The sequence below is a fragment of the Phoenix dactylifera genome, chromosome 5 (assembly GCF_051530095.1).
Source record: "Phoenix dactylifera cultivar Ajwa chromosome 5, Ajwa_hap1_PhDact_Kaust_v1.1, whole genome shotgun sequence".
NCBI classification, from domain to species: Eukaryota; Viridiplantae; Streptophyta; class Magnoliopsida; order Arecales; family Arecaceae; genus Phoenix; species Phoenix dactylifera.
In genome coordinates, this window is record NC_143194.1 from 17,801,852 (window position 1) to 17,873,940 (window position 72,089).

General features: G+C 41.4%; 2 protein-coding genes across 3 annotated transcripts; both read left to right on the top strand.

The window, feature by feature from the left end:
• The first annotated feature begins 1,521 nt into the window (after positions 1-1,521).
• Positions 1,522-3,942, top strand: LOC103696394 (lipase (DUF620)). Of its 2 annotated transcripts, XM_088721727.2 has the most exons (4): positions 1,522-1,924; positions 2,012-2,341; positions 2,844-2,915; positions 3,116-3,942. In XM_088721727.2, the coding sequence occupies exons 1-3, from the start codon at positions 1,721-1,723 to the stop codon at positions 2,895-2,897; spliced, it is 588 nt and encodes a 195-aa protein (XP_088577853.2). In that variant the 5' UTR covers positions 1,522-1,720; the 3' UTR covers positions 2,898-2,915; positions 3,116-3,942. The 2 variants fall into 2 exon arrangements, with proteins under 2 accessions (XP_088577853.2, XP_088577852.2); XM_088721726.2 differs by lacking the exon at positions 2,844-2,915 and having other exon boundaries at positions 1,523-1,924; positions 2,012-2,335; positions 3,110-3,942.
• A 29,487-nt stretch (positions 3,943-33,429) lies between these two features.
• SDG38 (SET domain protein 38) lies at positions 33,430-47,571 on the top strand. The gene is made up of 8 exons (XM_039116083.3): positions 33,430-33,960; positions 34,061-34,147; positions 37,514-37,569; positions 39,755-39,881; positions 40,038-40,107; positions 40,232-40,411; positions 46,364-46,435; positions 46,562-47,571. Exons 1-8 carry the CDS (start codon positions 33,532-33,534, stop codon positions 46,678-46,680), a joined length of 1,140 nt encoding a protein of 379 aa, XP_038972011.3. The 5' UTR covers positions 33,430-33,531; the 3' UTR covers positions 46,681-47,571.
• Positions 47,572-72,089: the final 24,518 nt, after the last annotated feature.

Here is a 72,089-nt window from a genome sequence, read left to right on the forward strand (position 1 = left end):
ATGGTTTCCTCCACCACTACTTGAGCTTAAATGCTTGCACATACCTTGTTATTATCTACTTTGAGAAAGTCTACAGTTAACTTAAAGATAATTTGGTGTATGCAAAATCTGAAGGATCTTGAGGTATGCCATTTTCTCTCTTACTCTACTATACATAGCTTTGTTAGATTTCTATTGTTTCTTAAAACTCAGCCTAACTTAGGCATCGGAGATCTTCCCACTGAATCAAGTCTAGCAACTTTCAGTATTTCTCTCCTATTTGTAGGTCGGATTTTGACCTCCAACCAAACCGATCCGAGCATACTTATTCAAGTAGAAACTAGTCACTCACTGTTCACCAACTCATCCAACTTGGTCAGAAAGGATTTTGGCTGAACAATCAAGTTGATCAAATAGAATCGTGTTTGGCTCGTTTTCGAAGTAAGCTCAAATGGAGCTTAAAACAATGGTAAACAAATTAAGATTTTTCCCAAAGTTCAAGCTAGGAGTACATTTCAAACCAAGCTTCATCCAGCCTGATCTCAATCAAGCTCAGCTTAGTTACACACCATAGGTGCATCACGGTAAAGCAGTGCACTCATCAGGTTACATAACTACTAATAAATCTTTATCAAAAAATGCTACATGGTGCCAAAACATCATGCAAAATTTCTTTGTTCTGTCGCATAAAATAATTATTGTAGATCACAAAAGGCAGTAAAATTCATGGAAAATAATCTAAATCATAAAGTGGCACAACAATGCTAGATTAGCTTGAGGACACTGATTAGACCTCTGACAATGTCAATGCTTCAAGATCTTTATGCACATACAAAAAGATATTAGGTTCATGACTGTTGATTTGATAACTCTATAATCAACTAATCCGAAGTTTGGCAGCAAATCCTGCAAATCTTATCAATCACCTCTTGCCTCATGGTAAACGAATCGTTCGACTGACGCCCGAAGCATATTACTCCTCCCTTGGACGGCTATCTGCTTATATTGTCAGCCTGCCAAATCCTGACAATTCTGCTTCAGGTCCTCCTTAGGACGCAACCAGAAGCTGTGCCACTGTCCTGCTCACTGCACCACCATTATCATCAGAAGACAACGGATACGGTTCTGCCCCTTGGATCTCACGTGTTTTTTCTCTTTTTTTTCCTCTTAATTATCACTTCATTTAAAATCAATTCTGTATGCGTTACCTTCACAGTTCCCCTCCATCCATAGGTGAGTCACCAACTCGTCACAGATTCTCCCTTGAATCTGTTGGCCAGCCTCACTTTCCGTTCCCAAGTCATTGAAATCCCATAAGATTTCTCTCCTTGCGCGGCATCTTTCCCTTTCCCTTCCCTCAGACGCACCTCATTGAGTTACCAATTTTACCAAACTCCACTCCACTCCACAACCTCCGTTACATTATTACCAGATTTCGACCTCTCGCCCAACTCCATGGCTTTGCCTGCCTTAAAAGCCCTCTCTTCTTATCTACCAATTGGACCCCACCCTTCTGTGCCCCAGAAAACTCCCCCCTCGTTCCATATAAGCAAAAGAAAAGCCCCCAAGCCTGTGACAAACAGGGAGCAAAGGAGGGGACCGGTCACCTTCCAATCATATTCCTATAACAACCACCGCAGCCCTTCCAAGTTCCAGTTCCCATAGAGAGAAAGGAGATAGATAGATAGATAGATAGAGAGAGAGAGAGAGAGAGAGAGACGACCAACAAAAAGAAGAGCAAATGGCCCGGCTTGCTCCTCTAACAGAGGAGCCCAGTAGCGAAGAGGACTCCAAGAGCTTGTCCAAGAGGAGCCACTCCTTCCACAGGTGGCTAAAGAGCCATTTGCCCCTCCTATCCCCTAAGAGATCCGATCTCAAAATTCTCCTCAGCGTCCTCGGCTGTCCCCTCTCCCCCGTCTCCATCCTCTCCAAGCAACCTCACAACGTAATCTTTTTGATACACAAATTGTACGCAGTTGTTTGTGGTCATCTTTATTTATTTCATGGGTTGGTTTTAATGTTCATGAAATAGGTGGCCTCCTCGGCCCAGTACATAATCCAGCAATTCCGGGCGACGACCGGGTGCGCAAAGATAGAGGGAACCGTGAAGAGCATGTTCGCTTCCGGCAGAGTGAAGGTGGTGATGATGGACGAGAACGGGCTGAGCTTGGCGGCAGGAGATCACCACAAAGGATGCTTCGTTGTGTGGCAGCTGGTCCCCGACATGTGGCTCGTCGACCTCGCGTTCTCAGGCCACCAGATCGCGGCAGGCAGCGACGGCGAGGTGGCCTGGCGCCGCACCCCGTGGCTCGGGGCTCACGCGGCACGGGGCGGAGTTCGGCCCCTCCGGCGAGCACTTCAGGCAAGTGGGCAGCTTTTTCTTTTGATCTTCTTCTCTTTTTTCTCGCTGCTTTTCTTTTTACCTATTCTGCTGGCTTCTGGCCGAGTGCTATGCAGCCCAACTGGATTCTCGCACGATGGTAGGAGAGCTTTAGGTTAGAAAGTATGTAGGCATGTGAACTATCATTCTTTTCTTTTTTTTTGTGACAAAGCGTAAAAAGATCATATGAACTATCTTTACGAGATCATATTCTTGACTGCTTTTCATAAAGTTATACTAGGATTTGCTTTTATTGTATGGTACTCCATCACATGAGTCTCTTTTATGCTAACTATTGTACTGGTTTCCCCCAGGAGTGCCATCTGTGGTTTTTTCCTCCTTTTTATTTAGTTCAGATATTGTAATCTTCCCAAAGAGCAGTGTTGTTTTCTGTCTCTATTTTTCTTTATGAAGATCGAAACAAAGCCTTCATCTAACTAGTGCATGTTTATATTAGTTCATGTACTCTGTTTTCTCTTCACAGGAGAGTTTAGGTGACAGTTCCTTCAAGCATAAAATGGATGAACACAGGATCTAGAGGTCTCTAGTCGCTTAAGTAATTTTCTCTCTCTTGGGAAGCAACTTATTAAATTAACCACTGCATACAAATATCACAAATATTTGCTAAACATCATTTTTTTTCTTTATTTTTTCATTCTTTTTTATGCAGAGAACAACCTATGATTTCTGAATAATTTTCTGCTAATCATTCACTGAGATCTGGTCTTGATTTGTTCAAAACTTACCTACCTACAGGGATTAGACCCCGTGACCATTGCGGCAGTGTTCTCCCCTTCCGAACACATTGGAGAGAAGCACATCGGTGAGGAAGAATGTTTCGTGCTGAAATTAGAAGTCGACCGTTCGGCCTTGTTGAATCGGAGCGATAGCACTGCAGATATCGTCAAACACGTAATGGTGGGGTACTTCAGCCAGCGCAGTGGCTTACTAGTTTATCTCGAGGACTCCCAATTGACACGGATCCAAACCCCGGGATCCCAAGCAACGTTTTGGGAGACCACCATAGCATCAAGCATCGAAGACTACCGAGCGGTGGACGGCGTTATGATCGCCCACTCGGGCCGGACCACCGTGAACTTGGTGAGGTTTGGTGTCGGGGTGAAGGACGACTCGGTGGTGACGAGGATGGAGGAGATGTGGGGAATTGATGATGTGGTCTTCAATGTGCCTGGCCTCTCTGCCGACTACTTCATCCCTCCAGAGGAGGTTAAGAGGAGCTACTTCTATGACACTGCCTTCGGTCAGCACTAGCCAAGCCCATCCAAGAACCGGCAGTGGTAAATCCTTTTGTTCTTTCTATGAGGTAGTGACATAGATTAACTATAATATTCCTCGTATGGAGCTATTTGACTTATAATTGCTCTCATGAGATGTGTGTGTGTGCAGTATATAGGATATGTGTGTGTGTATATATATATATATATATGTATACTGCACATAGATGCAATAAGGCATTAGTCTCTATCCAAGCAATTTTGTCTGCTTCTCTTTTCCCGTCTGAATTGTCTTGCTGTGCTCAGATGTAAAATGGTTACTGCTACCTAATGGATTTGGTTTATGTACATGCACGGTTGTCCCTTTTGTGGAGACTGAGATTGAGAGAATCTTGCTTGGGTGCATAACAACTATGTCAGAGTCAGCTTTATAAATTATACGGCTTCAGTCTGTGTTGGCTGAACGAAACAAGGCTACGGTGTGCTCGGAGGGTGAGGGTGAGGGTGTTATTTATGACCTAGGAGAAGAAGAAATAATAATAAAATAATAAAAAAATTAAGCGATACAGCACACCAAATTTTATCTGGTTCGGCAAAATTGCCCATGTCCATGGGACAAGGCTTCAACTCTTGTGAATTAATTGAGAGGATTACAAGATATTTGTAACAACCCAGGATCTCACTCAAAATGGCTAGTCGGAAGTTATTATTTGGGTTCCTTGATCCTGTATAAGTACCCAAGATCTACCCAGCGAATAACCGATGTGGGACTAAACACACGCCCGCACGGGTCTTCACATATTCCTCCCGTTCAAGCCTTGACGTCCTCGTCAGGCTAAGGGTTCAAATCTATTCAAATCTAATCACAAACACCATGATTGGTCCGCGGTCAGCCCCAATGGATCCGTGCTGCAGTGTCCCCTAGTCCATATAGGTTATGGGCCGGGTCCGCTCTGATACCATTTGTAACAACCCAGGATCTCACCCAAAATGGCTAGCCGGAAGTTATTATTTGGGTTCCTTGATCCTGTATAAGTACCCAAGATCTACCCAGCGAATAACCGATGTGGGACTAAACACACGCCCGCACGGATCTTCACAATATTAATAAAAACAAAGAAGGCTGCTCAAATTTGGTGGTAGAATGCTCCTTATGAAGCTAAAGAAAGCCTGTCGGTGGTAGAATCTATGCTCCAATATTCTAGGTTTAATTTAGCCAGAAAGCCGTCGTAGCAGCACACCTCAACGTGCCAAGCCCCGAGCACCTGTCAAAATCTGTCTCCTCTTCCATTCATGAGCACCTCCTCACAATCCCTCTATTTATAGAGCAACTCATCACTCAATTTATTTGAGTAGAAGTGCATGCAAAACATGCCAGACTGGGAAGTCTATGAGAAGTAGAAGTGGGGAGGGAGAATTTTCTCATCCCGCTAGGACCTGAGTGAGTGGAGCAATGCCCAACTCTTCCAGTCTTCATGCCCAACATTCTCCTACTTGAAGACTTGCTTCAACATTTCTTTGAACACATCAAACACCAAGAGTATCAAGAGACCCCAGTCCAATCTCACCAATAATCAGGCAAGCTCAAGCTCAAGAGAAGCTCTACTCCACGTAAACTTCTCTAGTGACGGGCTTAGTGAGTATTGTTGGGAATAAACTGTCCCAGAAAATTTTAAATCTATAATACTCTACTTCAACAAATAATAGGCAGAAATAGGCTTACAGAAAATAAATAGAGAAAGTGGAAAAATGGAACCCGAGATGCTGAGGCGTGGTATGTTGGTCACTTTCCTTGAAGTAGATTTCGCCGCCTTACAGTGCACTAGGCTTGGATGGCGTTCTACTCCTGAGATACAACAGCCTCTCGCACTGTTCCTTCTGCCTCAATGATTTGCACGGATCAAAGAAGCTTTCGAACCCAGAATCAGTATGCAGCAAGCCCGTTGATTGAAAGAAAAACAGCAAACAGGGAGAATAGAAGTTCTCTGTTTTCAATTTTTTATATATCCTGTCTAATCCGAAGAGGTCTATTTATAGACTTCTTCGGGACAGACGCGACCCAAAAACGATCCAACGGTCGAAACCGGTAAGAAAGTTTGAAAAAACACTGGGAGTATGGCCAGCGGATGCGAGGTTGGTTGCGAAGATGTTGACCCCCTAATGGATTTTGATGAATACAAAACACTAGAGTAAAATTCCATTATATCTTAACAATTCGATTGAGGAATTCATGTGTTTTACTTAGAAAATTGTTAAGAAATGTCTAGGCAAGTTCCCACAATTTTTATGAATTTATTGAAGAATATTTTGAGCTAAAGAAAAAGTTCAGGGACAGCCGAGACGTCTCCTGATAGTTTCAGAGACGTCTCTGGCACAAACAGGAAGAACTGGCACACTTGGAGTCGTCCCCGGCACCTGCCGAGTCGTCCCCGCGTTAGCGGAGTCGACTCTCTCAGAAGCGGAGTCGACTCTCTCAGTGGCGGCAGAAAGACGTTTCTCAAGGGATATGCGCGAGACGTCCCCGCTGTACGCGGAGTCGTCCCCGCAAGCAAAAAGGAGACTCCCCGAGACGTCCCCAAGATGGCGGAGACGGCTCTCTCAGGGTTTTCCAGAGAATGGTTTTTGCGGTGATAAGGAAGCGGAGTCGACTCTGAGACAGCGGAGTCGTCCCCACGCATAAAGTGGACACAAGCGGAGACGTCCCCTGAAAGAGCGGAGACGACTCTCTCAGGGAATTCCAGAGGGCAAGTTTTTCGGAGACAAAGAAGCGGAGTCGTCCCCAAAGAAGCGGAGTCGTCCCCACTCAAAAAGCACAGACAAGGCGAGACGTCCCCGTAAAGTGCCGAGTCGACCCCAGATAAAGTAAAAAGTAAAATCCTGTAGGTGAGACGTCTCTCGCTGTAGCGGAGACGTCCCCGGAGCGCCTGGGACGCGACTGACAGCTTTTCAGGTTTGATTTTGAATTTCAAATCCTTCTCTTTTTGTCTCTAACGGCTATATTTGCTTTTTGGGCTATAAAAGGGACCTCTTAAGTGGTTCTCAACAACTCTTCACCAACCCAAAGCAAAATCATTCAAGAGAGAAGTTTGAAAGAAAAGCTCAAGGGAGTGAGTGCATCCAAGGAAGGAAATCAAGTACTTTCAAGTCTCCCAAGTGATTTCAAGCTCAACCACTCTCGCGCGCTCGGGAATCAAAGCTCACACTCAACCCTACGCGGTCTACCTTGGAAGAATCAACATCTCCCACGCTTCCAACGGCAAAAAGATTCTTTCGGGTTTCATTGTTCATAAGTGCTATATTTGCTTTCTAGAGCTTTTATATTCTTTTGTACACTCTTTTATCGTGGTGCTTGTTCAAGTCAAGGGACTTGGAACAAGGGAAAGGCGTCCCAAGCCTAAGAGAAATTGGGGGTTTAGGGTTTGTTGTGAGCCCGGTGTAAAACAACGAGTTGGGTAGTGAACTCGCAAAACTACCGTACTGTAATCTTGGATTATAGTGGAAATACCCAAAGGCGCTTTGGGGAGTGGATGTAGGAGCAGTGAAGGCTCCGAACCACTATAAAACCGTGTGCTTGTGGTTGTCTTCTCTTATCCCTTTATCCTTGCTTTAGTTTATATATTTGTGTGGTTTAATCTTAAATTAGTCAAAAAGTTTTTTAAAACACCCAATTCACCCCCCTCTTGGGTGACCATCTTTGGGCAACAAGTGGTATCAGAGCAGGTGCTCTTATATTTCTTGAAAGACCTAACCGTCTTAGCCAAAGATCTAGATGGGAACACCCTTTAACAATGTTCCTGCCGAGGGGCAAGCAACCAATAGACCTCCACTCTTCAATGGGACAAATTATACCTATTGGAAGACTAGAATGAAAATCTTCATTCAAGCACAAGACTATGCCTTGTGGAGGGTTATAGTCAAGGGACCACAAGAACCATCACACATAGTTAATGGCATTCGAGTTCCCAAACCTGAAGAGGATTGGGATGAGAATGATGATAGGATGGCTCAACTCAATTCTAGAGCCATGAACTCATTATTTTGTTCTTTAGATGCAAATGAGTTTAATAGAGTCTCCACATGTAGTTCCGCTAAGGAAATATGGAATAAGCTTGAAGTTACCCACGAGGGTACAAATCAAGTCAAGGAGTCCAAAGTGAACATTCTAGTTCACAAATATGAGTTGTTTAAGATGGAACCCAATGAAACCATCACATGCATGTTTACACGCTTTACGGATATAATTAATGGTTTAAAAAGCTTGGGTAAATCCTACACTAACCCGGAACTTGTGAGTAAAATTCTCAGGTCTTTGCCAAAAGCATGGGAAGCAAAGGTCACGGCGATCGTAGAAGCCAAAGACCTCAACACCTTGGGGCTAGAGCAACTCTTGGGCTCATTGATGACGCATGAGCTCACGATGAAGCAACATGAAGAAGAGTTGCCGAAGAAAAAGACAATCGCACTCAAGGCTACCTCAAGTGTGTGTGAAGAAGAGAGCAGTGGGAGTGAAGAAGAAAGCCAAGATGAGGACTTGGGGTTGATAGTTAGGAAGTTTAAGAAATTCATGAGAAGGAAGAAACCCTTCCCAAGAAAGAAATTTGGAGGTAGAAATGATTGGGAAAAAGAAAAGGAAAAAGAAAGAGATCCAATCATATGCTATGATTGCAAGAGACCGGGACACATTCGTTCCGAATGCCCTCAACAAAACAAGTATTTTGGAAAGAAGAAGAAGAAGGCATTGAAGGCAACATGGGATGATAGTGACACGTCATCCTCCGAGGAAGAGAAGGAAGAGACCGCCAATTTATGCTTCATGGCGTTCGAGGACGACGAGGTATGCCTTGCAGCCGAAAATAAAAAGAGAATGTGGTATCTTGATAGCGGTTGCTCAAGGCATATGACCGGTGACAAGAGTCTCTTCGTCACCTTGGAATCAAAAGAAGGAGGAGTAGTCACATTTGGAGACAATGCTAAAGGCCGAATCATTGGTGTCGGTAAAATCTCCATATCATCCTCCTCATTTATTGATAATGTATTGTTAGTTAATGGACTGAAACATAATTTATTAAGTATAAGTCAATTTTGTGACAAGGGCTTTAAAGTATCATTTGAATCGTCACTATGCATAATTAGTAGTCCAATTGATAATGAGATCATACTCACAGGACATAGGCATGGAAATGTTTACATGGTAGATCTTGATGATCTCACCATGAAGGATGGCCAATGTCTTGTAGCCATGAATCCTAAAGTCAATGAGACTAGTTGGTTATGGCATCGTAGGTTAGGGCATGCTAGCATGGATTTAATTTCTAAATTGATTACAAAGGATCTAGTCAAAGGACTACCGAAAATAGACTTTGAAAAGAATAAAATTTGTGCGGCATGTCAATTAGGAAAACAAACAAGAAGTTCTTTTAAGTCTAAGAACATAGTCTCAACGTCAAAACCCTTAGAACTAATTCACATGGATTTGTTTGGACCCACTAGAACTGCTAGTCTAGGGGGTAAGAAATTTGGTCTTGTCATTGTTGATGATTTTTCACGTTTTACATGGGTTTCATTCCTTGCACACAAAGATGAGTCCTTTCCCGCTTTTATCAAGTTTCATAATAAAGTTTCAAATGAACTCAATCTTAAGCTAAAAGCAATTAGGAGTGATCATGGTACCGAGTTTGAAAATCAACACTTTGAAAAGTTTTGTGACGAAAATGGTATCAATCACAATTTTTCGGCACCTAGGACACCCCAACAAAATGGGGTGGTAGAAAGGAAGAATCGCACACTCGCAGATATGGCTCGTACCATGTTGTGCGAATCGGATCTACCAAAGTATTTTTGGGCTGAAGCAATAAGTACCTCATGTTATATCTTAAATCGTGCTTTAGTTAGATCTATCTTAAAGAAAACACCATATGAATTGATAAAAGGCAAAAAACCAAATATAAGTTATTTTCATGTTTTTGGTTGTCGATGTTTTATTTTGAACAATGGAAAGGACAATCTCAGTAAATTTAGTGCCAAATCAGATGAGGGGATCTTCTTAGGTTATTCCTCATCTAGTAGAGCATACAGGGTCTTCAACAAGAGAACTCTCGTTGTTGAAGAATCCATTCATGTTGTTTTTGATGAAACTGATGGAGATTCTTCTAGAAAAGAAGAAGATGTTGATGCAGGTATACTTGAAGACCGAATCAAGGAATTCTCCATACAAGACAAACAACATGAGGATGAGGTTAAGGAAGATACAAATCAGCAAGATGAAGAAGATCAACCTCCATCAAACAATCAAGATCTTCCTAAAGAATGGAGGTATGCACATGGTCATCCAAAGGATCTAATCCTTGGTGATCCTTCACAAGGTATAAGAACTAGATCTTCTCTAAGAAACACTAGTAATTATCTTGCTTTCGTTTCACAGATAGAGCCTAAATCACTAGAAGAAGCTGAAAAAGATGATAATTGGATGAACGCTATGCAAGAGGAATTAAACCAATTTGAAAGAAATGAAGTTTGGACTCTAATGAAAAGACCCCCAAATGTTTCAATTATAGGCACCAAGTGGGTGTATAGAAATAAACTAGATGAAGATGGAATAGTAATAAGAAACAAAGCTAGGCTAGTGGCCAAAGGATATAATCAGGAGGAAGGAATAGATTTTGATGAAACTTTTGCTCCTGTTGCTAGATTAGAAGCTATTAGATTACTTTTGGCATATGCATGCTTCATGGACTTTAAACTCTATCAAATGGATGTAAAAAGTGCATTTCTAAATGGTTATATAATGGAGGAAGTTTATGTAGGACAACCTCCAAGTTTTGAAAATCACTTACATCCAGATTATGTGTATAAATTGCATAAAGCATTGTATGGACTTAAGCAAGCTCCTAGGGCATGGTATGAAAGATTAAGTAATTTCTTAATTGAAAACAAATTTAAGAGAGGAAATGTAGACAAAATCCTCTTTATTAAAAGAAAAGGAAATGACTTATTGCTTGTACAAATTTATGTGGATGATATAATTTTTGGTGCTACTAATGATAGTCTTTGTCAAGAGTTTGCCAAGCTTATGCAGGGAGAATTTGAAATGAGCATGATGGGTGAGCTCAACTTCTTCCTTGGGCTGCAAATAAAACAATCAGAGGAAGGCATATTCATCAGTCAGTCCAAGTATATCAAAGAAATGTTGGAGAAATTCAAGATGAAGGATGCAAAAGAAATCAGCACACCCATGGGCTCAAGTTGCAAGCTTGATAAGGATGAAAAAGGTAAAAGTATAGACTGCAAATTGTACAGAGGTATGATAGGCTCTTTACTTTACCTTACTGCTAGTAGACCAGATATATTATTCAGTGTTTGTATGTGTGCTAGATACCAAGCATGTCCTAAGGAATCACACTTGCAAGCTGTTAAAAGAATATTTAGATATCTAGTAGGGACATCTAATGTAGGCTTATGGTACTCTAAACAGTCTGACATAAACTTAATTGCTTATTCCGATGCTGATTTTGCCGGGTGCAAACTCGACAGAAAAAGCACAAGTGGGACATGTCAATTCTTGGGTGCCAATTTGGTTTCTTGGTTTAGCAAGAAACAAAATTCAGTTGCCTTGTCCACAGCTGAAGCTGAGTACATTGCAGCTGGAAGCTGTTGTGCCCAAGTTCTTTGGATTAAGCAACAGCTTGAAGACTTCGGTATTAAAATGGACAATATACCAATTAAGTGTGACAATACAAGTGCAATCAACTTAACAAAAAATCCTGTTCAACACTCTAAGTCAAAGCATATAGAGATTAGGCATCATTTTATTAGGGATCATGTGATGAAAAATGATGCGATGATTGAATATGTATGTACTGAAAATCAATTAGCTGATATCTTTACAAAGCCCCTTTGTAAAGATAGATTCAATTTCTTAAGGAATGCGTTGAGCTTGTATGATCCTAGCAAATGAAGTGAACTTGTATTGCTTTACTTTGCTACTCGAACTAGTAACCCACCTCAAGGCAAACATATGTGAAAACATGAATTCATCTAAACTAAATGACGAACTGTTTGACTTTCCGGAGGATGGTTACCCTCCCTTGGACTCTTCATAGAGATATTTTCAGAGCCTATAACATGGGTATTCGAAATTTGGTCAAACATTCCTCATTTCAATCTTAATAATCTAAAAGTCATTATCAAATCATTATAGGATGTATTATTAAGGGGGAGGATCACAAACAAATTCACTCTGTGTCTATCAAAAGAAATCACGATTGATTAGGGTGATTAAACAAAAATCTGGAACTGCAGTCTGAAATTTTTTGTGCCGGAGACGTCTCTGGCAAGTCGCAGAGACGTCCCCCCAGGGGGAGACGTCTCGCCTTAGTGGCGGAGACGTCTCGGGGACCGAATGAGGGCTTTTTAAATAGGTCGAAATCGCTCGAGCCGACTCGAGCTTTCTCCCTCATTCCCGACCAAAACGGAAAGCCCTAGCCTCCACTTGCTCTCCACTTCAAAACCTAGCTTCCATTTGCCCTAAATCGCAAACCCTAGCATCCATGGCACCAAAGAAAGCTAGGACAACCCGTGGGAGGCGACCTAGAGTAGCGGGCGACGGCGAGGAACGGCGGGAAGAACCCTCCGCGCCTTCTCCTCCGGTTGCTCCGCCGACCACGACGATTTCCTGTGCAAATCGCACAGTCACGACTGGCAGGCACATCGATTTTTCCTTTCTAGATCATGAGGGGTTCTCTATTGGAGAGAGACTCCGAGCCCAAGGGTGGGAGCACCTTTGCACCCTCAAAATCTCGACCTACCCCGGCCTTGTTAGAGAAATGTTTAGTGATATGGCCTTAGGGGACTTAGGGTACACTGCATATGTCCGAGGGACATTGGTAGAAATTAATGAGGATGTCCTATCCACTGTCCTACAAATTCCTAAGGACGGTGAGGCACCGACCTCACATCCCCAAAGGGAAATAGCCCTAAACTTGATTCTAGGAAGAGAGGACTGCGGCCCTCTTGATGTTGTCTACTCCCAGGACCTAAATGCAGAAATGAGACTTCTTTTAAGCATTGTCAATCGGGTCCTATTCCCCAAAACCGGTCGCTTCGATTTTGTTTCGGAGCGTGATTTAGTCATAATGCACCATATCCTACTAGGGATCCCCCTAAACCTCCCTAGACTCATGCTAAATTACATTGCCCAATGTCATAGGTATTCTAGGTTTAGTATACCCTATGGCATGATCTTTACCTTAATATTTAAACACTTCAAGGTTCCCATTCCACCAAATGAACCTGCAAAGGCCCTAAGAAACACCGATTATTATAATGAGGGCTCAATGAGAAGAATGGAATTTCACAAGATAGATGGGTCGTGGGTCAAGGTTCCAAAAAGAAAAGCACAAACCATAGAGCCTGAAATCCCACATCATGAGCCTGACCATCACTCTCCTCCACCTAGCCACATGGACATCCCTGATATTTCCTCCAGCTCAGCTGGACCTTCCACATCCATGCCACAACCTCCTCCAGTCAGTGGGACCTCCTTCCTATCAGAGGAGCAGATGCACACTTTAGCATCTGTTATTTGTCAGCAGATGAGGGAGGAGATGAGATCCATGATGACTGCAGAGCTGGCCCCCATCAGACAAGAGCTGAAGGAAATTAGAGCTCAAATTGAAGCCACAGAGCAGCAAATAGTTGGGGTAGGTGCCACCCAAACATTCAGATCGATAGAGCTCAAAGACAGCTTGAAGGCCATTTCCGAGAGTCTCAAAGAGTTGACAAAGCCAGATGGCAATGTGGGCACCCTAGTTGCCCAACTTAGAGGCAGAATTGAGATGGCAACCTTAGAGTTTGAAGCACTTGTGGCAGGTTTCCACAAGTCACAGGGAGATCACTTTAAGACTCTCATGGATTCTATCAATGGCTTCATAGATGCAGCCTGTAAGGCTTATGCACAAAGTACAATGCCCCATGAGCAACGACGCCGATGATGGATATCCTATAGGATCTTCTTTTTGTAAATCCTAGGCCATTGTGAAACACTTTTGTACTAGAAATCAATACTTGTTATGACTCTTCCTTTTGTACTTGAAATCAATACTCTTATGTACTAACTTCAAAGACTTACAATGACATATGAATGAATACAATTTCTTTTTAAAATCTTGTGTACATTGCCAATTCTGTGTATGTGTTTGATTGTGTGATACAAAGAAACAGGGGGAGCACATCTTGTGATAACTATGTTAAACTAAACGATGAGTATGAAATGAATTCCACAAACAAAGGGGGAGTAATATGAATGACTGAACTCATTGGACAGGGGGAGCACACCTTGAGTATCATTTGTCCCCTTCATTGTTGATGACAAAAAGGGGGAGTAGAATATTGTAAGGGGGAATAGAATATTGAAATATGAATATTGAAAGATATGGATATTGAAAGGGGGGTATAGAATGAATATTGAATATGGTTATTGAAGAATATTAATTTTAAGATAATTGCCCTTCTGGAAAAGAAAGGGGGAGTCAAAAAGAATCTAGTTTTTAAATTATCTTCAGCATCAATATATCATTCTAACTTGATTCAAATTCAGTTCATATGATAAAATCATTTAAGAACTATAAAGATCAATCCTATGCACAAGGAAATTTAAGTGATGCACATCGTATCTAGTTCAAATCAAAACATTATACTTGTATATCTGATCAATACTGTGTATATGTTTAAATTTCAAATTTTGCATATACTCAGTGTTTTGTCATCATCAAAAAGGGGAAGATTGTTGACCCCCTAATGGATTTTGATGAATACAAAACACTAGAGTAAAATTCCATTATATCTTAACAATTCGATTGAGGAATTCATGTGTTTTACTTAGAAAATTGTTAAGAAATGTCTAGGCAAGTTCCCACAATTTTTATGAATTTATTGAAGAATATTTTGAGCTAAAGAAAAAGTTCAGGGACAGCCGAGACGTCTCCTGATAGTTTCAGAGACGTCTCTGGCACAAACAGGAAGAACTGGCACACTTGGAGTCGTCCCCGGCACCTGCCGAGTCGTCCCCGCGTTAGCGGAGTCGACTCTCTCAGAAGCGGAGTCGACTCTCTCAGTGGCGGCAGAAAGACGTTTCTCAAGGGATATGCGCGAGACGTCCCCGCTGTACGCGGAGTCGTCCCCGCAAGCAAAAAGGAGACTCCCCGAGACGTCCCCAAGATGGCGGAGACGGCTCTCTCAGGGTTTTTCAGAGAATGGTTTTTGCGGTGATAAGGAAGCGGAGTCGACTCTGAGATAGCGGAGTCGTCCCCACGCATAAAGTGGACACAAGCGGAGACGTCCCCTTAAAGAGCGGAGACGACTCTCTCAGGGAATTCCAGAGGGCAAGTTTTTCGGAGACAAAGAAGCGGAGTCGTCCCCAAAGAAGCGGAGTCGTCCCCACTCAAAAAGCACAGACAAGGCGAGACGTCCCCGTAAAGTGCCGAGTCGACCCCAGATAAAGTAAAAAGTAAAATCCTGTAGGTGAGACGTCTCTCGCTGTAGCGGAGACGTCCCCGGAGCGCCTGGGACGCGACTGACAGCTTTTCAGGTTTGATTTTGAATTTCAAATCCTTCTCTTTTTGTCTCTAACGGCTATATTTGCTTTTTGGGCTATAAAAGGGACCTCTTAAGTGGTTCTCAACAACTCTTCACCAACCCAAAGCAAAATCATTCAAGAGAGAAGTTTGAAAGAAAAGCTCAAGGGAGTGAGTGCATCCAAGGAAGGAAATCAAGTACTTTCAAGTCTCCCAAGTGATTTCAAGCTCAACCACTCTCGCGCGCTCGGGAATCAAAGCTCACACTCAACCCTACGCGGTCTACCTTGGAAGAATCAACATCTCCCACGCTTCCAACGGCAAAAAGATTCTTCCGGGTTTCATTGTTCATAAGTGCTATATTTGCTTTCTAGAGCTTTTATATTCTTTTGTACACTCTTTTATCGTGGTGCTTGTTCAAGTCAAGGGACTTGGAACAAGGGAAAGGCGTCCCAAGCCTAAGAGAAATTGGGGGTTTAGGGTTTGTTGTGAGCCCGGTGTAAAACAACGAGTTGGGTAGTGAACTCGCAAAACTACCGTACTGTAATCTTGGATTATAGTGGAAATACCCAAAGGCGCTTTGGGGAGTGGATGTAGGAGCAGTGAAGGCTCCGAACCACTATAAAACCGTGTGCTTGTGGTTGTCTTCTCTTATCCCTTTATCCTTGCTTTAGTTTATATATTTGTGTGGTTTAATCTTAAATTAGTCAAAAAGTTTTTTAAAACACCCAATTCACCCCCCTCTTGGGTGACCATCTTTGGGCAACAGAAGAGGTGCTAACGAGGAAGCGACGTGGCTCCTCGTGCTATGGGTGCGAGGCACGGCCCACGCACCTCTTGGCTCATCGTACCCGTTGTCCGACCTCGGCTCCTCTGGGCTCATCACACCTGTGGTCCGACCTCGGCCTCGGCTCTTCGCGCTTCAGTTGAGGTGGGTCGGACGAGCACAGGCGCACAGAACCTCGGACGAGCAGGGGCAGGGCCCAGCGAGCACAAGCACATGCGCAAAGAACCTTCGCTCGGACAAGCACAGGCACAGCTCGGCTGCAGAGAACCTCGGCTCGGACAAGCACATGCCCAACGAGCACAAGAGAATCGAGCTCGGCTCGGACAAGGAGGGAACATCCCAACGAGCACAAGAAAACCAAGCTTTACGTAATAGAAATAAAAAGGAGGGAATGGGAATCGAACCTGTTATCTCATCCCCACCCAAACAACGCACCAACCACCAAGCCAAACTCCCTTATTAACATATATGTATAATATATATATTTTAAGTATGAAAACTTTTAATCATTATTTAATAAAAATCTAACAAGTATAACAACTAAATTATTGTTAGAATGGATCTTCTACAGAGACCATAATGTCCTCCACAACATCTCAAACAAATGATACTGTTATGTGCTTCATCCTTGCATGAAACACTATATTCGTCACCAAGCATTACAAGAAAAAGAGGTAATGACGACGTATATATGTCGACGCTAGGTAGAAGCATCAGTAATTTTAGCTCTAGCGCCAAAATTTGCCGACGCTTCTTAATTGCGTCGGCATAAATGAAACCAAGATGGGGCAGCAAAGTGTAAGACGACGCTTTTAAGCGTCGTTGGAGGCTAGAAGCCATAGACGATGCTTTTAAAAGCGTCGTCGGAGGCCTAAAAAATAACCTAGTGATGCTTGGGAGACGACACTAAAAGGAACGTCAGAGTCCCCACGATGCCCTGGTAAGTCCCCTTATAAAAAAACCCACTCCCTCATCAATGGAAATCTAGCCGCTCGGAGAGAGAGAGAGAGAGAGAGGGGAGGAGGAGGATGAAAACCCTAGCCCCGAATCGCGCCGTATCCGATGCCGCGGTGGCGATCCACGCCCCAGAGGCCGATCCCACTAGCGAGGAGCACCCCCAGTTCATGCAGATCCAATCGGACGCGCGAAGATAAAGAAGTCGGTAAGCGAGGCCGAGGAGGCGGAGAAGGCAGAGGTGGTTCCTCGACCAGCAATGGTGAGGCCAAGGACTGGGCGGCGGGAGGTGAAGGCGGAGGACAACACTGGATAAGGACGACGCAGGATGAGGAGGAGGATGACCCAGGATGAGGACCAGACGGGGGAAGGTGAAGGCTGAGAGCGGCAGTATCTCGAGCTTCATCAACCGGTTCTGGCAGTAGGTCGAGCTTCAGATTTGGATGAGGAACCCAGATGAGCTTCAGATTGGGGATGACCTTCAAATTGGGGATGAGCTTCATCAACTGTCTCTTCGCTTCTTTTTTGTTGGTAAATTTTGTAAATTTGTAAATGGAAAAAAAAACATCCTCAGTTTGGGGATGTAATTAAGGGGTTGTAAATATGTAATTTGTAAATGGAACCTAGATGGGGTTGGGGATGGGATTAAGAAATCTTTTGCAGTTTATTATAATTTGTAAAAGAAATATAGATTATATGTAATTTATAAAAAAAAATATCATTAGGTTTTCTGAGCTAGAATTTTTTGAGTTTATAAGCGTCCGGGCTTGAATTTCCTGAGCTTCTTCATCGACAATAGATTCCCAACTATTGAGAACATTTTATATATGGGGTTGCTCAGCAAGGGCTCCAATACTAGCTAACGCTTATAAGCATCGGCATAGCTTCTGTTTTTTACCGACGCTTCCAAAAAGCATTGACAAAAAAAATTTTCACTCTCACCTTCCTGACGCTTTTGCAATGCTTTTTAAAGTGTCGGCGCCAAAATTTCCAACGTTTATAAGTGTCGGTACGGCTCTAAAAGCGACCGGAAAAGACTTTTTTTTTTTTTTGTAATGAAGTGTACTGCACTCTGACTATCCCAATAGACCGATACCACTTTCTATTTTGTATGTAACCCTCGAGGCAACCTCTTGAGCCATATATTACACTTGCATGCATGTGTAGCTACCAGGTAATAATAGATTGTAGCTTGGACATATAACATAGCCCGTGGTAGACGCCTTCAACTCTATCACTAGCAAAATCCACATCTACATGTCCAACAAGCTCCAAATTACTACCAGCATAGTAACTAGTAACACCGGTTGTACCCCTCAAGTGATCAAGAACCCACTTCACCGCATTCCAATGATCTGTTTCATGATTTGTCATATATGACTGCCCACTGCCACTGCTTGAGCAATGTCAGACCTAGATCAAACCATAGAAAATGTAACTCTCTAACGCAGATGAATATGGTACTTGAGACATGTCTGCCTTCTCCACTTTTGTGCTCGGGCACTCTTTGGAAGACAATTTATAGCTTAGAAGAAGTGTAGTACTGATTGGCTTACATTCTGTATGTTGAAGCGGTGCATTAACATTTTCCACGTAACCCTTAATGCTATCTAGTCTTTCTTGTAATTTTTGTCTCTGAGCATTGTCATCCCAAGAATTTGATTCGCTGGCCCCAAAACCTTCATTTCAAATTCCCTCCACAACTAAGGTTTTAGTGTTGCAATAGCATCCTGCCTAGTTTCAGCAATGACCATGTCATCGACGAAGTAGCGAGATTACAAAGCCACCATTTTGAATTTACATATATAGGCACAGTGATCAACTTCACATCTATGAAATTGCAAGCTCACAATGAAGGGATTAAAACACTTGTACCAATACCATGGTGCTTGCTTTAACCCATGCAGCAATCATTTGTTTAGCCTACGAACCAGATCCTTCTCATTTTCTTTAACAAAGCCTTCAGGTTGAATCATATAAATCTCCTCATCTAGATTCCTATGAAAAAAAAAAATAGTCTTCACATTTAACTGTTCAAGCTCCAAATCAAGCACAAATATCATATTCAAAATAGTATACAGTCTCTGAGCAAACAACTGGGGAGAAAATTTCATAGAAGTCGAAACCTGATTTTTTAGCATATCCATTGACCACTAATGAGCTCTATATCCTTCCACATTCCCATTAGTATTTTTCTTCAACTTGAAGATCTACCTGCCATCAATGGCTTTTTACCCCTCATGCAATTTCAGCATGGCTTCTGTATTTTTCTTGTACATGGTCTTCATCTCCACTTCCATGGATGATCTCCATAAGCTAGCATCGACGGCTTCTCAAGCCTCAGTATGAATCAAGCTCGCCTTCTTATATTATGCAACTATAAGCAGTGACAGTAATTTGAGCCATGTAGGAGATCTGAGTCCTTCTAGGCCTGCCTTCATCTTCTTGCACTTCTTCTTGCACATGCTGTTCTTCAAGTTTTGGCTCATGATCCCTGAGTTGCTGATTACATTCATGTTTTAGTGCTTCAAGTTGAGTTGTGTCTTTCACTTCTGACTCAAGCTATACATTTTCTTTTTGCATGGAATCTTCACAGAATATAGCTCATCCAGCAATCAGCTTGCTGATAGTGGGATCCCATAACCTATGCCCCTTTGTGCTTAACAGCATAGTCAAGAAAAATACAGTGTTTGGAACTAGGGCCCAACTTGGTTCTCTCATATTTATGAATCCATACATTAGTATTGTCACGCCTCGAACCTAGCACCCAGATTCGACCATGAGACAGCTGCATACTCCTTAAGACAAAGCTATAGAGAATATGCAAAGCCTGAATATTTATTACAATCTTAATTTTATAGAACAATAACGATCTCAATTTATAACAAATAACAAAGCTAGTACAATTACAAAATTTAATCATCCAACTAGTATCATCTATCTATTCATCTTTCTACCCGTGATCCCAACTATAGCCAAGTACCAAGCAACCTGCAACTCTGAAAGAAAAAGAAAAGAGGTGGGGTGGGCATTAGAGCCCATTAAAAATCCTCACACATCCACACCAACACAATAATATAAGTTAAAAAATAGCAAGAAATCGTTATATGCATCATAAATTCATAAACTGACTATTAACAATACTTGAATAAACAGTACACATATGTACATCAAATATCAAAAGAAATCTAACCACTCAAGTGTGATGTATCATATGATATCTCGTAAATCTTCAATAGTGTTTTCAAGTAGATTTTCATTTCATTCCTTTTTAACTCGATCGGGATCCAAGATCAATTATCTTTTGGACTTTAAGCCAAATTCTGATCACATTTTCACCCATAACAGGGCAATCAATAGGTGTCACGTTTTTTGCCCGTAATGGTACAATTGATAGTGTCACATTTCTAACTTGTGACAGGACAATCGATGATAACGAGATTAGCCTAGAGTCTTTGTTCATTCAATCAAGTTCACATCCACATATCAATTCTTTTTATTTATGGTTTTAGACTAACCATGGTCATATATTCTGCCCGTGACGGGGCAATCAATATGACATCATTAGTCTAAAGCACCATATCATTAGTCTAATTATACAAATGTAAGTTATACTCATATATGCATCCATCATATTATCAATCACAAGTATACTTAATCAAAACATGGTTTAATACAGAAACCATCATAAAAGAATTCCTGCATCTTACTTATCTTGATCATTAGCATCATATACATGTGCGTATAGAATATCTATAATCATGCCGGCAAGTGTACAAAAATTTTTACCTCTAAGCCAACAATCCAGACAGATTAATCATGTATCCACACTGCAATCTACAAACTGGGGTGCACAGAACCCTGCTCGATGTCCTCTTTCCTGAAGATTGTTCTCCTACAGAACCAAATCAACAACAAAAATAATTCAAGGTATCCAACAACCCAGAACCTTCTACCGGTCCATTAAAAGGTCCACTCTTATATAGCCACCTAGAACAACCCACCAGTCCCTTCCACCCAAACTTTCTAGAATCAACGGGAGAGAGAAACACCAAGATACAGAGAGAAAAGTCAACCTAAAAACTCGGGAACCCTCAAATGGTTGCATAACCTGACCCAGAACCATTCCTACGGCTGCGTAACGCCGACTCGATACCAATACTGGCTCAAAGCTCTAGGTCATAGAACACTAGGCAAGACCCCTCTAAGGGCAGCCTGACTTTACAACGTACCTAGACCCGCCACTGGTCCACTAAAATATGTAGAGAGAGAACGAGCAGAAAGAGAAAGAGTGATAAATAGAGAGAGCAAGAGAGAGAAGAGAGAGAACTAGAAGAGGAGATAAAATAAGGAAAGAAGAAGAAGAAAGCCATGAGGTCCTCTTTCCTTCCTTCCTTCTCCTTTCCAAAATAGAGGAAGGCCCTCAATGGTGCTCATGATCGGTGACCCAGTGGCCTACGACCCACAGCAGTGCCGGCGGCATGCCACGCCCAACGCAATCGGCAAAATGGAAGAAAAGAAATATCAAAATAGGAGAGATCTTGTTACCAGCAATACAACAACTTGCTGGCTAGATTCAAATCTAAAATATTGGTTGCAGTGGTGCTTGGGGTTAAGGGACCCACGGCCAGCCAACGGGCGGCTGAAGGCAACTGGCGGTCGGCAACACCAAATCCATCAAAAAAATAGGAGTTCCAACCCCTTAGACTATAAAATCCATGGTACCCAGGCGGCTGAAGTTCTAACCATGGCCATTTGCTACCGTGGGGCACCAAAGAGAGCCCCCGGGGACAAGCATCGGCGATGTAAACAACCGGAACAAAGTTCAGCCAATCAAAATAGGGGAAATAGAGCTTTCACCTTCTCGGCCAAAATATGACGATCATCGTCCAGTGTTGAAGCTCCAAATAGTTCGAAAGGAAAAGAAGAGGAGTAGCTCGATAGGAGTAGGATCCTTACCAATTTTCTCGATAGTGATTGGCCCAATGATGGTGCAAAGACAACCGGCACTCGGAGAGAAAACTGAGGAAATCTCTAGTGAAGAGCTGTGATCAAGGCTGCAGCTCTACTGGGGCATGAGAGAGGACTCAAGGAGGGCCTCTGAATAGGCCTGGGGCGACAGGAATCCGACCAAGAGTCAAATTCCATTCGGCAAGATCAGGAGGAAGGAGACTCCCATCGGGAGTCCTCTTCTCTCTAAGCATGTGCATGGCACATGCTGATTTTTTTTTCTTTTTCTCATTTTGGGCCAAGATGATTAGGTCGATCAAGTGGATCGGGCCCAGTTTGCTGAGTTTTATATTCTCCCCACTTAAAATAATTTTGTCCTCAAAATTAACTTATTTCAAGCTTCAAACTTTGAAAGTATACAACCATCATATCATCCTCGAGCTCCTAAATATCCTCCCCCTCAGGGTACCTGCTCACAACATTTGATATAAACAATTACGGCATCTCAAAACTTGATTCCTTTCATTTACAATACTTATTGAATTTCTCTTGATCTCTTTCAAAAGAAGACTAACATCCCAACCTTTGTTTAAGATACATAATTCTTTGCCCATGATTTGACGATGAAATTTTTATTCCAGGAAAACCCGAAACCTCATCAAATTAATGAAGTAACAATATCAAAGCTAGAAAAAGGAGATCTATGTTAAAACATTCTTGGTCCAAGCTTCACCATGGAGTCATCAATCTATTAATGCTAAGTTTGAAATGACCAAAAATTCTCTCAAGAGTCGGTCAACTGTAGAAGAACCCACTGGTGAAAATTGCATAGCTACCTTCAGTAGCCAAAAAATCACGATATTCTCCTTGCCTAACTTAGGTCTTCCATCATAACACCTTTCGGATCAAAAAATTATTGTTTCTAACCAATTTCAAAATAACTCAAACCACCATACTTTTGCTATGCAGTTTGATCTAAGCCAACAAATATTCTATGGCTGCAAACTAAGTTCTAACCAAAATATCTTTTTGCACTGGGACTAAGAAAATTCAAATTTCAAATTTTTAAGTAGAACTAGAGCAGAATCTCTAGATCTCCTTATCCTCAATTATGTAAGTGTACTTACCATAATAAACCCTCAAGCCATTAGTCAAGTCATTGCATGATCTCCACGACCTTTTTAGAATCTAAAATAACTAGGTTTAAGTTAAAGTGGATGAATCCTAGATTCCCTCAGTAATTTGATTAGATAATCTAAATTGTTCTTTCTTCCAAAAAGATTTACTCCAAATTTAATGGGTTAGGAATCTCTGAGCCAATACCACTCTGAATAGAATCAACTCTATTAACCTCTAAATCTTTCTTTTCCAAGATTCTCAATATCTATCAACAATATTCTATATGATAGTTCATGTAAGCAACTCATGAGCAAAGTCTCTAATCAATATTATATTTTTCTAGCAACTTAATCAACAGCAAGATCTCTAGTTGAATCATAAATCTAGACTTGAGTTTAATTTAACACACCTAATAGTCTTCAACAATTATGAAAAAGATCTAGTAGCCCAATCCAAACAGAAAAATTCAAGTTACTAGAATTTTCCACCAATATGCATACTCTATGGCCTTCAATATAAAATTGAATCCACCAATAGAAATGCACCTATTTGCAATATCCAAACATGCCAATTTCAACTATAATCCAAATACGGATTTAACCTTGAAGAATATTCCTTTATAATATTATGAAAAATCATTCTTAGCTCACTCCAATACTATGAAAGATCCATATACAAATTCTACTTTAATAATTAGCAGCATAGCTAAAAGTGCTATCACATCTACACCCATATCAAGTTTGAACTATCAAGTCATTTAAACAATATATGAACAAATAAAAATGGTGCGGTATAACCTGCTAATATTGTACGCCATGGTTAATTGTCCTATACTTATCTTAAGTCAAACCTCTCTTATCATAATCAGAGACAAATCATTCAGTCCTTCTGTACTCTTTGTATACCAGACCCAATACATATATTTTATCACAATGCCTTGTGAACTTACACCTAAGCACTGAATTTATTTCTACTACTTTTGTTATGTCCCAAGTGATCATAACATTAAGCTATGGAATATTCTGTCTCAATCCCAAGTGATCTTAAACCTATATACTGATACCACTTCTGTCACGCCCTGAACCCAGTACCCGGGTCTGACCACAAGACACGGCTGCACACTCTCTAGACAAAGCCCTAAAGAATATGCAAGGCCTGAAAATTTATTACAACCTCAATATCATTAAATAATAATGATCTCAATTCATAACAAGTAACAAAACCGATATAATTATAAAATTTAATCGTCCAACTAGTATCAGTGATGATCTATGTATTCATTTTTTTACCAGTGATCCCAACCATAGCTAAGTACCAAGCGACTTGCAATACTGAAGAAAAAAAAGAGGTGGTGTCGGCATTAGAGCCTAGTAAAAATCTTCATGCATCCACACCAACACAATAATATAAGTTTAAAAATAGCAAAAAATCGTTACACATATTATGAAATCATAAACCAACTATGAACAATGCTCAAATAAACAATATATATATGTACATTAAATATCAATAGAAATCCAACCACTCAAGAGTGATATATCTTACGATATCTTATAAATCTTTACTAGTATTTTCAAGTAGCTTTTCCTTCCATTCTTTTTTAACTCGATCTAGTTTCAAGATCAATTATCTTTTCGACTTTGGACCAAATTTCGGTCATGTTTTCCGCCCTTGATGGAGCAATCAATAGGTATCACATTTTTCGCCCATGATGGGATAATCGATAGTGTCACATTTCCAGCCTATGATGGAACAATCGATGATAACGAGATGTACCTAGAGTTCTTATTCATTCAATCAAGTCATGTCCACATATCAGTTCTTTTTATTTTTGGCTTTAAACTAACCGCAGTCATGTTTTCTATCCTTGATGGGGCAATCGATAAGTATCAATGTAACGGAGCAATCGATAAGTGTCATATTTTCTGCCCGTAATGGAGCAATCAATATAACATAGTTAGTCTAGAGCACCATATCCATTAGTCCGATTATGCAAATGATACTCATATATGCATCCATCATACTATCAATCACAAGCTTACATGATAAAAACATGGTCTAATATAGAAACCATCATAAAAGAATTCTTGCATGTTACTTATCTTGATCATTAGCATATCATACATATGTGTACAAAATATCAATTATCATGCAGGCGAGTCTACAAGAATTCTTATCTCTATGCCAACAACCCAGATAGACTAATCACCTGCCCACACCACGATCTATGAACTGGAGTGCGTAGAACCCTGTTCGATGTCCTCTTGTCTTGAAAATTGTTCTCCTACAGAATCAAATTAATATCAAAAATTATTCGAGGTATCCAGCAACCCAGAACTCTTTACTGGTCAACTAAAGGGTCCACTATCATGTAGCAACCCAGAACTACCCACCAGTCCTTTCTATCCAAACTTTCTGAAATCAACTAGAGAAAGAAAACACCAAAACATAGAGAGAAAAAAATCAACCCAAAAATTTGGAACCCTTGTACGATTGCATAACACCCACCCAAAATCCTTCCTATGGCTACATAACACTGACCCAAGATGAATACTAGCTCAAAGCTCCAAATAACATAACACCGGCCGAGACCCCTCTAAGGGTCAGCCCGACTTTACAAAGTACCTAGACCTGCCACTGGTCCACTAAAACATGTAATAAGAGAACGAGCAGAGTGAGAAAGAGTGATAAACAAAGAGAGTAAGAGAGAGAAGAACTAGGAGAAGAGAGAGAAAATAAGGAAAGAACAAGTAAGCTATGAGGCCCTGTCTCCTTCGTTACTTCTCCTTTCCAAAATAGAGGAAGGCCCTTGACGGCACTTGCGGTCGGCGACCCCCAGCAAGCGACAACCCATAGCGGTGCCGGCGGCGTGCCATGCCCAGCGACAATTGGCAAAATAGAAGAAAAGAAGTATCAAAATAGGGCAGACCCTATTACCAGTAATTCAGCGACTCGCCGACTGGATTCAAAGCTAAAATGGTCGCTGCAGTGGTGCCGGAGTCAAGGAACCCATGGCCAACCAGTGGCGACTGGTGGCTGGTAACACCAAATCCATCAAAAAATTAAGGGTTCCGATGCCTTCAATTATGGAATCTATGGCACCCAGGCGGCCGGAGTTCCGGCCATGGCCATAAGTCGTCGTGGGGCATTGGAGAGAGCCCTTGAAGATAAGCCTTGGTGGCAAAAACAACCAAAAAAAAGTTTTGCTAGTCAAAACAGGAGAAACAGAGCTTTCTTCCTTCTCGACCAAAATCCGGCAATCACCGGCCAGCGTTGGAGCTCCAAATAATCCAGAAGGAAGAGGAGAGGAGTAGCTCAACGATGGCAGAATCCTTACCAGTTTTTTTGGCGGTAATTAGCTGTGACGATGCTGCGAAAGCAACTGGCGTTCGCAGTGGAAAATGAGAAAATCTCTAGCGAAGAGCTCCAATCAAAACCGCAACTCTAGTGGGGAATGAGAGAGGACTCATGGAGGGATTCTAAATATGCTCGGGGCAACCAAAATCCGACCTAGAGTCATATTGCTTCCGGTGAGATCGGAAGGAAGAAGACTCTCGAAGGGAGTCCTCTTCTCTCGAGTCACGTGTGCGGTATGTGCCCATTTATTTTTTCTTTTTGTCGTTTGGGCCACGATGACTGGGTCGGTCAAGTAGATGAAGCCCAGTTTGTTGGGTTTTACAGGTATCACATCCAAAAAAATGAATGAAAGAATAATTCACAAAGTTTGCTGGATCATATCTTCTTATGAACTCATAGGCAAGTGCAGTTGTCGGAACTCTATTAGTAGGTAACATGTTGTAGAAACAATGTCAGTCCTCCAGTCTAGTTGTGATCAACATGCTAATAGTGTGTTCCCTAATCATTCAATTTGGCTCCTCAGCTACTCCACTCTATTGTGGCACTGTTAGATGCCTACTTGTGCCATGCTCACTGTAAAGTCTCCAAACTCCTTTGAGGTGCACACTGCATTATCGGATATCAAACATTTAATTCTTTCGTCGTTCGCATTTTCTCTAAAGCCATGAACTTCTTGAAACATGCAATAGCTAGACTTCCTTTCTATGATCTTGACCCAGTCTTTTCTAGAGTAATCATCTGCAGGAGAAACAAACTACGATGCTCCATCTGCCGAAGAATGAATCAGTACTGTAGAAGTCTTCTACTAGTATACGAACGAAACCAGAAATTCTTTGCCACTTTTGATACACCAATCCTCACAAAATTCAAAACTCGAAGATTTTAAAACTAGAATAAGTCTCAATCAAGGAGTGCCTCCAAGCTGCACTTGCTCAAGTGACTCAAACATTTGTGCTAAGTTAATAAACACTCTATCACAGCATTATCACTATAACACCTCCAATCATGACATATCCAATGAGCCAGTTGTTTCCCCTCTCCATCCTTGTGGCGAGATGGATAGGAAATAGGCCAATGAATTTGATTGTATAAGTGTGCAAATGTGCCATCAGTGTTCGAACCAAAGTAAGATAAATAACAAAGGTTCCTACTGCCTTGAACTTTAAGAACTTTCACTATTAGGTACCCACTTTCTTAGATTAGGGAGCAATGACTAGAGCCTATGGACTACAAGTTACGAGCTAAGAACTAAAGGGTAAATGATAACTTGAAACATAAAAAATAAAGTGATAAAGAGATTGATCATTCTTATCCAAATTAGCTAGGACTCTTTCACACGACATATGGACCTATTATAAAGACTCCAAATAAATCAGGACTCTTCAACGCCACTAGGACTCAATGTAATTAGGCGTTGAAACACTAAAACCCAATGTAACTAGGTGCTGGAAATCTCAAACCCAATGTATTCTGGTGCTGTAACTCTTATAATACAATGTGATTCGTTGCTTATCCAAGGAGAGGACTCAATCTCCATGCACGCCCCATGCTTGGGCTCCTGCTCCTGCATCACACTAAAAGAGCTTTCACCAATTTTCCTACAAAGTCTCCTCCGTAAGCAATACCTGCACAATATAATTTATGTTGGTAGTAGCCACGTGCTGTTGAGATTCATGATCAAATCATCCCCACGAATTTGTCATCGAACAAAGCAAAATAATGACCTATTGATCATCATAAATTGTGGCCTCCACCGCCGCCAATTGACTAATAAGAGCATTGAACTTGTTCTTATGCTCCTACAAAGAGGCCATTTCTTTCATCCTCAAGATGAATCGATATCTTGGGAGAAAAATTTTATTTTTATTTTTTAATAATTTCTCCTATGGCCCTTTTGAGGTAGCCTTACAAAAAGTTTAATTTAAATAACACAAACTCGTCAAGTGCCATAGCCAGCTGATCCTTCTTGGCGAACTCTTCAATTGTCATGCTCGCTAGTTTTTGCTCCTTGCTTTTAAGAGCAACAGCACAGTTGTCTTTCACCAATGTCATATTTATCTTTAATTTTCTTGCTCTTGAAGCTTGTGCTTGGATACTAATTGTTATGACCGAGGAGCAATAGAAGCAATTTGGCCGAGCCACGGGAAATGTCTCAAACTATTACTTCGAAGAGGATTACAAGCCAGGTACTGAACGCAATAAATATAATTAAGGTAGCAAAAACGAAGAAAACAGGTGCTCAAATAACACTCCCTGGAAAGCTATAGAGAGTCATAACTGAATCAGTGCTCGAATACTCACCAATAATTAGCATGGAAGCTACTAAAGCACCACAAAGGGAACTTTCTCACTCGCTCTCGGACATGGTTGAGTGGGGGAGGGGCCCGCTCTCCAAATCTTCACGCCCAACAGGGACAATTTGGCGTTTGTAATTGTAGTCGGAACCTTGCGTTCCGGTGTGGACCACGGTGGAAGCACCGAATTAAGGAGGGTGGTCATGGGTCTGGGGATCTCAGTGGCAGACTGTAGCTGGAAGTCACATGGGTGTCCTCCGCGTTTCTGCTGTCTTCCGTCTTTCACGAATCACAGAAGGGAGATGGGTGGGCACGTCCTGGTACCTCAAATTATGGGAGCAACTTTTCCCCACGCAGCCATAAAAGTAGTCCTCCCGTTAGCAGATTCTGGATGTCATCCCTCATAAATGGTGGGAGGCGAGGTGACGCGTGTTTAAATGCACGGATGTCAGGCTTCCCATCTGAACTCTGGTTCCTGCTCTTCTATGCCGCCTCAAAATTTTCCATAACTCGACGGCAAAATTTGCATGGCTCTGAGGTAACAGTCATCAAAGCATTGAAAGCGTTCATGTAAAATTTGTGTTCTGTGTTATGCATGTGGTAGTTGGGATCGTTTTTCTCTAAATTACCTGCCACTAATTTTGATTAGACCCTTAAGTATCTCACTTGCACAATGTGAAGTCTGACATTCTGTGCTTTATTTATATTTTTTTGTTTAATGATGCCGAGGAATCTTGAGGAGAAAAGAAGTCTCCATGTGCGTGGCGACTTTGTCACGGAGGTCGTTGAGCATGTTGGCTTATGCGACAACCAGGTTGGCAAGGTTCTTAGGTGCATCAGAGAATACTTCTTTACATCCTATTCAATGTCTAAGTCCTCTCATATGAAGCTGAGGTTGAGAAAACATGGGCAAATTTCGTGCAAGCCATCTGGTCCAATTCTCATTGGATTTGAATACTTAATTTAGGCCTACTGAGCAAGCCTAACTCGTAAAGTTCTCCCCTCTACTTTTCCACCATGCTACTGCACATCTTGTGAGTTCATTTTATATTATTTTATTTGGAGAATGCACGTGCCATGCACGCAGAGTGCTCTGTTATCGTGTTTCATAAATATACTAAAAGTTAATAGGCTGATGCTGCAAACATATGTTACAGAACAAATTTCATTTGTGAATAGGTTTTTTAAACTTTGTTTATGTATGGCAAATATGTTATATCAAGCAAAATAGAGATTTGTACTATCAATAGCTATATGTTAAAGTTCAATTGAGAAAACCAAGAATTTCAAATTCATATTAATGCAATATAATTTGTATAACTTTATTAACTCATAATAAAAATGACTAGATTATGTAACTTAATTAATGGCAGATGCGTGCAATTTTGAGAAAGCTATAAAGTAGATAAGACAACAATTGCACAATAAATTAATGTAAATACATGTCAATTATTTTCATTGTTTAATGAGCACTTTGGGTAAGCATGACTAATCTTAGAGTACAAACATCGCTATAAACATCATCAGCCATTAAGACCAACTTTATTTTTCTATTGGTATCAGACACCGTTGAATATTGTTCTCTATAATTAAATTAATCCTTTTTTTGTCAACCCCCCTCATGTTCTTTATGCCCTGTATTGGCTTGGGAGTGTTATTTTCATGCTAATAGCTTATTCATATTCTTCACCAAGCATTCCATTTCAATGGCAACACATGCATAACTTTTTTATGTATTTTACTGCTTTCAACATTTATAGCGAACACATATGGTTACAAAGACATTTCTCGATATAATTGATAAATCTTGGAGCATTGGATTCTGATAATATCAAAAACCATCACAATTAATTTTACTATCACTTATATTGTTTAGATAGAAGTTCGCTATCTTTCTTACTATTAATACGAATTTTTTTTGATCCGATTAGGGAGAAGAAAGATTTTCTTCAACCCGCTCAACTCGAATATCTCGAAAGATAACTAGAAGAAGAAAGGATAATTACAAAAGTAGGATTGAAGTCCATTTTCTTTCATTGATTCCCACACCTCCTAAACTGAAATATATAGCCTCTATTTATAATAGTAGAAAAATCCTCCTTTTCATAATTTGGGTTGGACTCCTCTTCTAGTTCGAAGAGGACTAGGTATCCTAAAACAAATATGACTAATAAAAATATTCTAAAAAAATTAAATTTTTTAAGGAGATAGATCTCAACTTCTACATCATTTCTGCCTCTATCGCTCTGTCTGATTTTTCTCGGATAGAAATTTATGCTTGGTTGAAGTCATACTCGGAAAAAAAATTCAGTTTGACCAGCCCATTTTGGGGCCTAAATGGTGGAATTTTTTTTACAATTCAACATTTTAGTTGTAGCTCTTGAAAAGCTATCGAGTTTCAAAAAAAAGAAATCATCTCAATTGGGCATCGTTTAACCAAGTTATAGCCTTTGGAAGTTTTACCTATGACTCGGCTTCCTAATGTAGTGAATCTCGCTCTTGAACCCTGTCCAGCCCTGCTCATAGTTCCTAAAGTGTTCTACATTGAGTCTTGTGATTCTCCTAAATAATCGTAGTTGCTAAAGTGATCCACATTGAGTTTGGTAATCCTTCTAAATATTCATAGTGGCTAAAGTAGTCCACATGAAGACTCATGATCCTCCTGAATACTCGTAGTGGCTAAAGTATTCCATATCGAGTTTGGTGATCCTCTTGAATACTCGTAGTGGCCAAAGTATTCCACATCGAGTTTGGTGATCCCCTTGAATACTTGTAGTAGCCAAAACGATCCACATCAAGTTTGGTGATCCTTCTAAATATCTGTAGTGGCCAAAGTGGTCCACATCGAGTCTAGTGATCTTTCTAAATTCTCATTGTTGATAAAGTGGTTTATATCGAGTTTGATAATCCTTCTGAATATTTGTAGTAGCCAAAGTAATCCATATTGAGTCAGGTGATCCTTCTGAATACTAGTAGTGGCTAAAGTGGTCCATATCGAGCCCGATGATCATCCTGGATCAAAGCCCCTCTTGTTTAGGAGATTTAGCTCATGCTAGATGAGAACTGAAAATAGAGAAATACCTGCTTTCTCATCTCGTGGCTAAACCACTTGGTTTTACTTGAAGATAGAGTTGCTGATGCTTGTGTCGAAGGCATCGACTATCGAGACATATTCTTGGTGAGTTGGACTATCTTTTTCTCTAGTTATGTGAGAAATCCATCATCTCATCATTCACCGAGGTTGGACTATCAACCATACTCGCCTTTGTCCTTCAATGTGCTTAAAATATGGATAGCTTTTCTCCTAATCGCTTGTACCACTCACCCATCTGGACTGTGCACTAAGGCTCCCATAGATGTACAGAACATAACTCTGATACCAACTTGATGAAGAAAACATGACTTCTGAGCTCTATCCAGCCCTGCTCATAGTGGCCAAAGTGTTCCACATCGAGTTTGATGATCCTTCCGAATATTCGTAATGGCCAAAGTGATCCACATCAAGTCTAGTTATCCTTCTAGATATCTATAGTAACTAAAGTGGTCCACATCGAGTCTAGTGATTTTTTTGAATATTCGTAGTGGCCAAAGTATTCCACATCAAGTTTGATTATCTCGTTGGGTACTCGTAGTGGCCAAAAAATTTGGGAGCTGGTGAAGTAGGTGGCCGGAGAGGAGACCGACGTCTATTCTATCGCTTCTCTCTCCCACTCCTCTAGTTGAATACTTAGCAGCAGTTATTTATTTAACAGCAAAATTTTGAGTCTAGACGATGGTGTTTGTGGGGTTGTTGAAGCTTTGCAGACAGCGGAGCCGCCACCGTTCTTGAGGACGAGGTTGCCGGTCTCGCTGAGGGAAGCGGCTGTGATGCCCTTGCTGGAGATGTTGGATTGCCAGACGACGAAGCCGGAGCCGTTGGTTAAGCGGAGGTCATCGCCGGAGCGGAGCTAGAGTGAGGCAGCGGAGTGGACCGCAGTAGGGGCACTATTGGCATCGACGGTGGTCTAGACACTGATGGAAGAAATGTAGTTGATGGCCGCGAGGAAGAGGAAGGGGTTCTCGGGTCGGAGACGAAGCCGAGAGAGAAGGTCCGGTTCTCAGAGGTCTAGGAGGAGTTGGAGGGGGTGAGAGTGGAGCCTAGGGGGATGTTGGCAGCGATGATGAGGGGGAGGCGACAGGGGAAAAGCAGAGAGGAGAGCAAGAGCAGGACGAGGGCAAGAGGAGAGGAGGACAAAAACCCCATTTTCAACTCTATTTTTCTCTCGCTCTCGGCTTTTCTTCTTACTGGGTGAGAGTTGGAAGAAGGGTTAGAAATAGAGAAGAGGGGAGAAGGGTTAGCCGTAGCGGAAAAGATCTCCTAGCATTCAATAGTTAAATGAATAAAATAAAACACTGACATGCCGTGCTATGGTATCTCTCTCCCCATAACCATGGTCCATAAATGCTCATCCTACAGCTGCTGTCAAGGCATTTGTTACGTTACGTAGAACAAACGACGACCATAACCATAAACACTGGCATTTATTACATTACGTGTGTTGGAACCGGTGAAGAGCGGATTCTTGAAAGCCAATTTATTTATCATTTATAATAATATTTTATATATGAATCGTCTGGGTCGGTTTGGATCTGAATTTAGTGAATCTAGACACGTGCCATAAATAGAATAGAACCAATTTTAAAATCTGACACCTTCTAAAAAAAGTCAGAACAAATTTAAATAGGTCAGATTTAAATAAATCAGGTCAGGTCAGAGATCAATTCAACTCATTTACAAACTTAATTAAATATGTTACTACTTACTTGTTGCGATAATACAGCTCCTATGGTAAGATTCTGTTTGGAAATTAAATATTGGTGTGAATAACTTTGGTAGGCAAGTGGTGTCAACTTTTTTCTCCAGAAGATGGGGGTCCATCATGCAAACCAAGGTTGCGGATTTGTACAAATAAAACAAGAAAAAATTACAGAAGATAGGGGTTGTCTTGTGTTCCATTCCTCTCCTTCGTCTCTGCTCTTGTCCCGCCCTGCGAGCATCATGTTCCTCGGCCGCGCCGTCGCCTTCCGCCGCTGGACGTCGTTGGAGCTAAGCCGCCTGCGGCGTAGGAGCCCAATCCCTCCCGTCGCAGCCTCTCTTCCCCCCACCGCCACCTCCTCCACCGTGGCGGTCGATGTCACCAACGCGGCCGCGAGATCCGGTCCTCCGCCGATCCGAGTCTCCCTCACCGAGTCGGCTGGAAGGGGCGTGTTTGCGACGCGGAAAATTGGAGCCGGCGAACTGATCCACTCCGCCAAGCCCTTGGTTACCCACCCCTCTTCCTCTCTCCTCCGCAAAGTATTCTCTTCGCGTCTCTCAATCCCTCCTCTTCTCCCTTTCTTTTCTTGTGATCAAACTCTAACACTATATCGATGCATATGTTTTTTGGTCTCTGTAGGTGTGTTATTATTGTCTAAGGAAGTTGGGGCAGGAAAGTTCTAGATCCTGCTATTTCTGCAGTGAGGATTGCAGAGAGAATTCCAAGGTCAATTCCTACATTCTCTTCTCTTTCCCTTGATTTGACCATTTCGTGGTTTGACATCTCCTATGATGCTTTTCCTTGCAGTTTTGAAGGTTTTATTGTGTGTAATTACCATTATAATTTGTTTGAGTGATTCTTTTGCTTATAGATGACAAGTACATCACAGGCCATGTGAACGCACAATGCTTATTGAGTACTACTGATAGGATTTAGGCCTCGTTTGGCAAAGCTATTGGCAGTGGAGCTTTTGGAAGTAGAACTTTTCAAAGTAGAGCTCTTTGAAGTAGAGTTTTTATAAAAAAACTATTTACTATTTGGTAACTACATTTTTAAAGTGTTGTGAGGCTTTCATATGTATTTGGTAAACAAACTGAGAAAGTACTTTTGGAATGACAAAATGACCATAAAGAACATTGCATAGTATTATACAACGAAGCATAATAAAATATAATATGTATTAATACATAAATATATAATATAGTATAATATTACTGTAATGTAATATAATATTATTATAATATAATAATATAATATTGTATACTATAGGATAATAATATAACATAATTTGATATTATATAACATAATATATCGATGTATTATGATATAATATAATATAATATTATATTTATAGTATAATACAATAATAAAAATATAAAATATTATAATTATTATCATTATATATTAATATTATCATTTTTTGTAATTATTATATTTTATCATAGGTATTTTGGTCTAAAAATAAAAAAATTATAATTCAAAACAGCTTTCCGACGAGGCCTCAAAGTGCTTTTCAGAAGAAGCTCCAAAAAATGGAGCTTCTCCCAAAAAAACTATTTTAGTACATTCTTGCTGAGTGTTCTTAACTGTTGTTTTCTTTGAAAAGTGATGCTGATATAGAATCAGATCTTTGGCAAGCGACGATTTGTGAGCTCAATGTGATTAATCTTTAGGTTATCTGCTCATTCTCTTTACTTGAATCTAGTGCAAGTTCTTTTAAGTTGATGTTGGAGCTTGTTTCACAAACAATATTTACTAGTCTTCCTCGAGGTCGCCCAGGTGTTTGCGATTGCTAGAGGAGGAATTCCTCGAAGCATAGAGAGATCAAACAAGAGCAACCATGAAGGTCTAATTGCTCAAGGTGAAAAGATACATACGTTTGGTTATTGTAACAATTGTTTTCAACTATTTTCTTGGTGATGATAGCCTTAATGGTGGCCATTGTATCTTATTGGAGAAGCTATTCAAATGGCTCAAACTTTTGTTTCAGGTGTATAAGGAATAGGTAGAGATGTTGATGGTCATAGAAACAATCAACTCTACCATGAAGGGCAACTATTCATGAGTTTGCAGATCTAAATTCGTAGATCCTACTAGTTGCTAGACATTTGGAATTGCATAAAGGAGCCAAGAAGATGTATCAAGGCCAAGCTAGTAATCGGAGTATTTAAAATGTCATGTGTTGTGCATCCTTTGACATAGAATACCATTATAGAATATATAATGGGGTAAGCAAAGGAGTCAAAAGCATCATGACCAGTTTTTTCTTTTATAGACAACACAAGCTCTGCAATTAAGCTGACAATATGCTCCAAGAGTTAGATTGAGTTGGTTTTTCTCAATGTCTGCATCAGACATTTATCCATGGCTGAATAGAAGCATCATCCAGAAATATTGGAGTGACAATTTATGATGATTTAATGTACATGCAGAGGGTTGCATGCTAGAGACAAAAAAAAGCATGAGAACAAAGACTAAGAAATGCAAATCAAGGTCACAAAGACCAAATGTTGAATTATGAAGTAGAACTATGAAAGCTAACTATGATACTTTTACATGCTTGAACTTGACTGTTGACCCTAAAAGATTGATTTTGATGATGCAAAATAGTTGAATCAAAAGTTAACTAATCTATTACTTTCAGTTTACTTGATTAATTCCAGAAAGAAAAAAAAGCCTTCAGTTACTTTTAATTGAAGATCATCTATCTGAAGCTTCACATCAAGAAGCTGAACTCAAAAAATGCCATAAAAATATATTTTGGAAGCTCACATACAAGCATAGAAGATTCCATCCTGAGCTACCTCAAGAGTTGACCCTAAGCTTGCAACGAGTCGACTCCGGCACACTATTGCTGACTGATACGCCTTCAGGAGCCGACTCCAGCAAATCACGTGTCAACTCCAGAACAGTTCCAAAGGACAGACAGAAAGTTAAAAAATTCATCACATTGACGAATCAATCCATAAAGTACACGACACGACTCTAGTTTAGCATGAGTCGACCCTAGATAAAAGCGAGTATACCCTTAAATAGCCACAAAAAAAGGCAGAGCTGAAAAAATTATCGCATTATAGTTATATAGATTGAGTCATGGACTTAAAATCTTATAGTTATATAGATTGAGGCTGCACATTTCTATAATCAAACCTCACTATCAAAGTTGGACATAAATTTGGCATCTCTATAATGTGAATTTTAAATGGAAGTTTATTATAATACAAGATTTCTTGAAAAGTCCAATAGATTCAGAGATTCTGCAAATTACGGATTGGCAGTGTTCTGGATTTGCTTGTATTATTTAACTACGGATGGTTGGGAGGAAACTTATTCTAAAACCTCCCATTAAGATGACTAGGGTGCAACCTTTTCATCAGGCTGTTGGAAGGAATTGTGAGAGCTCTAAAGACAGATAAATCCTTTATTTCCTTGGTTTGCTCACAACAAAAGAAAATCCATCAAGCATATCTGGTAGGGAATTTTGCAGAAATGACTTCTACAAGTGTATCCGCTGGGTCGAGGGCAGGAGTTTGTTCATTTTCAAAATCATCATTCTTACCAGAAAAAAGTGGACTGAATCTGCAAAATGAAAAATAAAAGGGGTCCTTTTTTATGGGAAGTCCACTATCTGATAGCTTTTTCTAAAAGAATTCAGGTATTGATCAGAAGTAATATAACTGTGAAGTATATCATATTTAGTGTGTGATGATTCATTAGAAGTAACTTAAATATGACACCAACTTGACTAATACTACCTTCTTTATTGGCTGGAGTGGGTTGGGTCCTTGGAAATTGACTGCAGGGTGTCTGAGCAATAGACAGGAGTGTTATCAGTGCTTTTTTTCTAAGTATGTATTATCATGATACTAATTGCCCGGTGCACTCACTTTATCTGGTTTTCCTATAAATTCTAAAACACAATATTGCTCTAGTTGTAACATAATTGGTGCATGTAATTTAACTAGTTTCCTGTTAGCAAAAAATTTCAGTTGTAAGATTACATATTTTTACGGAATCACTTTCTGCTTCTCTACTTCAGGCAAATGATGTTGATTCAGTTTGTTCAATTATTTTCTCTAAATATTGTGCTAGGCTTTCTTCGAGGTGGAGAAGAGAACAGATTGGTCATTGTATGATGATCACTGTAGGTATGCAAGTATTTGGAACATTATAAATTATATTGTTGCTGGGGCATTATCTTGATGTTTCTACATCTGAGGTTGACATTGGTATGTCTGGTTTTCCTGGGTTTCTTGGTGCTTCTTGTCCAATACCTTCCAATTTCCACAAATTTTCTAGAGGCTCATCATCGAATCAATTTTATATTTATTTTGTTAAGGTATCTGACACTTCAACCTCCAAAAAAGTGGCCAGGGGACCAGGAATGTCAAAGATCAGCTTATGAGCTTTTGGTTGGGTTGCCAGGTTGAGCCTTTTGAAATATTTGATATTCTCAACCTGAATCCAGCTTTTTAACATTTCCGAGGATTCTTCTGCACTATACTAGACAAAAACAAAGATGTTGACTAAACTAGTGAACTGTATGTGCTCATGAATCTACTGCCAGACAGTTGATGTTTCATGTTTGTTGAAGAACTTTTGTTACATATTATGTATTATTAAAGGAAAAAAGATGAGTGAAACTTAGCTAAAATTATACATACAATTTACATTCATTAATCTTTATTTTGCTCCTTCAAACAGTTGAAAACTATTGTGTTATCTGCGCCAATTATTGACACTTCCAAATAACATGAGCCAGGCAATCCATCAAGTGAGAATCAACGTGAGTTTCTGTGTGTTGCTGATTGTTTAAAACTTTCAGTGCTGGGAACCTTATAAACTGAACTATGTGAGCGTACAACCTGAAGGAAACATCGATCTTGGGCATGTTAGTTTGCTCACAAGTATCAGAATTCAGAAGTGTCTGAATTTGGGATCTCAGAACTTGAGTTTGAGAACTGATAAGCTTTTCTGTTTCACAGGAAAAAACTCAAGTTCTGGTCAATTCTGGTATTTGTCTTGTAACAATTGATGCATAGGAAGTGCACTCATTTGCTTGGAGGGAGTTAAGCGTTAAATGCTTTTACCCTCTTGGAACATGACTTCAGAGCCTTCCCTTCTGAAGTCAAGTTTGGCCATTTTGGTTGAATTAGGAACTTGAATCTGGATTTGGGCTTAGTTACAAGGAAACAAAACAACAAAGAGTGCCCACTTTGGATTGAACTTGAGTTTTGGCCTCTCGGTAAAGAAGAAATATACATGCCTTAAGAATCCATCATCATGTTAAAAGTGCTCAGTTTGCCAAATGAAAAGCATGATATTAGATATGCAAGTTTCTTTTTGATCTTGTTTTGTATCAAGCAATGATGTCCTTTTTGAATATAAGAATCTAGATATGGATTCTCTCTTTTAGCAACTTAATCAGCCATTTTGCATTCTACTTTCATGAAAACTCTTTCATGATTTGTGCTTTTTTGCATAGTAGCTATTTCAATAATTTGTTAATTCCATGTAACCTTGTCTCCCCAAAGTCAAGCTTGTTTTTGCCATCTAATATTTGGTCTTATAACATTGATCTGCCCCCCATTATCTTGTTCTCTTAAAAAATATTTGTTATGTACACTAATGGTGATAATAACAACCACCTGGAAGGCTTATGAGATGGTCAAGTGTGATAAAATTTTTGTATTGCATCTATAAAAATCTTGTCAGAGAGAGTATGCATTGTATACCATTACACTATAGCAATCCCTCACCTTACTAAGAATCCTTGTTTTTATGCAATTTTATAAATGGTCACAATCTCACTGTTTGCATGCAAAATACATGGTTTATATATAACCATATCAATGGCTAGTTATGAAACTGAACATGCACTGTAACAGTCATGCAATGATGCAATAGCGGCATTATTATCCTTTCTGTAAGCAAGGAATGGCTAGCTTTCTCAACTTGGCCTACTATTATGCTAGCTATTCCTTGTAGAACCATATTTTCCTTTTGTTTTCTATAAGTGTAATAACCTAGGGCTGTCAGCTTTTTAGCCTTGGTTTAATGACCACAACTGTCCTCAAGCATGTTTCTCATAAACGAGCCAAGCAGAGCTCGAGGTGAGATAAGATATAATAAACTGAGCATGAACTGAACCGGTTTGTGTTTCCAAATCACAAGTCAAGATAAAGCTCAAATTTCAAGGGGCACGAGACTAACCTAGCTTGATCTCAACATTTTGTCAAAAACTGTTGTAGCCTGTTATTTACCAGAGATTATCATAACCACCTTTGACCATATTGGAGTAAAAGATACTATCTCACTTCCTTTCTTCTGAAGGGTTCAAGGATTGAAATACCCTCTCATGGTAAAGCGGCTTGCCTGTATGATTTTATCGGGAGCAGTACCTGCAGACAGTCTTGACATCCTTCAACCAGCCTGTTTACTTCCCGAGACACTTAAAGAGGTATTTGGAGTCCTAATCCCTCTACATAATAGGAACATGTTATGGAATTATGGTCTTTAACTTTGAACATGAACAGACCTTTATGTTGAATCCAGTTCCTCATCTCTTTAGTTTCATTTGATCTACCTGTACACTTTTTTTTTTTCAAATGTTAAGGTGGAAGAGGAATTTGAATTACTGAAGTACACATTTATGAAGGCAAAGTTTGAGGATAAACAGATGTCATGTATCCTTTGCTTCAACTTATAAATTTATTGTACTTTCTTTAGTGCCTGCTTTCTTAACTTGCGGCTACTTTCATCATTCTATTCACCATTCTATTAAGAATAAGTTTTCTTTGACTGGACTAGTTCTTACCAAACAATGGTATATCAATGTGCTTGCAAGAATTCGTATAAATTCATTCCGCGTTGAATTGGTTGGAGGATCATCTGAGGATCTGCTTACATCAGCAGCTGCCTCAGTTGAAGCTGATGCTGCTGTCGGGAATGCTATTTATATGCTTCCGTCTTTCTACAATCATGATTGTGGTACACTCATTTTTACTGTTCTTCACATGTAACATTAACAAAGCTTTTACCTTGAATCTCCTTCCTGTTTATTTGCAAGAAATATTTAGGTAAATATTCATAAGATGAGAATTGATGACATCTTTATTGTAGATCATTGGATTAAGGTAGGCTATGTTGAAACTTAAGTTCAAGCGTTTTTAAATCTTTCACATTAATGATTCAATTGTAAATCCTTCTGATGTTTGTTTCAAAGATTTATAGATAGGAAATAAGGAAAAAATACAGAGCTGTTTTGGTTGTTATTGTAAATTTTATATTCTTGCCTTCTTATGAACGGCCTGTAAGAAAAACATGATATGTTCATGAAAAGATAAAGTATTGTTTAGCTGAAAATATGCTTTTGAATTTTGATTAATCTAAAACTAGAACGTAAAATACATCATTGATTTGTTAACACAATTAGATAGTTAGTCGATAAGTTTTAAATGTTTTTAAATCTTTCACATTAATGATTTAATTGAAAAGCCATCTAGTATTTGTTTCAAAGATTTATAGATAGTTAAGAAGGAAAAAATTAAAGAGCGATTTTGGTTGTTATTGTATATTTTGAATTCTTGCCTTCTTATGAAAGGCCTGTAAGAAAAGCATGATATGGTCATGAAAAGATAAAGTATTCTTAGCAGAAAAATGCTTTTGGTTAATCTAAAACTGAACTAATACATCATTGATTTGTTAACACAATTAGATAGTTGGTCGTTTTCTTTTAATTGTCTCTAATTTAAATGACTGTTATGGGAACAAAATCTTGTGATATGAACTATAATAAGTGGTTCTTCAAGTACCCCACTAAAGATATCAGCCAACTAACTAGAGGATGTAATTTACCAAACATTTTAATTTTATCTTTTTCACAAGAAAATACGTCAGCCTAGTTTGTGTTTGGTTAAACTTTTATGAGCTAAACTTTGAAAAGCCTCTAAATCACTTAAGACCAACTAACCTTGAAAAGTCTAGACAAGTCCTGCTCAAACTGCCTCACCAAATAGTATATCAAAAATATATAAAGCTCTATATTAGATTAGCCTGCAATGTTCTCATTTTCTCAAAAGTGATGAAATTGTTAAAATCTAATGCATTGAAAGAGTTGTGATTTTAGCTTGCTATTTGTTTTTGAGTGGTAAGTTTATGTTGGAACATAATTCACATAAGGTTAAACACTTACCAGTTATTGTATTTAAAGTATTCATTTTGTTAGTCTTTTCCATGCATAATTTGTAGGAAATCAAATGAGTGTATAACTTTTCAGTTCACCGATACACCCATAATTTGTGATCACTGCGTTATATTTAACTTCAAAGATTTAACTTGGAAAACACGGTTTAAATTGCTCAGGGATGTTAGACTAGGTATAGAAAATTGTGAACCTTGATTATTATTATTATCATCATCATCATCATCATCATCATCATCATTATTATTATATGTACATATAATCCATACTATTATAAGTAGCAAGAAATTAGTAATATTAGAAGCAGCAAGGAAGGACTTGGTACCGCTACATCTTTCAGAATGTGTGGTCATAAATAAAGCATGATAGAAGAAAGGGATTCATGTGGCCGACCCAACTAGTTTGAAATTAAGGCTTAGTTGAGTATTATTATTATTTATTATATTACATACTATATAATATAATATATTATTATATAATATATAATATAATAACACAATATAATATATAATATAAATATATATCTTACATAAGAATATTTGTGTAATATGGTATATAATATATAAAATATGCATAATGATTTAATATATAGCAATATGAATCATTTTTCAAAGTTTCCATTCCATATTCAATATGTGGTTCCCCTTTGATTTCAGATCCAGATAATTTCTACTCAATTGCTCTTTTAGGACTACTAGTGAAACCATTATCAGCCATATAAGGCCTACCGTTGAATAACTCTAGAAGTGATTCAACCAGTGATTGATCTTCTCAATCTTCCCACTTTCTTTTATTTTTGCAGCCCCCCCTTTGGTTTTCTTATGTTGAGGTCCCTCTTTGATTTTCTTGTGTTGATGTCCCTCTTTGGTTAGCTTGAGTTGGCGTTCCTCTTTGGTTTTCTTTCATTGGTGAAGACATTCCTACCAGACATGAGCAAAAAAATTGCATAATAAGAAAGAAAAAACAAATTTATCATTTACCAACAACAAAAGGCTCATCCAGCACTTGTTACACATGAATACCATCAAATTTAATATTGGCCAAAAATAACTACCCAATAAATAGCCAATAAAATGAGAAAATATGTATATAAATCATTTTTCAAAGTTTCCATTCCATATTCAATATGTGGTTCCCCTTTGATTTCAGATCCAGATAATTTCTACTCAATTGCTCTTTTAGGACTACTAGTGAAACCATTATCAGCCATATAAGTCCTACCATTGAATAACTCTAGAAGTGATTCAACTAGTGATTGATCTTCTCAAGCTTCCCACTTTCTTTTATTTTTGCACCCCCCTCTTTGGTTTTCTTATGTTGAGGTCCCTCTTTGATTTTCTTGTGTTGATGTCCCTCTTTGGTTACCTTGAGTTGGCATTCCTCTTTGGTTTTCTTTCATTGGTGAAGACATTCCTACTAGACATGAGCAAAAAAATTGCATAATAAGAAAGAAAAAACAAATTTACCATTTACCAACAACAAAAGGCTCATCCAGCACTTGTTACACATGAATACCATCAAATTTAATATTGGCCAAAAATAGCTACACAATAAATAGCCAATAAAATGAGAAAATATGATAAAAGAGTTAAAAAAGTAACAATTAGCAAACTTTATTTGTAGTTCATACAAATAATTGTAAAAATAGCATTGCCTAAGTCAAGTCCATATATTAACATTCCAAAAAAACATCCAAAATAAAATGACTATTTTAATTCAAAATTATACAACTTAATCCAGGTATCTGCTTCTTCTTCAATCCTTAAAGGTGTAAATAGCTAAATTTTCCCTCCATGCAGTCCATTGATCTGACGGCTCAACATTTGTAATCGCGTTGCCATCTACTTCTTTAATCATTTGGCTCTGCACGTCTGCTTCTTCCTCTAGTGAGTCCTTGTGCATGTCCCTTATAAAATTGTGTACAAGACAGCATGCCATAATTATTCGAACTTGTGTCTTAATTGGATAGAAAGGGTTTCTCAAAGTTGTCCACCGAAGTTTTACTAAACCAAAACATCTCTCTATCATGTTAGCTGCTGAATGTTTCATGTTGAAGAATTCTTTATGGGTGTTTGGCATTTGAAATTTAAATGAAATTGTTGACCTCTACATGGGGCAAGAAATCCCTTTCGATTCATGTGTCCAGCATCGACAAAGTAATAGTAACCTTACAAGTTCAATGTCAGTTAATTTGAATAAAAATAATTTATATAAAAGTATAAGATAAATATCATTAATAAAGATTACATGCATTGCTTGTAAATTGTAATGAATGACTTACCATGGGGAACTTTAAACCACTACTACTTATAGCATCTCAAAGCACTTGATCATCGGTAGCTGAACCCTCCCAACCAAGTGAAATACAAACTGCAAATCGTGTGAGCAAACGCCTAATACATTGGTAGCAATTTTATTTTTCTTTATTTGGTACCTAAACTTGTGCTTTTTCAGCATCCTCACCTTGATGCTTGTCCCATCAAGTGCTCCTAGACAATTCTTATATAAGAGAAATATAGTTAAACTTCTTATCATTGTTAACGCAATACATGTTGTTATTCAATATGAAGATGGTGATGTACCTTAAACCATTTACACCTCTCATCCATTGAGTCTGCAGGAACAGGCTCAGGTAACTTGAGCAATTATTCTTGCAGGTGTATTACAGCATTCAAGACATTATTGAAGTATCTACTAAATGTCTCTCCTGATCTAATAAATTGAAACTTCATAACACTATTCTCGACATAATGGCAAAGGATGTGCAAGAACATGGCCACTGGTTCATCTATGTTCATGTTTCTTGATTCCTTTAATTGCCCTATGGTACTAAGCATACAGCATAATTTATTGAATGCACGTTTATCCATCCTAAGTTGTTCACTGCAGGTAACATGGCACAAGTTTAATACTGATTAACAGTTTCAGTCCTCTGACAAGATATATCTACATATGCGGCGTTCATTATATATTTTCTGTGATGTGATCGAATAACATAATTAGCTGGGAAAAGAAAATCAATTTACTATGTACAATATGTCCAACCATAACACCAACATCAGAAGTACTTTCTTCTAATCATTTGACTATTGGCTAAATTCAGACGAGCCCTAATAAAAGAAGTTTTATATAATTAAAAATAGGAAGCCATGGATGTAATTATCACACACGGAAAAATTAAATCATATTCATGCATGACATTATTGATCCTGTCACGTATGTTATCATATTGTATATGAATGTGGCTACAATAACATAAGTTTAGTATCAGGCATGAAAATTCCAGAGTCTGAATGATTTCATTTCTTACAGATTACCGATGAAACCTTATGTTTCAGGATCCTCACTGAACAAAGGCTTGATTATTGAAGCAACAATTGGTTATGCTTTAATGATCCTTGGGCTTGTTTGGTGGGGATTTGTGCCTTATGACAATGGAAGCTAACCCAAAGAGCAATTGCTTTAGTCAATGCTTCCATATTTTAATTATAGGTAAGGAGGCTATATTATATGTTAACATAGCAAACTAGCATTGGACATGCAATATGAAACCTTTGTAACCCATGCTACATCTAGACACAACCCCATACAAGCCAAAACTCCATACAAACCAAAACAGAGCCGATGTCTACATACGACCAGATGGATCCCAAAACCACATGAACAACAATCTGGCAAGTGAAGAACCAGAAACTAACATCCATACACCTCAGTAATGTGTTCCAAAAAGCATATGAACAACAAGAATACATATTAAAGATATAGGAGGTTACCTTCAAAAATGATATGGAAGACAAGAATGGACAGCTGATTTGGGCTTATGGAGGAGGATGACAAGAAGAGAGGAGGAGCAAGAGGAGTGGAGGGGCACCAGCCTGTAGGTGGAGGAGAAGGGAGGTAGAGGAGGACAAGGAGATAAGTGGGAGGTGGAAGAGTGCAAGGAGGTGGGTGTGTATGGTTGCTGGACAAGTGTGAGGAGGAGGAGGTGAAGAAGGGGTAGTGGAGTAATGGAGAGGGCAGCAGCCTGGTGGAGAAGAAGAGGCGTCGGCAGTGGGCCAGGAGGTGATGAAGGGGAGGAGGAGAAGAAGAGGCGGTGGGTGCCGCAAGGTAGAGAGATGGCATGAGGGATTGTTGCCATCAAGTATTGTGTGAGAGAGAGGCGGCGGTGAATGGAGGAGAGGAGAGATGTGAAAGAGAGAAGGGTACGCATGGTACAAGATGCATATCTTGACTATCTTTCCTTTTTTCTTTTTTTTTCTTCCATTCCCAATGGAATTGGAATCATGATTCCATCCAACTAATAGTGGAACCACAACTTTACTTGAGTAATAGTGGATTCACAATTCGATTCCATCTGACTAATAGTGGAATCATAACTCCGCCCAACTATTAGTGGAATCACGATTTCCTTCACAGGCTGAATTGGAATTCCAATGAAAATAGATCACTTGCTAAATATGTATGCCAAATGTTGGAATCAGACCGAAGTTGGAATATCAATTCCATTCTAGCCTTTATTATTCCAAACAAACATTGCATTAGGCTTACAAAATATCTATTACAGATCTTGTGCTGCTTGGTGGATAAGTATTTTATAAACTCAAAATGAGCATAAGGTGCTCTTGTAGGTGCTCTTGTATGCATTTTGAATTCCGTCATAGTAACTTTGGCATCTGTATCCAACACTTTGTTGTGGAAAAGAAATAGATAAGCTAAACAATTGTTATTTTTTTTTCCAGATCCAAATACACATATATTATGGATAGAGAATGCAAATGCAAAATTGAAGGCTCTCCATGACATCGAAGCAGGTCTGTTAAGGCACAATCTTTGTTCCAGTTACCTTATGAACTATTTGCATTATACTATCCTTTTCTTTTCTACTATGAATGGAAGCTAATTGTCTTAATAATTAATTAATATTTTAACTGGTTTAGGTGAGGAACTGCGGATCTGCTATATTGATGTTAGCATGGGTTGTGAGGCTCGGCAGAAAATTCTTGCTGAAGGTTTTGGTTTCAAGTGTAGCTGTCTTCGGTGCTTATCTGGTGAATAACAAGCATTTTTCTTATATTTAATAGGGATGATCCTACACTCCGTGCGCATGTGTGGTGCATGTGTGTGTGTGAGAGCGAGATAGATAGATAGATAGAGACTCGTCTCACATGAATCAACAAACTGAGAGGGCCCGGGTTTACTATAAAGATGGAAACCCCCCACAAGCCTAGCAAGGACCAGAGTTCCTTACTTTTGGTAGGAAATTGAAGGGAGCTCGATGCTGAGGGCTGGTGGGTGGCATGGCCTACTGCAGGCAAGGTGGAGAGGATCCTTATCTGTGGCAGCATCAGTTGGAGGCTGCATCAATCCAAGAGGATTAAAAGTACTGAAGGCGGCTAACAGCAAAGCCCAGGACTCCTGAAGGTAACTAACAGCAAATCCTATTTCAGGGCAGCAGATGGCCCTGCCTCCATTTACACTATGCTGTTGGAAGAGATGCCAACTGGCATTGAAACCAAAAAGACTGATGCTCCCAAATGGGCCTGATACAAGCATTTGATGAACAACTGATGGTTATCTATACACCAACTTGGCAGATTACACAAGTGGATATCTCCTGACCACCTTGGCTTGATAAGGTTGTCATTAGTCAAAGTCTATTCAAAATCAGCTATCAAAAAATGCTCGCACCCAGGGAGCAGGTGAAGCCTTGAGATGTGGAATTTGCAAATTTTGCCTGTCCAGGAATGTATGAACACGGCAGCAGTGAAGTTGCCAATTCAGTTGTTTCAACCATCATGCAGGGATCACTGGATCAAACAGAGCATGCATTTTCTTTATCTCCAATAGCAATTTTTTGTTAATGCTTCTCTGAAGCCTAGGACTCTTAACCATTATTGATTCACTGCAAATAAAGAGTCCTCCATGTCCCATAGGAACTTGACATATAGATATGTCTCGGTGCAGACGTCTCCTAAATTGAGCTCCTCTGCCATCCCTTAGGTGCCTTAAAGTTCCATAATAGAAAATCTCCCCTTCTTTGTGCGCTGCCGGAAACAAAGACATTTGATTAGTGGCTGAGTTTGAACAGTTCAACAACTAGGCTGCAATGATTGCATCTCTGAATGATTCTAGCCCAACTTGCCATCTGTTTATCTAATGTGCCAACAGTGGGTGGGTGTGCTGGGAATTATGCTTGCTGGAGTTCCAACCTCAGATGCCGTGCGGCAAGTTTGTTCAATGGAGCATGATCGAGGGACCGTCAAAATAGAGGTGAAGGCGTGAACCTGCTTCGCAAACTGATGCCAAAATATCCAAACCCAAGCTTGAGGATGGCTGGGTGAAGATTCCAACAAGGATCTAGTGCGGAGAGGGGTGTGTACGTCTCAACAAATTAGTCTTTATACAGGCCTTGTTTGACTATTAGTAAATAGGAATTCCAATCCGGTTGTGAAAGATCTTTATCAAAACTGGATTACTGATAGGAAATGAACTTTCAGTAATGGTCCATTAGGGTAATAAACGTTCTAAGCAATAACTCTTAATTGTATCCTATGAAATAATTACTCAGTAGCAGCAGCATAACTCTTTAAGTATCTCTTGCTAATCCAAGATCTCCATCCAAAATGTAAATGAGGTATGGTATCCAGTGGTACCTCTCATTATAAATTGGAATCTTGGCTGTTAAAACAAGGGAAGAAGGAGAAGATCTTTGTAATACAATAGTATTACAATGAAATACTAAGAAGACGGTCAAGCTTGCGGTTGGGATAAAGTTTTGCTCCACAACTATATTTAGGAAGGCGCTGAGGCTTTATTTGATTCAGGAAGGATTTGATTTTGTGAAATATAAGAAAAATGAGAAAAGCAAGGTCATAGCTGTATGCAAGAAAAGTTATAGGCGCAAGATATACGTTTCACAGGTTCAAAGGGTGGACGTCTACCAAATCAAGATCTTCCAACTAGTGCACAGGTGCGAAGGTAATTTGAAAATCATAATATAACATCTTGGTTTCTTATGGAGAAGTAACTCTAGGAGATCAGATTTGATGCAAAGTGGAGTATTAAAGGCTTCAGGGGCAAGTGAGGAGGGGTGTCCAGATTTCTATTTCTAGGACTTGATGCTGCAAAGTCAAGATAAGAACACTGGAGATCATTCAAGGGTGACAAAAGGAGCAATATGCCTACCTATGGGAATACTGCGAGATCATCAAGAGGACTAATCCCAGAAGCACAATGTTGTTGGATGTTAGAAGGCTAGATGAGGCTAGCCAGCCAAGATTTAGGAGGTTGTATTGTTGTCTTTCTGCATGCAAGTATAAGTTTATAAGATGATGCAAACTCATCATTGGACTCAATGGATGTTACCTAAGAGATTATTTAGGGGGCAACTACTAGCTGCAATGGGGAAGGATGATAATAACAATATGTTCCTCATTGCATGGGCCATGGTCGAGGCATAGTTGAAGGATAGTTGAAGCTAGTTTCTTACATACCTATTAGGAGATATTGGGCCCCTAGACAACTATGGATGGAACTTTGTATCTGATAGATAGAAAATAAGTATTGGTTATTCAATACATCTAGTTTTCAGTACTAACATCTGCTAACTTGTACTAACTAGTTCACTTGTTCAACACTTGTGTTATAAGTTTAATTGAGATATTTTAGACAGTTGTTCGTAGTGTCAATAACAGATTTTGTGTGTAGTACTTGCATGTAAATTTTCAAAGTGTAGACTTCAAAGGTATGAATTTTAGAGATTCATTTTGGAAATATGCTAGAGCGACCACTTACATAACTTTCAAGCTACCATGTAGGAGATTCAGTAGTTGGACACGAAGGCATGGTAGGGCTCGCACAACAACCACCTAAATTGTGGTCAATGCACATGTTCAGCTCAAGATACATGTCCAACATGCTGTTGAATTACATATACAAGTCCTTCAACATTATATAATTGAGGCTCGAGACAAACCTATTATCACCTTATTGGAGACTATAAGAAAATTGTTAATGCAACGACTCCAAGTTAAGAGAGAAGAATTGGATAGCAGGTCCTCTATGCCTCAGGATACAAAAGCTGGAGAGAGCTAAGTTAGAGGCCATGAATTTTCATTGCATATAAGGAGGGTAGAAATTTGAAGTTGAGCATTGTAATAGAAGATATGTCTTAAATTTAAGAGAGAGTGCCTGTGGATGCAGGAGATGGGATCTATCAAGCATCCCATTCTGTCATGATATGGCAGTAATTATGTTCATTAGAAAGGAGGTAGAGCACTTTGTTAGTGCCTAATACAACAGAGATATATTTGCCAAGGCTTATGAGCACGTCATTCAGCTAGCCCCTGGCATTTAGTCTTGGCCAAGGATAGGGTACCCCACTGTTACTCTCCCTCCCCTATGGGCTCTTTTAGAAAGATCCAAAAAGGCAAAAACAAAAGAAGAGGATGAGCCAAAGGATTCTTCTAGAATAATAAGAAAGGGCACGTCTCTAAGATGACAATTACCTTCAATGGGGCCATAACTTTAGGATTTGCAAAGGGCCCAAAAGGAGAAAACAAAGAAGAAGGATAGGGCATTAGATCTAGTTAAACCAGCAGCCAAGGATCAGCAAAAGGGAAAGAGGATAGGTATTATGTACTTATGTTTCATCACTCAACCATTATATCTCATATGTACTTATATTTGATCTTCTGTCTATTTTTCAGGTTCAGCATATTGAGAGATCATCCAAGAAGAAAGCTACAAGCTCCCAGCCTGCCTCCTCATAGCCATCAACTTCCTTGCCTACCTCCTCAGAACCAAAAGTCTTCAAGTCTGACTTCTTGTAGTGTGTAACCTCTTAGCTTGCCTCCTCAAAGCCTGCAACCTCCCATCCTACCTCCCGATGACTTGCAGCCTCTTAGTCTACCTCCTCACAGCAAGTACAAGCACTCTTAAAGCCACGATGTTCTACATCAATTTTCAGCACACTTTTGTTTTAGCATATTTTTGGTTGTGTTTATATGTTGGTGTATATTGAGATAGTTTTGGTTCAGCATACTTTTGGTGTGATACTCTTTATGTTTATTGTGAAACTTTTAGGGTATATTGTAAAACATTGCGATACACTATTAGACATTATGGTATAATCACTTCTAACTCTATTTTTGGACATTCATGTGCCAAAGTAATGATTCTTTTCTTTTGATCATGTGTTATTTATGTTTTGATTTTGTTCTGATTCATTTGTGTTGAATTGTTTGTGAAATAGCAGTTATATCATGCATCCAAATGTTTTAATTATATTTTGATTCTTCTTATATGATTCCGTTATGGATTGTTAATTACTAGCAGATGATACAATATGTATCCAAGTGTAATCATACAAATATGGGCTCACATTTGCTAGGGTACCTCTATTTATCATTTTCAAATAATAGGGGTTGTGTCTGCAACATCTCAAAAGTAGAGAGTATAATTGACATATAACTAAAGTAGAGAGGGTGTCAGTGGAATAGCCAGAAAAGTATAGGGATGTAACTAGAACAAATAAAAGTTTAGGGGGTAACTTCACTAAATATTCAGTTATGCATTTCGGCTTCAAAATGTGCCAGGTATTTTGGAAGATGCTTGGGATCGGAAACCTTTGATATACTTTCAATGCAAAAATTGATCATAATAAGTCAGGTAAAGCTATTGTTCAAGAAAAAATATCATTCTCAGTTTAGAGATTACAAAATAAGATGGAATAACCTCCAAAACAAAACATCCAATATGGGATAAACTACAAAGCATCCAGCTTAGGACACTCCACAAACCCCAAACCTTCAACTTGAGATCCTTAACACATCAAAAGTTCAAAATTGAGACACCATAAAATAACTAGCCACAGTAACCTAGAACACTAGCCTACAAAGCACTGCCTATTTGATCCTTCTTTTGTAGCTTGAAAGCTGGGCCTCGAGCTTCTTGTTCCATTACAAGAGCTTGTTAATGATGTCCTTGTCCATTGCATTTGGAGGTGAATCATAGCAAAAAAAGTAACCACATCCTCCATTTATCTAGAACACCAAGTTGAGACTAAAGATTCAAACCAAAAATCCAAGAATAAATGTGAAAAGAGGAAAATGAGAACATACCTCATACATCCCACATCCAAAGAAATGCCGGTCAAGGTTTCCAATAGTCCATGAGGTCCTTAAAGGCGACCTTATTCCATAATGGCAGAAATCGATAAGTCCGGAGGACAAGGAAGCAGAAGAACTTGATTGAGATGCCTCCATGGTCTCCCTCCCTCTCCCTCCTACCCTCCTTTCTCTCCATTTGATTAGGGTTTTCTTGGATGCAAGAACAATGGTTATTGAAAAGGAATCACGTGAGGTCACGTGATATTTCACATATTTGAAGGCATCTTGGTGCCAGAACTAACATGCCACTAGCAACTGATGGAAAGAATAGCTTTATTATTATATAATTTTGGGTTTTTTTGCATGGATACCCTTCTAAATATCAGATTTTGCATGAATACCCTTCCAAAATTGATATTTGCATGTATACCCTCGTAAAACTCTATTATTGTACAAATACCCCTAATATAATGGTTGTTTTAACGGTATTAAAAAAATCATATTTATATTAATTAAAAATAAAATTAAAATTTGAAATGACGTTATTATTCTTACTTTTTTTTTCTCTCTGCTTTTCATCTCTTGCAAAAAAAAAGGCTTTGTGTCGCACTTGGTTATCGATTCCCTGCGCACCTTGCAGTCCTCCTTGATGGGGGCATCAAAGCCCTTCATCCAGATGATCCTGAGCCCTCGGATTGAGCCAGACTCGTTTATTTGCATATTTATTTTATTTTTATTTCTGGGCTTGTTTGCATTTGTGGGCTTATTTGTGTTATTTGTGTTATTTTTGTGTAAGGGGGTTTTATGTTAATTGTGTTTATTTGGCCCTATATATAGGGGACTACTTTCATGATTAGGGTTTTAATGAAGTGATTTGGAATTTTCTTCCCCCTATGTTCTTTCTTCTCTTTTTCTCCTCTCCTCCTCTATTCTTCCTGCGTCTCTACAACCTCTTCTTCCTTCTCATTCTCTTGTTCTTCCTTCTTCTCCTCTTTCCCCGCACTGGTGCTGCATCAACTTGGTATCAGAGCCTCAGATTTTGCCTCTGTGCCAAAGTCCCGGTCCCTAAACAGCGTCTTTCTCCCTTGCTGCCACTTGAATCCACCGCCACCCCCGCTGCGCAGCCTCACCCCACCGCCTCCGCCTCCCCGACACTGCTTCTCCATCGACTTCCCACGGCCCACCACCCCTTTCCTCTCTCTCTCTCTCTCTCTCGGTGCTCATAGAAAAAAAAAAGAGAGAAGGTCCCTCCCTCCCTCTTGGTTCTCATCAGAGACAAAAAGAGGGGAAAACCCCTGTTCGACGGCCCCGTTCCGCCAGCCGCCAAGCCTGCGGCCACCACTCCCACGCTGCACCGCCGCTGCATCGCGCCACCGCTAGGCCGAGCGCCGCCTCCTCCGAAGTGTAGCCGCGCGCCCCGAGCGCTCCGCCACCATCGGGCACTCTGTTGCCGCCCGTGGAAGCCTGAGGCCGGCTGCCTGCGTCGTGTTTGCAGAGGGGACTGCCGCCGTGGAGCCCCGCGGTCGGTCGCCGTCGGTCGCCGCAAGCCCGCAGCCGCCGCTGCGCCCTCCGTCCGCCCGCAGCCGCCACCACGATTATCGGCACGCCCACCCGAAGCCATAGGGAGGTTGAAGAAAGCCCTAATGGGTAAGTACCGAGCCCGTTAACCCGCAACCCGTTAGCCCGGTTCCCAAAAAAAAAAAAAAGATCACGTGCCTTGCACGTGAGGACTAACGGGTTATCGGAGCGGGTCACGCCCGACAACCCGAATTCGACAGGATCCAAGGTTTTAAAAAAAAAGTAAAAGAAAAAGAAAGAAAGAAAGAAAAAAAAGGAGTAAAAAAAAAATGCCTCCCATCACCGCCGAGGTCTCCGCCGCGTCTGCCGGTGCTGCCCTGCCCTAAGCTTCCCGCCGAACCCTCCGCCGCGCCCTCTTCCCTTGACCGCACGCCGCTTCTGCCTCCACCACAGCGCCGTTTCCGACATCGGCGCTTCCATCTTCCACCGCGGTTTGCCGCCCCATCGTTCGCCGCTAAGCCGTCCGCCTTCCGCCATCGCTCGAGACCTCCACCGCAGCGCTTCCCCGACTGCGGCCACCGCCCTCGGCCTTCACCATCAACGCCGCCGAAGCTTCCGCCCTCCCTTCGCCGCCACTATGCCATCCGCCATCGTCGCCGCTGCAACGCGCTCCTCCATCCTCCTCACCGCCCATCGCCCCTCCCTAAAACCCAAATCCCCATTCACCCCATTGGAACCCCTTTCCCCCTCTTTGACCTGCAGACAAGGCCCTCTGGACCATCAAGCCGCAGGCCCCTTCGATCCCAACCCCCAGTCCCCTCTACCCGCGGGCCGCAACAGGCCCGCCCATCACTTCAGGTCCCTTCCAGAGGACCCAAGGTCAACCAGTCCCCACATCAAACTTCAATAAGCTCTTTATCAACCTGTGCGCCAGCAGCATCTCCTCTCCACAACTTCAACCTCTAGCCGGTCATCTCTCCTCGGCATCCACTTCAATCATGCAACAGTCTAAGTTTAGCGATCAACACTACTGAGTTTCTGCGCTGCGTCCAACGACGTCTCCATTGCTTGAGAAGCCACGAGCGAACGACTCTAGCCGTCTACTTTCCGACAGGTGATAGGTTTCTACTTTTTCTGTCTTGTTCATTTAATTATATTCTGGTTCTCTTGCATGATAGCCACATTTTGAAAACTTATTTTTGTTGTCAAAATTTAGAATATAGAACTCCTACTTTCAAACCCATTCTATTCGCCTTTAAAAATCTAGATATTAAATTAGCACACTTTAGTAACAGGACGTTTCTCGATATTATTCGATCAGATTACTTTAGGTTCAGAACAACTTTACTACTTGATTGCAATCTAACTTCTTAAATTGAATAATCTTAATCCTTAATTCTGAATAACCGAAGTAAAAATCAGCAACATTTAAATTTTAAGTTATTATTGTGAAGACTTGCTGATTTCTGAAATCATAATAGATTGCATTAGTGGGTTGTCCTGCATCAAATTTGGTCCTACATTATAGTTATTAGGGTTTCATTAGTGACACTGCATTTCACATCATCACCCAGTGTCATCATTGAATGCCAACTTGTAGTGGTATGGAGTACTATCTCAATCAACCTAAAACCCCTGTAGCTACCATGAATTCCGACATTTTGAGGTTTATCAAGGAACAGATCGTTGCTATGTGGGCTGGATACAAAAAAATTCACACAAGAGATCCATGAGCTCATGCAAAATTCTAGGACCCCTACACCGCCAACCCCTGTTGCAGCCCAACCTAAAATCAGTTTAGTTGCACCACCTGTAATCCTTTCCCATTTTCTTGGGCACGAAACCCAGTGCTCAAGGTGTCAATAATTCGACCACATAGCATCCCAATGTCCCATTAGGACCTACCTGATTACTGAACCAGAAGTTAGGTGCCAAGAGGTCGAATATGTCGAAGAAGTCTATGAACTAAATATAGAAAACTATGAAGAAGACTTTGAAGACGAACCTATAGAATTAGATTTTGTCCAAAATGATTCCCAAAGGGAGACTATTGATCTAAGTACAACCAAGCCACTTCACATCACTACTGTGAAAGAGGTAGTGAAAGATATTGAGAGCCAGTCACCTGAGTTGGCCCTTGTGGCTAAAGATACCAATGCGGAGTCCAGCCTTGAACATTCTCCTGTAGTAGTTCCCCTTCTAGAGGAGTTTCATGATGTAGTCCCTAATGATCTTCCGGATGCATTTTCTCCAATGCATAATATCCAACTTATAATTGATCTAGTTTCCGGAGCATCCCTGCCCAACCTTCCACATCATAGGCTCCGATCGAATGCATATGCTAGGACCTGGAATTTAATGTTACCAACAGTTGAGTTTGCATATAATAGTTCAGTTAACAAGTCCACAGGTATGAGTCCATTCGAAGTGGTGCATGATTACAAACCTAGACAATCCATAGACCTATTTTTCATGTCTCATCAGTATAGAGTGATGCAGGACGGATGTAAGGGATGGAAGGCAGCGTGAAAGAGGAGAAGAAGAGGGGAAGAAGAAGAAAAGAGGAGAGGAGGAGGAAGAAGAAGAAGGCTAACTTTCTTGCATTAATTCATTGAAAAAAAAACAAATGCATGCCCTATATATATATAGGGCCACAAAATAACAAATAAGTCCCAACAAAGAAAACAATTCAAAAGAGGTCCTCAAAAGACAATATGCAAATTAATCCTACCCACATAAAATAAATAAATAATAAAAAATAACATCAATCAATCCAGCCACAATGAAAGTGGCTGGACCGTCCTCCTGCGACAACCATGATCCCACAAAATAATCAGTCCAGTACTCGTGTCCGCACCAACTCCCCCCGGGTAAGAAGAAGTCGACCCCGACGAATGACTCTGGTAGTACTCCAAGAGATCTGGGTCAATGCGCTGTAACTCCGCACGTGTAATCCATGTAGCATCAGACTCCGGGCGTCCTTGCCAGCGAACCAGGAAATGCTGAACACCCCCATCACTAGTAGAAATAGTCTGCTCATCTAAAATGGCATCAATATGTTCTTTTTGTGCTGGTGGTAAAGCTAGATGGGTCGGAGATGGTATGGAATCAAGAATAGGAGTATCATCAAGCTCAAGTGATGGCTGAGTGAAAGGATCAGTAGGAATAGAAAGGGAGCCCTTGTAAGCAACCAAATCCTCAATATTAAAAGTGGAGCTAATACCAAAATCAGAGAAAAAATTAAGAACGTAAGCATTAGTGCCCACTCGTTGCAATACCCGAAAGGGCCCTGCAGTTTCTTGACGGTTCCAGATGGAAACCGCTCAGGCCGAATACGTATCATAACATAATTCCCAGTTTGCAATTGTTTATCTCGCCTATGAGAATCAGCCTATAGCTTATACTGAGCATTACTCATATGAATGCGCTTGCTAATTTCCTGATGTAGATTATGAATGTGTTGTGCAAATGCATGTACAGACTTAGAAATGCGAATATGGGGGGACATAGGTAGGAGATCTACAGGTTTGCGAGCTTTATAACCATGGACCACTTCAAATGGACTCATCCCGATAGATCTATTGACCGACGAATTATATGCAAATTGGGCGACAGGCAGAATAGAATTCCAGTTACGATTGTGATCCCCTACTAGACTTCGCAGAAGGTTACCTAGACTTCGGTTGACGACTTCAGTTTGGCCATCGGTTTGAGGATGATAAGCAGTAGAAAATTTAAGTTTGGTGCCAACCATATGCCACAAGGTTTTTCAAAAATAGCTCATGAAACGGACATCCCTATCGGAGATAATGGTTTTTGGTAAACCGTATAACCTAACAATCTCATCAAAAAAAATCTTGGCTACTCGAGAGGCATCAGAAGTTTTGGAACAAGATAGGAAGTGGGCCATTTTAGAAAAACGATCCACAACCACAAAAATGGAATCATGTTTTTGAAAAGTACGAGGAAGGCCGAGCACGAAGTCGATACTAAGGTCAAGCTAAGGGCGATCTGGGACAAGTAACGGAGTGTAGAGGCCAGTATTTTGTTTTTTGTGCTTAGCTAGTTGACACGTACGACACTGTCCCACAATTTTAGCAACATTCCGTTTCAAACTTGGCCAAAAAAATTGACGTTCAACTTCTTCTATGGTCTTATCACGTCCAAAATGTCCAGCGAGACCGCCGGCATGCGCTTCCCATATCAAGAAATCGCATGCGGAAGTTCGCGAAATACAGAGCTTGGAAGCTTTGAACAAGTACCCATCTTAAAGATAAACACCATCAATCAAAGGTCCTTGTCCATCAGCAAGGTTATTATAGAGGTGGCCAAAATCTGGGCAAGACAAGTAATCGAGCTTAAGTCTGTCAAAATCGATGATGGAAATAGACATGGCGGACAACAGAGTTACTCGTCGACTTAGCGCATCAGCAGCTTTGTTCGCAGCACCGGACATATGCTTGAGGACAAAAGTGTAATCCTGGAGGAATTGAACCCACTTGGCATGGCGATGATTAAGTTTTTTTTGGGAAGTAAGAAAATGAAGTGCCTCATGGTCAGAATAGAGAACAAATTCATTTAGAAGGAGGTAATGTCGCCAATACCGTAGGGCCTGGACTATTGCATAAAATTCTTTGTCATAGGTGGAATATCTTTGTCTATCCTCATTCAGCTTTTCACTAAAATAGGCTATAGGATGACGTTCTTGACTAAGCACACCACCTATACCTAATCCAGATGCATCACATTCCACCTCAAAAACTTTGCTAAAATCAGGGAGTCGCATAACTGGCGCTTCCGTCATTCTTTTCTTGATGTCACTAAATGCTTTAGCAGCTGCGCGTGTCCACTGAAAGTCACCTCGTTTAAGGCAATCTGTGATAGGTGACATAAGTGTACTAAACCTCTTTATGAAACGACGGTAAAATGTGGCCAGGCCGTGAAAGCTACGGATGTCAGTAATATTCTTAGGTTCAGGCCATTCAACAATTGCAGTGATTTTCACAGGATCAGCAGATAAACCCTCAGAGGAAACTATATACCCTAAGAAGTTTACATGAGGAGTGAAAAATGAACACTTCTTAAGGTTAGCATAGAGGCTCTCGTTGCGTAAAGTCGTACAAACTTGCCTTAAATGGTGTAAATGTTGCTCCTTAGATTGGCTATAAATAAGGATATCATCAAAGTACACGACTAAAAATTTGCCCATAAAAGGCCGTAGTACTTGAGTCATCACTCGCATAAATGTACTAGGAGCGTTTGAGAGGCCAAAAGGCATTACCAGCCATTCATAGAGGCCATTTTTTGTCTTAAAGGTTGTCTTCCATTCATCTCCTGGACGAATCCGGATTTGATGGTAGCCACTTTTTAAGTCAATCTTGGAGAAAATCGTGGCACCGGCCATCATATCCAACATATCGTCGAGCCAGGGAATAGAAAAACGGTACTTGACTGTGATTCTATTAATAGCCCGACTGTCTACACACATTCTCCAAGTCCCATCTTTTTTTGGAGTAAGAAGGGTAGGTACGGCACAACGACTTAGACTCTCCCGAATAAATCCCTTTTGTAGGAGCTCGCTAATTTGCCATGGGAGCTCTGCATGATCAGAAGTGTTCATCCGATAATGGGGCAAGTTAGGAAGAGTAGCTCCACGGACTAGATCAATGGCGTGCTGGATATCACGCAAAGGGGGTAAATGATCCGGGAGATCTTTAGGAAAAACTTCTTTGAACTCCTCTAGGATAGCGAGGGATTCAGCCGATAATGTGGTGTTAAGATGTGGCTGAAGTTCTTTAACTAGCAGGGCAAACACCGGAGAGTCATTAAATACATCCCTCTCAAATTCCGTGGGACTAAGGATATGGAGTTCCTTTCCCTTTGATTTACTCTTGTTCGTACTCTTATCTAATGTTTTGGGCCATAAAGGATTAAGTTTAATCTTTTTACCCTGGAATACAAAAGAGCACGAGTTAGTTCGACCGTAGATGGTGACATCGAGGTCGAACAACCAAGGTCTTCCTAATATCAGATGACCTACGTCCATTGGAAGTACGTCACACCAGACGATGTCTTTATAAGAAAGGATTTGAATAGGTACAAGATATCGTTCCTCAATGTGAATGGACGACGTGTCGATCCAGAAGACCTTATATGGTTGAATTTGGGACACAGGAGTCAGACCCAAGCGAGCGACAATGCTGAAAGATATCGTATTAATGCAGCTCCCGCTATCAATGATAACTTTACAATCTTTTTCTCTGCACTTAATGTAAGTGTGGAAATTTGAGGTTCATCTCCAGTCATCAGTCTCCTTAGGCTGGGTAATTGCACACCTTACTACATTCATAGTGGATTGGTCAGGTTCGTGGGCAATTATCTGGGGAGTAGTTCGGATACAGCCTAAAGTGTATGATTCTTCCTCAGGTTCATCTTCGACATCTTGAATATCATCTAAATTAGGCTCATAAATTTGTTCCTCCAAATTTTCTATGTCATCCTTCTATTCTTGTGCATCAATAACAAGGGTCTGATTTGCACATTGGGAGGCAACATGACCAAACCCTTGGCATTTAAAACACTGAATTCTTGAGCTTGTTTTTGGGGGTTCACCTAAAATTCCTTTGCCTTTAATATCTCGATTTTGGATAGGTGGAGAAGAAAAGGGTTTAGGTGGGACAGAACCGACTGGGGGTCTGGGTCCAGATGGTTGGGCACTAGTGGGAACCCGCCTGGAGTCAGGGCGCCTAGCAAACATAGATTTGGAGAATTGCTCATAGTTTTGCACAAATGTATAGGCTTAGTCTAAGGTGGCCACTTCACGAAGGACAAGTTCTTTCCCTAAGCTCATCATTTGGCCTCGTCGAAACCGGCTCAAGATCATACGTTCATCTTCAGCTACATTACTTCGCATCATAAATTCGTCAAATTGAGCGATGTAATCAGTAGCTGTGCGGCTACCTTGTCTTAAATTGTTCCATCGATCTAGGAGGTCAGCTTGATAACTTAATGAAAAGTATTTTTCTTTTAATTTTTCTTTCATTTCTATCCAATCCGTAATAGCAGGTTGATGTCTCCGGGCTAACAGTTGTTCAGTGTTTTGCCAAAACAACTTAGCTCGACCAAGGAGTTTCTGTGAGACACGGGGCTGAAGTCGGCAGCCCTCGCCGACTTCAGCCCCGATTCATTTGGGGAAGGAGCCGGAACAGAGGATCGCGTGGGCGATCCTCTCCGGCTCCTCCGGAGGGGCAAACAAGGCAAGGGCGCCGCGAGATCCCCGCGGCGCCCCTCCTAGTCCATCCACGGCCGATCCACGGCCGTGAATCGGCCGTGGATCTCGCTTGACATCGCGGCGGAGAACCGTTGCGATGGGGCTATAAAGCCCCATCTACTTCTTCCCTAGGGCACCACCGAACCCCCTCCTCTCCTCCTCCTCCCTCTTCCTCCTCTGATCTTGCCTCCCAAGTGGCTGGCGGGCCGCCGGATCCACCACCATCACACCCGTGCCCTCCCCTGTTTTGGGATCTACTTCCCTTTCGGAAAGCGTCGCCGCCACCGCCGCTTGACGCCGGACCGAGCCTCCCTTGGCCGAGACCCACCACCTCCGTCGACCGCCGGTGAGCTTTCCTCCTTCTTGCCTTCGTTTTCATGCCGAATAACATGATGTTTCTTCCCTGTTTTGGCCCCATGAACCGAGACCATTCTCGGTTGTTTTCTTCACGCCGGGAGCCGCAGCGGCCGCCGGCCACCACCATGATCGGCTGGCCATCGATCGAGCGACGGCCCCCAGCCGCCTAGGCGCCGACCCAGGCCGACCACCCCGTTTTTTTTCCCCTTCCTCTCTCGGTTTCCATCTCCCCTGTCCATGGGGAGTTTGGGGGAAGAAGGAGGCCCATCACGGGCCAAACTGGGCCCGTTGGGCCCTGTCCATTTCAGGCCCAACTTGGGCCCAGTCCAGCCCGGTTAGGCCCAGTTGGGCCATACCCTATATGGGCCCAATTTGGGTCTATTTGAAATCCGAACCCGAAATCCAGTTCAACGCCGGATCCGAAACCCGGAACCCGAAATCCGAACCCGTTGGGCCGTGTCCAATAATATTATTTTTGGATTTTTGCTTAATTCTGATATTAACAAAGAATTAATTAAATTTAAACAGGTGAACCTGATCCGCCTATCTGAAGTAGGAATTAAGCGAGAAGAGGTAAGTGACTTAATACTTCAAGTGTGATTTTCAAATAAATATATTAAATTCTGAAATATGTTTTGTATTTGGTAAAATGGGTCTGGCATTTCATTTGAAAATTTTGCTCTGAAATCCGTAAACTATGACTGAAAAATTTATGAAATCTGTTTTTTATATATATATATTCTCAGCATGGCTATGATCTGTTCTGTTCTGCTCTGGCCCCGCCAATGGGGATTATACGTTGGACCTGTCGACTTGTATTCTGTGAGGAACCGGTTTCGACACCGCGCCACCGGTGATTAGAATAGTGGTTTCTGGACACCGTTTCCACCGGTGACTAATAATAGTGGTTTCTGGCACTCTGTGCAACCCATGCCGCTGGGTTACGTGGCCGTAGCCTATCATGTTGAGATTATGATATCAGAGTTTTATAAAAACAAAAATGATATTATTTGTGATTTGTTTCAAACATTATCCTGTATTTTGATCTGATATGCTCTGACCCCACTCTGGGGTATTTTGTTGCTTACTGGGCTAGTGTAGCTCATTACTCTGTATTCTCCATTTTTCAGATCCAGAGGCTTGATCGCACGGGATTGGGGAGTGCGTTAGAGATTTCGATGATTCTTCAGTTATTGGCATTTTAGTTAGTTTAGTTTGGATATTTGAATTATGTTGGCATATGTTATTTTGGAATTTTGTAAGACTGCTTTTGAATGATTTTAAGTATTTTGTCAATTTTAAGCATCTGCTATTAATCCTTAAATAAAGTCTTGAACATCTGTATCTGCTTTGATGTAATCCGATGCCTTGCATGCCTGCGCGGCCCGCCGTGCGGGCGTGCGGCGTCTGCCGCGCCTCGGGCTCGGGGCGTGACAGATTTGGTGGTATCAGAGCTCAGGTTTAAGATCACTAGGGATTGTAACTGAAACAATTATATTGAGCCTAAGTTTTAGGATTCGTAGGATCCGTCAGAAAGGTTGAGAGATGGGTAGGAACCAGAATAAGGGGATAATGTTTATTTATTTTATTAACTATTTCGTATTATTCTGTTTGGATGATTTTATAATATCTATATATTTTTACTGAATCAGAATGCCGCCTCGTCGTGTCCGTAGCCTGAATCGGATGGTCAGGGGCCCTCGGGGAAGAGCCCCTACTAACCAAGCGGGCGAGGCACCGCATAACTCAGGGACCCAGGGTCAATCAACTCCAGAAGCTGCCGCCGGAAATCAAACTCGGGTGCTCGAACTGATCGAGGAGGTCGTCGGGTTAGTACGCCAACAGAGGCAACAACCTCAGCAACCAGTCCAGCAGGATGTTGCTCCTCCTGAGCAAAGAAGGAGTATAGCAGAATTCAAGAGAATGGCACCTTCGGCTTTTAAAGGCACCACTAGTCCTCAAGAGGCCGAAACCTGGATAAATGAAATGGAGAAAGCCTTCAGGGCAATGGAGTGCACCGATGAAGAGAAGGTCAGATTTGCCACCTATATGCTTCAGGACCGAGCTCATCATTGGTGGATGTCTGTGGAGCGCACATTGGCACCCGAGCATGAGGCGCTTACCTGGCAGAGATTCCGCACAGCATTCTACTCCAAGTATTTTCCCTCCAGTCGCCTGAGGGAGCTAGAGAGGGAATTTCTCAATCTGAATCAAGGAACTATGACTGTGGATGAGTATGAGGCAGAGTTTGACAGGCTATCTCGGTTTGCTCCCACCCTCGTCATGGATGCAGAGTCTCGGATGAGGAGATTTGAAGAAGGATTGAAGCCTCACTTACGTCGGAGTTTGGCCGCAATAAACTCGACAAACTATGATGATCTGGTAGATAGGGCTAAGAATCTGGAAATTGTCTGGAAAGAAACCTATGATGCCAAAGATAAGAAACAAAAGAAGAGAAGCAGAGATTATGATGCTCGCAGTGGACAGAATTCTAGCAAAACTGCAAAATCACATAACCAATCTTGGCAATCAGGGAAGCAAGGATCTGATGGAAAGACTATTCAGCAAGAGAAGCAGAAGTGTGATGCATGTGGTGGTATGCATAAGACTGAACACTGTAGACGATTATCTGGTGCCTGTTTTAGATGCGGCCAGCAGGGTCATAAGGTAGCTGAGTGTCCTCAACAGGACCTTCGATCAGTTCAGAGGCCTCAAACTTCAAGAAACCAGCAAGTGCAAGCTTCTCCTGCTCCGGCTCAGTCAGCTCAGCCTTCTTCTCCTAAGCAGCAGAAAGGGGGGAGACTGCGCACACAGGGTCGTATTTATGCACTGACTCGGCAGGATGCTCAGGCATCCAACACGGTGGTGTCAGGTACATTGCCAGTTGCTTCTGTTTATGCTCATACACTATTTGATTCTGGTGCTACGCATTCCTTTGTGTCATCTACATTTGTGCAAAAACATGACCTGCCTTGTGTGCAATTAGAGTATGATCTGCATGTTAGCACTCCTGCAGGGAGTGGGATGATTGGTAATCAGGTCTGCAAGACTTGTCCAATTCGGATTGTAGGTAGAGACTTGCCTGCTGATTTAATAGTTATAGATATGCATGACTTTGACATAATCCTCGGTATGGACTGGTTAGCATCACAATTTGCCACCATTAATTGCCATGAGAAACGGGTAAACTTTCAGATCCCCGGAGATACCGAATTCAGCTTCGTAGGGAGTGGTGCTTATACCTCCCCTCGAGTTGTCTCCGCTATGCAAATTAAGCGGCTGCTTAGAAAGGGGAGTATGGCGTATATTGCCACAGTGGTTGACACCAGACAATCAGATCAAAGATTGGAAGATATTCGAGTAGTGAATGAATACCCTGATGTCTTTCCGGAAGACCTTCCTGGCTTGCCACCAGATAGAGAAATTGAATTTGCAATTGATTTAATTCCTAGTACCACACCAATCTCTAAGACCCCCTATAGAATGGCTCCAGCTGAAATAAAAGAATTAAAGGAGCAGTTGCAGGATCTTCTTGATAAGGGTTTCATCAGACCTAGTGTTTCACCTTGGGGAGCTCCAGTCTTATTTGTAAAGAAGAAAGATGGTAGTATGAGATTATGTATTGATTATCGAGAGATAAATAAAGCAACAATAAAGAACAAGTATCCTCTACCAAGAATTGATGACTTATTTGATCAGTTAAAGGGTGCTCAGATATTCTCTAAAATTGATCTTCGTTCTGGGTACCATCAATTAAAGATAAGGACTGAAGATGTGCCTAAAACTGCTTTTCGTACTCGCTATGGGCACTATGAATTTTTGGTCATGCCTTTTGGACTGACAAATGCCCCTGCAGCTTTTATGGATCTGATGAACAGGGTGTTCAGACCCTTTCTGGACAAATTTGTAGTAGTCTTTATTGATGATATCTTGATCTATTCTGGGAGTCAGGCCGAGCATGAGCAACATTTGAGGTTAGTACTGGAAACCCTAAGACAAGAGCAGTTGTATGGTAAGTTGAAGAAAAGTGAATTCTGGCTAGACAGTGTGATGTTCCTAGGGCATGTAATATCTAAAGAGGGTATCTATGTGGATCCAAAGAAGATCGAGGCAGTGGTCAACTGGAGCAGACCCAATAGTGTTACTGAGATTCGCAGCTTCTTGGGCCTAGCAGGATATTATAGACGATTTGTTGAGAATTTTTCCTCTATTGCTGCATCTTTGACTCGACTAACTCGTAAAGGAGTTAAGTTTGAGTGGTCAGATAAATGTGAACAGAGCTTCCAGGAGCTTAAGCAACGTTTGGTGTCCGCTCCCATCCTTACCCTTCCTTCTAGTGGCGAAGGTTATACCATCTACAGTGATGCCTCAAAGAAAGGATTGGGTTGTGTACTGATGCAGAATGATAAGGTTATTGCATATGCTTCCCGACAATTAAAGTCATATGAGGAGAACTACCCCGTTCATGATCTGGAACTTGCTGCTGTTGTGTTTGCATTAAAAATTTGGAGACATTATTTATATGGTGAATCTTGTAAGGTGTACACTGATCACAAAAGTTTGAAATACCTTTTTACCCAGAAGGAACTAAACATGAGACAGAGAAGATGGTTAGAGTTACTGAAGGATTATGATTTGTCTATTCATTACCATCCGGGAAAAGCTAATGTGGTAGCAGATGCACTGAGCAGAAAATCCACTGGTAGTATTGCTGCCTTACTCACCTCTCAGAGGAAAATTCTGGAAGATCTGAGGAGAGCAGAAATTGAGGTATGTTGGCATGACTCCGATGCACAATTGGCAAACTTACGTGTCCAACCTACCTTGATAGAGAAGATCAGGATTGCTCAAGCAGATGACCCTCAGTTGCAAAAGCTTAGAAGTGATATTGAATCAGGTTCTCAATCAGAATTCAGACTTCATGAGGATGGATCATTGAGATACAGGAACAGAATGTGTATTCCAAATGACTCCGATTTAAAGAATGAAATTATGAAGGAAGCTCATAATACTGGATATACAGTGCATCCTGGGGGTACTAAGATGTATAAGGATTTGAAAGGTACATTTTGGTGGAATAATATGAAGAGAGAAATTGCACAATTTGTGGCTCGGTGTTTGACATGTCAGCAAGTTAAAGCAGAGCATCAAAGACCGGCAGGGTTGTTGCAGCCCCTACCACTTCCTGAATGGAAGTGGGAACACATCACTATGGACTTCGTCTCCGGGTTGCCTCGCACTCTTAAAGGTTATGATGCTATATGGGTGATTGTGGACAGATTGACAAAGTCGGCACACTTTTTTGGCATTCAAAGTAGGAATGACCTTGGAAAAGTTTGCAGAGCTCTACATTGAACAAATAGTGAGGTTGCATGGAGTACCCGTATCCATTGTTTCCGATAGGGACTCGCGGTTTGTATCTCACTTTTGGAGTAGTTTGCATAAAGCCTTGGGGACCACTCTGAGCTTCAGCACAGCTTTCCACCCTCAGACTGATGGCCAATCAGAAAGAACCATTCAGACCTTGGAAGATATGCTAAGAGCTTGTGTAAATGATATGAAAGGTTCTTGGGACCGTCACTTGCCTTTGGTTGAGTTTGCATATAATAACAGTTACCAGGCAAGTATTCAAATGGCACCTTATGAGGCTCTATATGGAAGAAAGTGTAGATCACCTATCTGTTGGGATGATGTTGGTGAAAGAAAAATTATGGGCCCCGAGATTGTGCAACAAACAGTAGAGAAGATCCAGCTGATCAGGGGACGCCTTCGGATAGCTCAGAGCAGACAGAAAAGTTATGCAGATAATAGAAGAAGGGAATTAGAATTTCAGGTCGGAGATCATGTGTTTCTGAAAGTGTCTCCTACTAAAGGGGTGATGCGATTTGGAATACGCGGAAAACTTAGTCCACGCTATGTCGGCCCCTTTGAGATTCTGGAAAGAGTAGGGGCAGTGGCCTACAAATTGGCACTTCCACCTTCACTGTCTGGAGTTCACAATGTTTTTCATGTTTTCATGCTAAGAAAGTATATTCCAAATATGAGCCATGTGGTAGAAGTGGCTCCCTTGCAGCTTAGAGAAGATTTGACATATCCTGAGCAGCCTGTACGTGTGGTTGATAGAAGAGAGCAAGTGTTGAGGAGGCGCACGATTCCTTATGTTAAGATCCAGTGGAGCCATCACTCAGAACGAGAGGCCACGTGGGAGTTGGAGGACGAGATGAAGGAAAAATATCCGGACCTTTTTGCAAACTAAGGTATGTTAAATTTCGAGGACGAAATTTTTTTTTAGGGGGGAAGAATGTGAGACACGGGGCTGAAGTCGGCAGCCCTCGCCGACTTCAGCCCCGATTCATTTGGGGAAGGAGCCGGAACAGAGGATCGCGTGGGCGATCCTCTCCGGCTCCTCCGGAGGGGCAAACAAGGCAAGGGCGCCGCGAGATCCCCGCGGCGCCCCTCCTAGTCCATCCACGGCCGATCCACGGCCGTGAATCGGCCGTGGATCTCGCTTGACATCGCGGCGGAGAACCGTTGCGATGGGGCTATAAAGCCCCATCTACTTCTTCCCTAGGGCACCACCGAACCCCCTCCTCTCCTCCTCCTCCCTCTTCCTCCTCTGATCTTGCCTCCCAAGTGGCTGGCGGGCCGCCGGATCCACCACCATCACACCCGTGCCCTCCCCTGTTTTGGGATCTACTTCCCTTTCGGAAAGCGTCGCCGCCACCGCCGCTTGATGCCGGACCGAGCCTCCCTTGGCCGAGACCCACCACCTCCGTCGACCGCCGGTGAGCTTTCCTCCTTCTTGCCTTCGTTTTCATGCCGAATAACATGATGTTTCTTCCCTGTTTTGGCCCCATGAACCGAGACCATTCTCGGTTGTTTTCTTCACGCCGGGAGCCGCAGCGGCCGCCGGCCACCACCATGATCGGCTGGCCATCGATCGAGCGACGGCCCCCAGCCGCCTAGGCCGGCCACCCAGGCCGACCACCCCGTTTTTTTTCCCCTTCCTCTCTCGGTTTCCATCTCCCCTGTCCATGGGGAGTTTGGGGGAAGAAGGAGGCCCATCACGGGCCAAACTGGGCCCGTTGGGCCCTGTCCATTTCAGGCCCAACTTGGGCCCAGTCCAGCCCGGTTAGGCCCAGTTGGGCCATACCCTATATGGGCCCAATTTGGGTCTATTTGAAATCCGAACCCGAAATCCAGTTCAACGCCGGATCCGAAACCCGGAACCCGAAATCCGAACCCGTTGGGCCGTGTCCAATAATATTATTTTTGGATTTTTGCTTAATTCTGATATTAACAAAGAATTAATTAAATTTAAACAGGTGAACCTGATCCGCCTATCTGAAGTAGGAATTAAGCGAGAAGAGGTAAGTGACTTAATACTTCAAGTGTGATTTTCAAATAAATATATTAAATTCTGAAATATGTTTTGTATTTGGTAAAATGGGTCTGGCATTTCATTTGAAAATTTTGCTCTGAAATCCGTAAACTATGACTGAAAAATTTATGAAATCTGTTTTTTATATATATATATTCTCAGCATGGCTATGATCTGTTCTGTTCTGCTCTGGCCCCGCCAATGGGGATTATACGTTGGACCTGTCGACTTGTATTCTGTGAGGAACCGGTTTCGACACCGCGCCACCGGTGATTAGAATAGTGGTTTCTGGACACCGTTTCCACCGGTGACTAATAATAGTGGTTTCTGGCACTCTGTGCAACCCATGCCGCTGGGTTACGTGGCCGTAGCCTATCATGTTGAGATTATGATATCAGAGTTTTATAAAAACAAAAATGATATTATTTGTGATTTGTTTCAAACATTATCCTGTATTTTGATCTGATATGCTCTGACCCCACTCTGGGGTATTTTGTTGCTTACTGGGCTAGTGTAGCTCATTACTCTGTATTCTCCATTTTTCAGATCCAGAGGCTTGATCGCACGGGATTGGGGAGTGCGTTAGAGATTTCGATGATTCTTCAGTTATTGGCATTTTAGTTAGTTTAGTTTGGATATTTGAATTATGTTGGCATATGTTATTTTGGAATTTTGTAAGACTGCTTTTGAATGATTTTAAGTATTTTGTCAATTTTAAGCATCTGCTATTAATCCTTAAATAAAGTCTTGAACATCTGTATTTGCTTTGATGTAATCCGATGCCTTGCACGTCTACGCGGCCCGCCGTGCGGGCGTGCGGCGTCTGCCGCGCCTCGGGCTCGGGGCGTGACAGTTTCATTCTAGCGAATCGGATCTTTTTTTCCTCCGACAGATTGTACCACTCAAAGAAGTGGTCCATTTCGCGTAACCAATCGGAGAAGACCTTCGGATCAAGACGACCATCAAAAGTGGGGGCTTCAACCCTAATGCCTCGCATTACATCTTCTTCAGGGTCACGAGGTTCTCTGGGTTCTACAGTATGTTGGTGACCTCTATTAACATGAGGAACGGGACCAGGTCCTCTAGGATGAGGGAAGGCATGATGGTGACCTGGAACAAACCTATTATCAAAGTTGTCCTGCCGAACCGAGCCTTGTTGTTCTAGGAGTTGTTCTAGGGTGTCGTCCTCATCAAGACCCGGTAAATGGGGAGTACTATCTCTTTGGGATTCAATAACCCTTTGAAGTGAAACTTCAATTGAATCGAGTCGGGCATTAACCTGGGTGGACATTGTGGTTAAGTCATGAATTTGGGCATTGTTTGCTTGGACTTGGGCATTGGTATGTTGGACTTGAGTATTAGTTTTTTGAACTTGGGCATTAGTGTTTTGGACTTGAGCATTAGTGTCTTGGATAGCTTTTAATAAAGCTTCGATTTTGGAATCCATGTCTAGGTGAGATTCAGAATAAGATGCGACACGACCACTACGTAGATGCATAAAATGAATGCAATATGTATGTTCCTACCAATTATAAAGGTTCCTAAGTTGACCTAATGCATGAAAGTAATTCGTAATTGCAAAGTTTATGCCCAATATAAGCTTAAACTATTTCCTAGTAAATAAATATTGCAAACTGAAAATTACTATGAAGCGCATGCCAACAAGTAGTGCAGTTAAGTAGTACCAAGTTTTCGGACTATGCAAGGTGTCACGGAGCCACGTACGTCTCCCCGATTTGATCTAGCTCCACAGTTAATATTAAAAAAAAAAGTGTTACTACTAGGGTTTCTGTTTGTCTTGTGAACGTGTGTGATCGCGTGTATTTTTGGATTTGTGGAACGTATTACCACACACAATTAAGAAAGCAAATTGAATCCGCAGGAAAGGGGAAAACAGAGCTGACCTGGTCGGGAGAGAGATTTGTTCACGTGGAAGACGATCAGGCTGAAACAGGATCAGGAGGGTGGTCTGCGGAGCCAAAGCTGATGCAAGACAGCTCCCTTGAAGGCGGTCGGAGTAGCTGATGGCGGCTGCGGTCGGGACGGCTTGTGACAGGGACTGTCGGAGATGACAGTGGTAACCGACGGCGGCAATTTCAAGCAGTGGCGTGGCGGCGACTAGCAGCGGCGAGTAGCGGCAAGGAAGAGCAGGGGCGGCGCGCGGCGCAGTGGTGCAGTAGCAGGCATGGCAGCGGCGGTGGGAACGAGCGGGGGCACTGACAGCAGTGGAAGGTAGTGATTGGCGGTGTTGGGAGGGGCGTGGTAAATGGTGGTGGACACGGACGGGCCGGTGAGTGTCCGGCGGAATAGCAATAACTGCGGCAGAGGGGAGAGGCGGGCGACGCGGTGGTGCGGAAAGAATTTGCGGCGGCAGCGGTGACGGTGGGCGGAAGTGTTGACAGCGGAGAAGGGGCGGCGTGGGGCGACGGAAAACAGTGGTCGGAGGAAAAACCCAAGCAGAGAGATAGTCGGGAAAAAAAGGAGGGAAAGAAGAAGCCCCCCCCCCCCCCCCCCCCCCCCCCCGCACGTGCGTGACTTACGCATCACGTGCGGCAACTCAAATTTTGATATATTTTTTTTTTGGTTAAATGACTCAAGTGGAGTCAGGTTATCGGGTTAACAGACCCAACCCACTAAGACAGTCCGATCCGCAATTTTTTTTTTTTTTTGAAATGATTCGGGTTAATGGATGATGGGTTAATGGGCTAACGGGGGTAGACCTTACCCGCACCGTAGATCATCTTCTCCCTTTGACGAATCAGACGGTTCATGCCAGATTTCGCGGCGGTGGTTGCGGGGAGGCGTTGCGCCGGTGGAGCGAGGCGGCGTCGAGTGGGGCGGCGGCATCCTTCTCTTGGACCCGGCCACGGATGGTGGCAGCAAGATGCGGCTGAAGCTTCCGGGGAGGCACGGCGGCAACCGATGGCGAATCGGCGGCGCGGCAAAACGGCTGCGGTGGTTGATGCTTGCACAGTGACGGTTGGAGGAGAAAACGACGAGGAGGCCGGTTTATTTGCCTCCCGGGCCGCTTTGGGGGTATCCGGCGATGGGGTTTTTCTTCTCTGTGTGAGATCTGAGAGAGAGGGAAGGGAAGGGAAGGGAAGGGAGACAACAACGGAGGCAGCGGCGGTGGGGAACGAAGGCGGCGACGGCGTCTTGCGAGGGAGACCGGTGGACTGGTGCCGGGTAGAAATCAACCGACGAGAGGGCTTTGCCCCTTTTCTCTTCACGGTGGGTGAGATGATGGAGAGGGGAGAGAACAAAGAAGAAAGGAAACGACCCTTCTTCTTCGGAGTGCGTGCCGTGCGACGATCCTCCGTGCGTTCCGGCATTTGCGGTGCAAATGCTCTAGCAAAATGCAGATGAGGAAAAGGCCGAAAAGGAATCGGCGGGGGTCCGTCCATAAACTGGATCCCTTGACTTCAGCAACAGAGGTAAAGTCAGCCCTGCTCTGATACCAAAGCTGATGCAGGACGGATGTAAGGGATGGAAGGCAGCGTGAAAGAGGAGAAGAAGAGGGGAAGAAGAAGAAAAGAGGAGAGGAGGAGGAAGAAGAAGAAGGCTAATTTTATTGCATTAATTCATTGAAAAAAAAACAAATGCATGCCCTATATATATATAGGGCCACAAAATAACAAATAAGTCCAACGAAGAAAACAATTCGAAAGAGGTTCTCAAAAGACAATATGCAAATTAATCCTACCCACATAATTTAAGTAAATAATAAAAAATAACATCAATCAATCTAGCCACAACGAAAGTGGCTGGACCGTCCTCCTGCGACAATCATGATCCCGCAAAATAATCAGTCCAGTACTCATGTCCGCACC

What these genes read in the sequence shown, in the direction of transcription:
- LOC103696394 (XM_088721726.2), top strand. Translation starts at nt 1,721, where the DNA reads ATGGCCCGGCTTGCTCCTCTAACAGAGGAGCCCAGTAGCGAAGAGGAC. An exon ending in TCTCCAAGCAACCTCACAAC is followed by an intron (nt 1,925 to 2,011) that starts GTAATCTTTTTG and finishes TTCATGAAATAG; the next exon opens with GTGGCCTCCTCGGCCCAGTA. An exon ending in TTCGGCCCCTCCGGCGAGCA is followed by an intron (nt 2,336 to 3,109) that starts CTTCAGGCAAGT and finishes AAACTTACCTAC; the next exon opens with CTACAGGGATTAGACCCCGT.
- SDG38 (XM_039116083.3), top strand. Translation starts at nt 33,532, where the DNA reads ATGGGGGTCCATCATGCAAACCAAGGTTGCGGATTTGTACAAATAAAA. An exon ending in ATTGCAGAGAGAATTCCAAG is followed by an intron (nt 34,148 to 37,513) that starts GTCAATTCCTAC and finishes ATATTGTGCTAG; the next exon opens with GCTTTCTTCGAGGTGGAGAA. An exon ending in TTGTATGATGATCACTGTAG is followed by an intron (nt 37,570 to 39,754) that starts GTATGCAAGTAT and finishes TTTCTTCTGAAG; the next exon opens with GGTTCAAGGATTGAAATACC.